Consider the following 72089-nt stretch of genomic DNA (forward strand, 5'->3'; position numbering starts at 1 on the left):
AACATTCTAGTTGAAGCATGAGGACTGAATGTTGAACGAGATTGTGGAAAGAGCCGATGGAGAATAAAGACTTATCTACTTGTAATATTATTGAGGCGGAAGTTTTTTCTGTCTATAAATATTGCATGTATGAAGAATTGGAATCTAATGAGAAGAGGAGAGAAACTGTGCTGTTTTTTGTGATGAGAGAGATCCACTCATCCATAATTCATTCCACATAAAAATTCACCCATTCATTATTTATTCATTTTTTATCCATTTATCTTCTTCTTGTGTGTTAAGTGTAAAAGGGGGATTGTATTGCCTCAACTTCGCCCACATCACATTTTGTAATGTTATAAAGTGAAAATAAAAGACTAAGGATGGAAATTACTGTGATATTGAAATTTTTCAAATGCTAATGAATTAATAATTATTATTAAACGAAAATCCAAATTAAATGCTGTTAATCACCCCGAAGACTTCTGCTACTGAAAATATTGACAACAGAGTAAACAGCTAGATGGAAATTCGATTCTTCTAATATTTGCTGTTGTCATGAAGAAGAAGAAAAAGAAGGAGGAGGAGGAGGAGGAGGAGGAGGAGGAGGAGGAGAAGGAGGAGGAGGAGAAGAAGGATGATTGATTGATTGATTGATTGAGTACTTTATTTATGTAGATTACAATATATACTGTCTTATACACTTATATACAATAGCTTACAATACAGCAAAATTATAGATGAATTTACATGATATAGACTAAGAAAATAATTATTGAACTGTATATGATATGAAAAGCAATTTGTAATATAATAATATATTATATAGATAATAATTATATTGTTATGCATCTACATAAATTGGCGGAGGTTTGGACATATCAATGTCCATTCTTCGGAAAGAATATTAAAAATATCCTCCCCACTAACTCTCTACCAAAACGTTAATTTCATTATTTAAACTAAGGATTTATTTATTAATGGAAATATTGTGAAAGTTTTAATCAATATGAATATTTAAGAGAAAAAAAACAGGAAATTGATAAACTAAAATAATTATATGGTAGATAAGATCAATAATTGATTAATAAAATGAAGTAGGCTGAAAGTAGATAAGGGTAATCAACTTTCAGTAATATACAGCAGTATGCAGTGGATAGTTGAAATAACATGAGTTTATATATATATTATATATATATATATTATATATATATATATAATATATATATAATATATATATAAAATTCGTTCTATAACAGGTTTAAAGGTTTGTATTTGTGGGATGGGTGGGGATGGTTGTCATGTGATCGTTCTAGGGCCGACGGTTTCAGTCATTTGTTCCAAAAGATGTTTTTTTAAAGTCAGGATGAAGCTCGCTCGGCTCTCGATGGACCTGATAGAAACAGGTTGTGCATTCCATGCACGACAGGCACTGACTAAGAAGGATCTTGTGAAAATAGTAGTTCGATGATTGGGTATCCTTAAAGTACTTTCTCCGGTTCTAGTATGTGAAGCATCTATCCTCCTACCTTCAGAGACAAATTTGAAATCATCTTTAAAATAGTTCGGATTACCGTATTTCAAGATATCTCTAACAAGCTGGACTATTCGAAAAAGCCTTTGATTGGGAAGGAGAAGCCTTTGATGATTGATTGATTGATTGATTGAGTACTTTATTTATGTAGATTACAATATATACTGGCTTATACACTTATATACAATAGCTTACAATACAGCAAAATTATAGATGAATTTACATAATATAGACTAAGAAAATAATTATTGAACTGTATATGATATGAAAAAGCAGTTTGTAATATAATAACTATAGATAATAATCATATTGTTATGCATCTACATAATTGGCGGAGCTTTGGACATATCAATGTCCATTCTTCGGAAAGAATATTAAAAATATCCTCCCCACTAACTCTCTACCAAAACGTTAATTTCGTTATTTAAACTAAGGATTTATTTATTAATGGAAATATTGTAAAAGTTTAATCAATATGAATATTAAAGAGAAAAAAACAGAAAATTGATAGAGTAAAATAATTATATAGGTAGATAAGATCAAATAATTGATTAATAAAATGAAGTAGGCTGAAAGTAGATCAGGTTATCAACTTTCAGTAATATACAGCATTATGCAGTGGATAATTGAAATAACATGAGTTTATATAATATATATATAATATATATATATATATATATATATATATATACAATTCGTTCTATAACATGGTTTAAAGGTTTGTATTTGTGGGATGGGTGGGGATGGTTGTCATGTGATCGTTCTAGGGCCGGACAGTTTCAGTCATTTGTTCCAAAAGATGTTTTTTTAAAGTTAGGATGAAGCTCGCTCGGCTCTCGATGGACCTGATAGAAACAGGAAGTGCATTCCATGCACGACAGGCACTGACTAAGAAGGATTTTGTGAAAATAGTAGTTCGATGATTGGGTATCCTTAAAGTACTTTCTCCGGTTCTAGTATGTGAAGCATCTATCCTCCTACCTTCAGAGACAAATTTGAAATCATCTTTAAAATAGTTCGGATTACCGTATTTCAAGATATCTCTAACAAGCTTGACTATTCGAAAAAGCCTTTGATTGGGAAGGAGAAGCCTTTGATGATTGATTGATTGATTGATTGAGTACTTTATTTATGTAGATTACAATATATACTGGCTTATACACTTATATACAATAGCTTACAATACAGCAAAATTATAGATGAATTTACATAATATAGACTAAGAAAATAATTATTGAACTGTATATGATATGAAAAAGCAGTTTGTAATATAATAACTATAGATAATAATCATATTGTTATGCATCTACATAAATTGGCGGAGCTTTGGACATATCAATGTCCATTCTTCGGAAAGAATATTAAAAATATCCTCCCCACTAACTCTCTACCAAAACGTTAATTTCGTTATTTAAACTAAGGATTTATTTATTAATGGAAATATTGTAAAAGTTTTAATCAATATGAATATTAAAGAGAAAAAAACAGAAAATTGATAGAGTAAAATAATTATATAGGTAGATAAGATCAAATAATTGATTAATAAAATGAAGTAGGCTGAAAGTAGATCAGGTTATCAACTTTCAGTAATATACAGCATTATGCAGTGGATAATGAAATAACATGAGTTTATATATATATATATTATATATATATATATATATATATATATATATATACAATTCGTTCTATAACATGGTTTAAAGGTTTGTATTTGTGGGATGGGTGGGGGATGGATGTCATGTGATCGTTCTAGGGCCGGACAGTTTCAGTCATTTGTTCCAAAAGATGTTTTTTTAAAGTTAGGATGAAGCTCGCTCGGCTCTCGATGGACCTGATAGAAACAGGAAGTGCATTCCATGCACGACAGGCACTGACTAAGAAGGATTTTGTGAAAATAGTAGTTCGATGATTGGGTATCCTTAAAGTACTTTCTCCGGTTCTAGTATGTGAAGCATCTATCCTCCTACCTTCAGAGACAAATTTGAAATCATCTTTAAAATAGTTCGGATTACCGTATATCAAGATATCTCTAACAAGCTTGACTATTCGAAAAAGCCTCTGATCGGGAAGCTTTAATGTTGAACTAGCAATGTGGGCTGGGGTGATATGATCATGGCGTTGGAGAGAGTAGACGAAACGTAGACAATAATTTTGGCAACGCTGTAGTTTATCATTCAGAGTGACTTGCATATCGTTAAGAACAGAATTACAATACATTAAATGTGGGAAGATGAGAGATTGAACCAATAATAATTTAATGTTTCTAGGGAGGATATCGTGCATTTTCTTCAATGCATGCATGGCTGAGAATACCTTTTTACAAGTTTTGTTCACTTGTTCTGACCAGTCAAGAGTATTATTCATAATAATGCCTAAATTTTTAACTGAGCTACAGTAAGGAATGTCATTACCGTCTACACTAATTTTGTGAATCGATTCAAGGTCAATATTGTTTATAAGACGAGAATATCCAATTATAATGGGTTGTGTTTTGATGGGATTAAGCTTAAGGCCATTTTTCTTTGTCCATTCCACTATCGAATTGATATCCTGATTCATTATTCCAACTGTTTCATTAATTTTTGTTATGGGACAGCTTAAATAGATTTGAAGGTCGTCTGCATAAGTATGGAAACTGGAGAATTTGATAATGGAAGAAAGGTCATTAGCATACAAAGTGAAGAGGAGAGGGCCTAAAATTGAACCTTGTGGTACTCCATGCATAACGTTTTTCCAAGTTGACTTTTTGTCACCGACAGATACACATTGTTTCCTACCTAATAGATAGGATTTAAACCAAACTAACGAGTTGTGACTGAAACCAAGAATAGCCAACTTATTCAGAAGGACTGTATGATCAACAGTATCGAATGCTTTAGAAAAATCAAATAGGGTGAGGATGGTGCATTTTCTTTGGTCCATAGCTAACCTTATATCATCAGTGACACGAAGCAGAGCTGTCTCAGTTGAATGGAATTTTCTAAAGCCTGATTGAAAGTTATGAAGCTTACTATTGTTGTCTAGAAATTTTACAACTTGAGCATGAATGAGTCTTTCTAGCACTTTGGACAATGCAGGTAAAATACTGATTGGTCTAAAATCCTCAACTTTATTGGGTGATGGAACTTTATTTAGAGGGCGAACCAGAGCAAACTTCCAGTTTTCAGGGAAAATGCCTTCTTCAAGTGACTTGTTGAAAATGTATGTAATGGTTGGTAAAACAGCAAATAAATCTTCTTGATAAATTTAATAGGAATTTTGTCTACACCCATAGCATTACTATGAATACGTTGAATTGCTCTGAAAGTGTCTTCTTCTGAGATTGGATGGAAATGAAATTGATCAGTGATTGGTAAATCTAAGTTTGTAACCTGCTCTTCAAGATCATCAATGTGATTAGCAATGACAACTTCGTCGCGTTGGTTAGAGTGTGAAACGAAATGGTCATTTATATTATTCAATGGTAAGTCAATTTGTGGATTCGATTTCTCTTTGCCAAGCCCGAATTCTTTTATTCCCTGCCAAAGTGATTTAGAGTCTTGTCTATTGTTTGTCATAAACGAATTCAAGTACCTAATCTTTGAGTTCCGTAATTCCTGTTTAACCCTATTTCTAAGGCTCCTATACTCTATCAAACTGTCCAAGTCAAATGTCTTTTTAAATTTTCTATGTGCTTTGTCTCTACGTCCCATCATCTTAAGTATGTCTTCAGTCATCCACGGTACTCGTCGTTTTCTATTAATCCTCCTTGTCACATAAGGTGCATGTTTGTCATACAAAGTCAAAGTCCAATTCTCGAAAGTCTTGACCATGTCATCAACTGAGGGTAATGCTTCAATTTGATGCCATGGAGTCTGAGCCACATCAGTCAGGAAGGCGGCTTCATCAAAGTTTTTGAAGTCTCTATAAGTGATAATTTTCTGTTCTGGCTTGGGTATCTTATGGGAAAGTACACAGTAGATCAAATCATGTCTAGAAATAGCTGGGACTGAGATTTGGCCTGCTTGAACAACCTCATTGGGATCACTAACAATGAGAAGGTCAATGAGTGTGTCTGATTCATTAGTATGATGAGTTGGATCGAGAGGTAAAATAGTCATGTTTAGGCATTGGAAAATTGTAGTCAGTTGAAAGTAGTCAAAGTTACGATTTGTCATGTTCAAGTCGGTGTTCATATCCCCCATAACTAGTATACGGTTATAACAAGGCATAAGAGAAAGCAAGGCACTTTCGAAATCTGTGAAATGACCTATTTTTGGTGGGCGATAACAGATACCAACGAGTAATTTATCAGTACTAGATAAGGATAATTCAAGTAGCATAAACTCTGGTCTGGAACAATACTCTTGTTTAGATGTGATTAAAACTTTTGTTTTGATACCTTCTTTCACATAAATTGCTACACCCCCACAAGCTTTATTTAATCTATCATTCCGGAAAAGATTATATCCAGGCAATGCAACAAAATTTGATGAAATACTAGGCTTCAAAAATGATTCGGAAATTCCGATTATATTGAAGTCCTGAAAACGGAAGATTGCTCTGAGTTCATCAATGTGGCAACTGAGGGATTGTACGTTAAGGTGAGCAGCCTTGAAAAGTTTTTTGAAAGAGTGGAGCTTATTTGCTAGAAACATACCTGCGTCATTATTACTATTATTGAAATAATCATACCTACTTGAGGGCGAGCGAGCTGACGTGTCAGTGAGAGGCATCATGGAAGCAGCAGACCAATCGTGAACCGACCTCAGAACAACACATGACGGGGAAAATGGGATGAAACTGATAAAACTTAACCTAAATGAAAAAGTCTCTTGATTCGAGTGCATTCAGCATGCCTTGACAGTTCGGCTCCCTTCACTATTTAAAGCACTAGTTCAAAACAAAATTCACTAAACACAATAAGATGTAGATGTGTGGAGTTCCGGTGATGAATAATCCTAATGGTGAATAAGACGAAGATTGAGGAAGAACTGGTAGTGGAGATCTGGTCCAGTGGAGATAGAGCGAGTAGGTATCCAGTAGTGGAAGAATCGGGTCCAAGTGGAGGTAAGCGAGAAGGAATCCAGTAGTGGAAGATCGAGTCCAAGTGAGACAGAGAGAGATGGAATCCAGTGGTGGAAAATCGAGTCCAAGTGGAGATAGAGAGAGATGGAATCCAGTAGTGGAAGATCGTGTTCATGGTGGAGATAGAGCGAAATGGGATCCAGTAAAAACTGAAAAAGAGAAGAAAAAGCCAGCAGAAAAACGAAAAATCTTTGAAGAAAGTTATCAATTGAGAAAAGATACATAATACAACTGATAATGAATAATATCCCCATAAAATTGAAGAGGAATAGTATGATTCAATGTGGGAAGAATCGAATATTATATGGATAAATATATGGATATTATAATATAATATATGGATACTAGTAGAAGGTAATCAGATAGAAAGAGAAAAGGTAGGAAGATAATAGATATAGAAAGAGAAATAAACATTTGAACATGCTGGATAGCTAGTGAAAAAATCACAGGGAAAATAATGATAACAATGGGGAAGAAAAGAAGAGAAAGAAGAATGTGCACAAATTGAGAAGAACTTATGAAACTGAACTATAGAATAAGAAATAGAACATCGTATTGTGATCTTGAATTAATCAAGGAGAGAAGAAGAAGAAGAAAAGAAGAAGAAAAGAAAAAGAAAGAGAAGAAGAAGAAGAAGAAGAAGAAGAAGAAGAAGACGAAGAAGAAGAAGAATAGAAAAGAATAATAATCATCATCGCAAACAACAATATTCAAGTAATCATTATAATATAAGATCAAGAAGAGAAATTAGAAAGAAAAATAAGAAGTAGAGGAGACGATGGAGAAAGTGCTAGATTATTTTAGATGAGTTTTAAATAGGATTGAACGGTGAAGTGTGAAAAATATTATATAGTATTAGAAGTATAATTAACTATTGGGAGTTGCAATAACAATAAAAGTAGTAAATTGAGAACTGTAATATTTTAGTGATGAATGTCTAAGATAACATTAAATGAAACACAGCCCCTATATAAGCATATGAACAGACTACCCACCCCTCCGTTCTATCAATAATTCTTCACACATTTGCTTCTATTGCTCGAGCTGTGGCAACACCTAATATAGAAGAGATTACTATCTTTACCTATAGATTACATCCATATCTATAACGTATGTTAATCATCCAATTTATTTGAAATTCAGCATTCCGAAAATTATTATGGAAATAATTTTGGTAAGAGATGTAATAATTATTAGTAAGAATAGAGATAATGATTCTCTAAGTACCCTCTGGAGTATAGTAGTTGATGCATTGAACGTAGTTTTGGGAATTAATATCAAGATAATTATTAATCAGTATTAACAAATGTGGATCTCCTTAGTTTGAAATATTGCCTCATACATAATCATAAATAGCAGTGGAAAGATTCATTTATAGAACAGAAAGCCAGCTCATGAAAAATGCCAAGGTATATCTATTGTGAAATGTTTTAATACGAATTTCCTATTTTTGTAGTGAAGGGCACCTTAGTAATCGAATCCTGAAATGATTTAATTTACCTTTATTTTTTGAAGGTCGGTCATCCTCTCGACTGTGTGGACCCTCTTGGATCCTCCCTCGCCGATAGAGATCTTGATCCTCCCGTCCGATGACCAGACATTCCTATGCCCATGACGGTCGGCCGCAGCGTTGAGGATCTTGAGGCGCTCCGCAGTCAGATCCTCGCGAATGGTGACGCCGGAACCCTTCAGCTTCCTCTTAGCGTCGAAGATCATCTTCCTGGTCCGGTAGCTGCAGAGTCGAACTATGATGGGTCGGTCCTTGGTTTAGCTTGCCCTTGTTGAGGTGGTTGACGCCTTCCAACGCGATGCGAGCGGTTGACATCCGCCAAAGTCACGGGCACGTTCAGCTTCTTGTTAAAGACATCGAGCGCCAGCAGGTCCGTGTCTTCTTTGTCACTCTCCAGGATCCCAAAAATACGTATAGAATGTCGGCGCCCATATTGCTCGAGGTCGTCGACCTTCAGGTGACAAGACACCTCCAGCTCACGAATTCTATCATGCAGCTGTTTGTTCTCCTCCTTCAATGCCTGAAGTTCCTCGAAAATAGATTTCACAGCCATTGATACAGCACTGTGGACAGACTCTTCGATTTGCTGTCGAATAATGAGGAGGGTCTCTTCGGACAATGCTCCAGAAATAGCTGGCTTCGGAGCATTGACCTCATTCTTCGGTGTGCCTCTATTCGGTCGAACCATCGTGTACCGTTAGGTGGATTTACACTTTTATAGGCGAGAGGGTGAACTGAAGATTTAGGAATGTTTTTTCAAGATAAATAAAAAGAGTGTGAGTTAATCAAAAATATAATTTCACTATTGAATTAAGCTCGAGAAACTGATAGTAGATTACTGTTTCGACTAATTAAACCCAAATGAAGGTGATTGATGTAACCTACCGATCAACTGATTAAACACTCAATTTATGCCCGGCTGCAGAGTCGTCATATGAAGTTAAAAACAAGCAGTTAACTCATTTAAGAAGACATTAATTCACATTCCGTTACACAGATGTCAAAGTAAACTCGTTCCCCTTCAGGAGATGTTAGGAGACATTTTTTTCTCATTTAATCGGTATAAATAATATCATTTTTTGAGGAGAAATAATAACATCTCATCTATCACGCCTTCTTATGCTTCTTGATGCGAGGAAACCGAATCTGCAAACGGATTAGCAAAAATCTTCCTTCTTCAGGAGATATGACCCCTTTACTACAAATTTATAACGCAAATTGGTCAGTAAATTATTTTTCTAATTTTTTCGGGGGAAATAATATTATTATCAACTCTGTCATCTTATGCTCCTTAATGCGAGGAATCCGAATCTGCAAACGGATTAGCAAAAATCTTCCCTCTTTGGGAGATATGACCCCTTTACTATAAATTTATAACGCAAATTGGTCAGTAAATTATTTCTCTAATTTTTTCGGGGGAAATAATATTATTATCAACTCTGTCTTCTTATGCTCCTTAATGCCAGGAATCCGAATCTGCAAACGGATTAGCAAAAATCTTCCCTCTTCAGGAGATATGACCCCTTTACTATAAATTTATAACGCAAATTGGTCAGTACATTTTTTTCTCATTTTTTCGGGGAAAATAATATCTTTATCAACTCTGCCTTCTTATGCTTCTCAATGCAAGAAATCCGAATCTGCAATAGGATTAGCAAAAATCTTTCCCGTTCAGGAGATATGATCCCATAGTTATAAATTGAAAACGCAAATTGTTCAGTACATTATTTTTCGCCACACTTGAATGTAATGAGCTGGTTTACCTGCGTCATATGGAGGCCGAAAGTGATTGTTCTCCGACCAGGCCGGTAAAATTTTTACGGCCCTAGGGCTGTAAAATAACCTTGAAGTTAGCTGATTCTGATTTGATGTGAACGTGTTTACAAAATAGTTTATGAAACGGAATCAGTTTATGCTTCTAGAATTGAATAAAGTATTTTGCAATAAGATACTATCATTTTATTTGGATGAATGAAAAACAAATGAGATCTTATAAACTATTCAAATTCAATTTCCAGAGTATAATAGAATCTAACCTCAAACCTCCTAGTACTGCGTTTATCACGGAACATGGTGGATAAACGGAATGATTTCATGCTTCTAGAATTCAATAAAGTATTCTGCAATAATATACTATCATTTTATTTGGATGAATAAAATACAGATAAGATATATATTATAAACTATTCAAATAATTCGATTTTTAGAGTAGGATAGAACTTCTAACCTATACTTCCGTTGACATTCAGATTGGCCAAATTTCAAGTGTGCTAAAACCGCTGATCAAAAACTTTTCATTATTTGTGTTTATCATTCAATAATTAAAACATTTATAATAATATCATCTCATTGTCATTTGGAAGAATAAAAAGTATAAACTCAACCTCTTACATAATTGAACATAATCTTTTAGGTTATTTAGACAAATCAGAATAAAAAATAAAAATTCCTAATGAAGACAATTTCCTGATATTCAGATTACCTCAGATTTGCTAGAGCTATGACCTTCCACTTTTGCTTTCGAAAGTGCTTATAATAGACTATTATTCTCATTATATATATATTGTTTATTTTCTGTGTGGCGAAAAATAACGTTTTCCTCCACCTACTGTCTAAAGTACTTACTTTACTCCCTGAAACATAATACTAAAGTGTCACTTTTTCGCTCTAGGTAGTAAAAAACAGAAAAACTCCCTAGGGAGTAAAAGTGACTCTATTTAAATAACATGGGAAGCATCTCTATTTAAAAAACTTACATGGTAATAGGTTAGAAGGTCTAAGCTCAGATGAGAAAGCGTAATAGAGGTGTCTGTCATTGAGTCAACTGAATTCAATACCACAACCAGAAATTTGATCAACTCATGAAATATATGTTTGTATGATATTATATTCTTAATATTGGTAGACGAAAAAAATTTATACAATTTTTAAAATATTTTATTCTATTCAAAATACCAGCCAACAAATATTTTTGATCTGCATTCTGCAATTCAAATCTGAACCGCGTGATCTGGAGTCAGCCATTATTGGTAGCTCAGCTGATATGATTGTTACAACTTTGGCCGATAGATAGCGCAATCAGCAGTGCCTATCAGATGACCGGTTTTTAGGTTTTAGTTTTTAGGTTATGTTGTTAGGAAACATTGTCACCAATACGTAAGTTATTAGAATGATTTAATTTGCAGTTTCTATAAAAAAATGTAGATGGAGGAAAAATGTTGTGTACATCACGAGCGAAAAATACTTTTTCTCCCTCAGGAAAATTGTTGCCCTCGGCTTCGCCTCGGGCTTCAAACTTTTTCCCTCAGGGAGAAAAAGTCGTACTTTTCACTCTAGATATACAAATAACTATCTCACCATGGGCAAAAATGTTTTTCCGGCTCTCAATCTTTTCTAGTCTTCGGCCTACGGCCTCGGACTTGAAAACCGATTTCGAGCCAGAAAAGTCTCATTTTCGGTCCTAGGTCCGAAATATACTATTTCTCATTTTTTCGGGAGAAATAGTATCATTATCAACTCTGCCTTCTTATGCTCATCGATGCGAGGAATCCGAATCTGCAAACGGATTAGCAAAAATCTTTCCCGTTCAGGAGATATGACTCCTTAACTATGAGTTTATAACGCAAATTGGTGAGTTTATTACTTTTCACATATTTTTGGGGAAAATAGTATCATTAACAACTCTGCCTTCTCATGCTCCTCGATACGAGGAATCCGAATCTGCAAACGGATTAGCAAAAATCTTTCCCGTTCAGGAGATCTGATCTCTTAACTATAAATTCATAACGCAAATTGGTCAGTACATTATTTTTCTCATTTTCTCGGGGAGAATAATATCATTATCAACTATGGTAAAATCCCATGATATCAATTCTTATTCAACAAAATCATCAAATTGTAACACTTTCCATGAATGGACTAAGGAAACATGTAATATTATTCATGTTGTCCTCCCTTAATCCATTCACACTTGAGAATAAATTTCTGTGACAATTACGCAATAAACATATTCGTTACAGTGCACAGTATGTGATCTATATCTGCCAAACAGAGAAGCCCTTGCACAATGAGAGTAAAAATACTGTTTTATTATGTGACTTTTGTGAATGGACTGTATGCGTCACACCGAGGTCTGTGCTTGACTCATGGAGAAACGAGAAAATTTGCAGAATAATAGGGGAGAGATTCCAGGAAATGTTAAGGGATGCCGGTCTTTATTGAATACATGACCGAATACTTAAAGCTGCGTTCACACTACAATTATCAACAAGATGTTCATTTTTCCGTCCCTATGAGATTCTATTAGATTGAACGAAACTTGACTAACACATATGTTCATCATCTGTAAGATAAGTTATCTTCAATGTGATAGAATCTATGAGGACGGAGAAATAAACATTTTCTTGACAACTTTGGTTGGTGTAAACGTAGCTTTAGGCTTCACTTTCAATGATAATACAGTGGTGTTCATATGTTTCATTTTAGGTACAGACGATATATTCAGAAAATGGATTTGATATTTGCTATCCTATTATATTAAGCGAGCTATTTCTGTATATATAACTGGTTACTTTTATATCTGATTATTTATGTTTTATGGATCTCGAGAACGGCTCTAACGATTCTCATGAAATTCAGAACATAGTAGGTTTCCATTGCACTAGGTCTCATCACTCGGAAAACTCGCTGAAGGATATTAGAAGGATAATTATTATTCATCCTTGGAAAAACAGCTGATAATAATTATTTCGTCGTCTGTTGGTGATGGAAGTGAGTGAGCGAGTTCATGTGTGTGGATAATTTAACTGTGTCAAAATTATGACTCAGCTGTTGAACTTTTGTAATCATTTAATCATTTATACTTAGTGCCAGTTGCAAAAAAGCCGGGTCATTTTCAATCCTGATCAATTCCAGTAGATCCATCTTTTTGAAATGGTCTTCGCTGAAGTTGATCAGGATTCAAATTTTAACACGGCTTTTGTGCAACTGGGCCTCTGTGAGGGAAATTTTTGCATTCATCTGGGAATTAATCTCTATTGACTTTGATTAGAAAGAGCATTTCTGTATGAATGTTATTATAATTTTTCTTTCGTAATAATTTTTTCATGCTTTTGTACTCCAGAGCGAAGCTCGGTCCCTGATATTAAGATTCTATTAGATTAAACAGAACTTGACACATACATATGTTCATCATGTGTATTATAAGTTATGTTCAATCTGATTAGAATCTATAAGGACGGAGAAATAAACATTTTGATTACAACTTTGGTGTAAACGTAGCTTTAGGCTTTACTTTCAATGATAATACAGTGAGTTAAACGGTATATTTTATATATATCAGTGTAGCTGTTAAGATCCCTAGCTTGCAAATAAATTTGCAAAAAGTTAAGGCCGTCCGGCTCGCAAATATGCTGGGTTCAGACCACAGCTCTAGCTCAGTAGTAGAATGGAAGAATACCAATAAGGAAGTCAAAAAGATAGTTAGTGACTGATTATCAGTAACCATATACTCAATCGAGAATAATGAAAATCAATCATGGTTTTTCTAGTTGATCCTTAAAACGCTCGTCATGAATACAGGTATGCACTAATTTATCCTTTCGAAATTCCTAAAGACTTACAACGCCAGTTCTTGAAGTTCTCTGGTTCCTTATATGATATATTGTAGACTAATTAATATAAATATCAGTAAGATTTTGCTGGCTGAATAGTATTACTATCATCAAAGGATGATAAGTAATAAATGCTCTGAATACGATCAATATTAATCAATTCACTAATTATATATGCTGCAGAATAATAATGCTTGGTACCAAGACAGCTCAAACTGTATATCATGAGATGAATTAGGAAAATAATAAAAACTTCTAGAATTTTGTATGCTGACATAAAACACAAAATATATTCCCATAAAATAACATAGACAAGAATATTTCTTGATAAATATAATTTCCTTTGAATGAATAAATTCTCTAATATTTTAACATCTATCACAGGAGTTGTTAGCATTCACAATATTGTGAGCCGTAAAAATATCTACTCATTTATTAATACTGAGATGTGAAACTTCAGGTTGATACAGAATTTGACAAATTGGAACCTGTTCAGTCTATGGGTTCAATAGAATATATTTCTAACAATAATTAATAATTAATAGAATAATCATTCAAATTTCAGGGTATGGATTCGTGCCATGCATGGAAATAATCTTCCTACATATATCAAATATATTCATAAAAAGAGTTTTTTTTTGTTAAATATAAATTATAGTGTTTGACATGTTGCGAAATTTTTTAAACTTGAAACAAATTTATATAGTGCTTTTGAATAATTCCCCAATTCACTGATAAAGGCCTGCTAATGAGCTCATTAGGATAACTAGCACACTCACTATAATGATGTCCTGAAGTTCTTGTAGAATAATTAATTATCTCCAATAATTAATTAGTCAGATCCTTTTGACTCTGCAGGGCTCGTGTATGGTCAGATTTTGTATAAGTTTCTATCAGTACTAAAGATATACAGGAATAAATTACAGTTAAGAACTCTTTAACAAACACTGAGTTCACAAACAATCAAACATTAATTACACATACTTGATATTCAAAAAAAGGGACTGGCTTGATGCTTTTTTAATTGATTAAGTGAATTATCGATTAATCGATTAATTGAAAAGAGACCCTACCTCCATGTGCTGCCATATAGGTCGAGATCACAAGCCATAGAGAGGCAGTTCTCAGAAAATTGTCATCTCTTCCTCTAACAATTTATAAGCCTCCCTCTGATTGGCTTTCTAATCTTAGTAAAACGTGATGTAATTGGTTACTTAAGATTCAGGGTTTCTCCAACTTTGTTATACAAAGATAAATAAAAATTTATACATAAATAGCTTATAATAGCCTGTGAACATTCCAGTAAATAAATCTCAATATATGAAGCTATAATGCGATATACATTTAATTTTTTATGTGAGCTTTGTATACTCTAAAGTTTCTCATACTTTTTTAGATTTCAATAAATATTCAAATAACATAATAATCGTTGTTTTCTCATTACATAAACCTTCTTTAACATATAATAAACAATTTTATGAGTAAAAAATATAATTTAATTTATAATAGTCGAGTGAGCAATCAGCTGATTTGTTCGATATTAATTCAATAAATTATCGATTGATCTAAGATCGATTGATGTATTAATCAAAACAAAGGATTCTAACCTCAAATTGTACAAGCAAGCCCTTTTTTTATATAATCTGCCAATAATAAACAAGCTGCTTTACAATTTTATTTCTGCCAAAGAATTATCATTACTGCATGATTATGAATTTGCATGGTTCTCTTATAGCTTCATAGATAATATGACTACTCTTTATCATAAATAATATTCGATTTTATTTGAGTGAGACCTTGACTAGGCTATCTATTTTTCAATTCCACAATTCTACTAAAGATCAGTTGTTTACCTCAAAACTACTTCATGGTGAAAAGACACAATGTCATAAGTGGTGTTCAAGTGTCACATTTTGGGTACAGACGATATATTCAAATAATGGATTTGATATTTGCTATTTTTATAAAAGAATCAAGGGAATATTAATGATGAAAATAAATTGGAAATTGCATTTGTTCAATTGCTAATCAAGGAATAATTATTATTGACCAAAAATCCCAATTAAATGTTGTAAACAATCCCGAAGACTTCTGCTACTGCAAATATTGACAACAGCGTAAACAGCTAGATGGAATTTCGATGAGCGCTACTATTTAAAATCTGGTGTGGCGCACTCACACAACTTTCCTTGCCATTATGAGAATTGATCACCTGACGCTAGTGTTCCCGCGCATCTCAAGTCTACTATTCAAAGATTTGAGGCAGCTAATGACAGGGCAATAACGCTGGAGACACACATGAGGTCTGCTATCTCTTCATAGTGAATCATTTAATATAATCAACAGTTGCCAACAGTTTGCAATTGGATAATCACATTTTTTCGAATTTCGAGCTTATTTTTAATTTTAGGTGAAAATGTTACTGAATATTAATTGTAGAGATTCTCATGCTCAATCTTTTCCACTCAAAAGTTTTTGTTTAAATTATATCTGAAGCCTGATAATTGAGAATCTGAAATCAAACTTTGCATAGATGGGGCGGAGCTCCTGAAATTTTTGCAGATATGGGACTTGTGGCATTTGATAGAGCTTATCGATGACTATTTTAGGTAGGCTTTGATTAAAATCGTTGAAGCCATTTTCGAGAAAATCGTGAAAAACCCTGTTTTTGACAACATTTTCGCCATTTCAGCCGCCATCTAGACCTCACGCAGTATTCTAATCCACAAGTACCTGATTGAAACTATAGACCTTATGGAAATACAGCAATAGACTGGCTTCTCCACATATCTGTGTAATCACTCGTCAGCTGATTTATGATGAATAATTCTATAGTCTGCTTTTACTTTGATATTGGCGTATAAAGGAGGTTCTTTTTCCATTTTATAATATTTTTATCCTTGAAATGCAAAATTTCCAAAAACCTTGTATATACGTCGACGCGCAATTAAAAAAGGAACATACCTGTCAAATTTCATGAAAATCTATTTCCGCGTTTCGCCGTAAATGCGCAACATATAAACCTATGAAGATTCAAACATTAAGAGAAATGCCAAACCGTTGACTTGAATCTTAGACCTCACTTCGCTCGGTCAATAATTATAATATAAATAACACAGGATTTATTCAATCAAGTTTTATTTCAACAGAAAATCAACAACACATACAACATTCTCAAAATTCACAACTTTCAAATGAACAACAATGGTATGATGATAAATGATAACTCAAGAATATCATCCAATAACACAAATTAATTTCGAAAAAACTACAAACATATTTCGACACTATACGTAACTTTTTTCGGAATAAATTCTTGATTTCAGATAATATTCCAGTGTTTCGCTCGTATGATAATAAATGAGAACACTAGAATATCATCTAATAACACAAATTAATTCCAAAAAAACAACGAAAATGTTTCGACACTATGGACAATTTTTTCGAAATAAACCCTTGATTTTAGACAATATTCCAGTGTTTTGCTTGATAACAGAAGGTATGAGAATAAATTATTCTACTTGAAAGCAGCCAAGTAGGCAGCTGAAGGATATGCGGAGTAAGCAGCCGAGGGGTACGCGGCGTAAGGGGCGGCATACGGGTATGCAGCCGAATACGCAGCCGGGTATGCAGCGGGGGCGGCGTACGGGTATGCAGCCGGGGCGGCAATAGCTGCAGGGGCCGCAACCAGAGGGGCGGCAGCTGCTACGGGGGTAGCGATGGCGTGGTTAACAGTGTGTGCCGAGTAGGAGCTGGCAAATGGGGCGACATAGGGGGCGGCAATAGCTGCGGGGGCGGCAAACGGTACTACGCCGCCTCTCGCTGACTGGCAGAGAGCTAGGGTGGCCAGGACGGCGAGCTGTAACGGAAAACAATCATTTTAGAGTTATTTTTCTATCATGAAACTAACTGATATGTATTCAAGACATAAGTAAGACTAAAGGTGCGTACAGATATACGCGCCGCGAACAAGAGCAATTCACTTTAATCAGCTGATTATATCTGTATTTTTACAGAAACGGTAAGATACAGATATAAAAAACTTGGCATCAGCTGATTAAAAGTGAATTGCTCATGTTCGCGGCGCGTAGGCTATATCTGTACGCACCTTAAGATTGGAAAATCATTTGGAAAGTAAGAATTAAATAAGAGAAAATAAAAATAATCAGAATTAATTAGACATTAACAATAATAATAGCGGAATTCTGACACTCACTTCAAATTGATGAGCCCAGTTGCACAAAAATCTGTTAAATTTTAATCATGATTAGATTCTACGAGAACCAATCAGAGAAGGATTCTCTGATTGGCTCTCTTGGCATTTAATTGGAATTAAAACTCAACAGATGCAATCTGGTGATGATCATCAAAATTACTCTGATATAGAATCACAAACAATCTATGACATTCAAAATGACAGACAACTCTTAGCTATTAGACAACTCATGAAAATACACTCTGTAATATTATAATATTTATGATCATAACTAATGTCTAATGTTTTTCTAGTACATACGCGTGGGAGTTTTTTCATCATTTCATTTTTTTCGAGAGATAATTCTCAATTTCAATTGGTCACATGAATGCAACTTGATTAATTGACAGGAGCGTGCTTAATATCATACAAGCTTTATGAATTGAATTAGTGCCGGTGTCTTTCGTCACTACGTATAAAATTACAAAACTAATAACCAGGTTTATAGTTTCGAGGTTGAACTGAGGTTTATGAATTTGCTTCATCAATAATAAATGTAATTTAATATATTACACGCGATGTTTTCTGTAAAGATGATAATTTCAATCCTTAACACAGCTACACGGTAGAAATGAATATTGAATTAAACAATATTGCCTTTATTATGTGCATTCAAATTGAATCGTTTATTGCACAAAACAGCAAAACAAAATACATGGTACAATGAATGATGTTTTTATATAATACCTAATAAAGGTATCCATGACCAAAATCCAGAAATTTTGATCCAGGGACAAAAAACAAACCTCTCACATAATGTCACCAACAGCTCAAGAAATAGCATACACCATACAAATAAATTTGAGACAATTTCCTTCAAATTAACAGAGACCCTTCACATTTCGAGAAAGATTCACACCTTTCTAACCTCAAAGTGAATTCTTTATTCTTTATTGATTCATACAAGTACATAATCAAAAATGATAGGGAGAGGAATAAGGTATCCTTGTGCTGTTCCTCTCCCAAATTTAGATAAGGTTGTACATTGTCCGAAATGGGTTAAAAATAGGATAATAGGCTGTTAATAGGCTGCTATTCCTCTCCCAAATTTAGATAAGGTTACACATAGTCCGGAATAGGTTGAAAATAGGTGAATAGGCTGTGCAAAGGCTGAAAATAAACTTCCTACTCGTGATATACGATTTTCGAGTTTTTCGATTTGTATATCATCAAGCTATGAAAATGAGAAAGTTTTCTCAGGAAAAAATTTTTCTTCGATCATTACTTTTTGAGATATAAGCGCATGAAGTTTGAAATTTTGGGACAGAATAAAATAAAAATTTTCTGGAAATATCAATTTTCAAGATAGTTATTCAATTTACTAAAAATAACTTCTAGTTGAGTTATTTTTTGTGAATTGAATAACTTTTTCAAAAATTTATATTTTCAGAAAATATTTGTTTTACTAGAATAACAATACAATGAAGAATCCATCCTCTAAATCTCATGGATTTATATCTTACCGAATTTGAAATGTTCTGTCCCAAAAATTGAAACTTCAGGCGCTCATACCTCATGAAGTGATTATCAGAAAAAAATGTTTTCCCGAGAAAACTTTTTCATTTTGATAGCTTTAACGATATTCAAATCGAAAAAGTTTCAAAAATATCACGAGTAGGAAGTTTATTTTTAGCCTTTGCCCAGCCTCAAGTCTTGTAGCTGTTCACTTCACAAAATTGTCAGTCCTTAATTCAATTCAAATTTTATTCACCAATTAACAACAGTTTCACAAGAAAATGGATAAATAGTTTGTTGTTGAATAATTGGCGTGGATAAAATTTCTTTACAACGTAGATTTTAAAATTTAGATGCTTCAAAGCCAAACATAGAAGAAATATTTCTCATTATTATCACTAAAATGGGATATATTCACATATTTTGAGTTGTTCACTCCACAACAATAAAATTGAAGAATAATTTCGAATATAATACTCACAACAATATTGCAGGCTGCCATTTCAAGTTGATTGTTTGTGTTGATTGAGCAGTGGTCAACTGAACATAAAATTTGAAGCAGCCACTGTCTTATATACTGATGGACATCTTCCCCTACTAAACACGTGGATCCCTACTAACATTGCAAGTAGATTGGATAATTGAAATAACATATTACAATCACGTAAACAATGGGAGAGGACAACACTGTTGCTGCAACAAATAAATTCCAACGGATTGATGGACAGAGGACACGCGTCTTCAGTTCAATTCACTCAATAAGTGTCAGTATTACTTCAGTGGAAGACTAATAGTGAGGTCCACGTTGTATTGGCAGTGTTTGATTGGCAATGGTATTGCTATCCTTGTCTATCATTCAACAAAGCGGATAGCGCTATCTCTTTCTCGTTTTTTAACCCTTCTACTACCAAGCGGGGTAATTGGACTACCCCAACCCACATTTTGTCCATTTTTTTTTGTAGATAATGTTTAACGTATTTCATTGAAACGTTGAGTACTTGTTAAAAACATATCACTTTAGTTGTTTTTTCTCATAAAATCATTCCATTCCTCTTATTTTTTCAATTATTAGCAGATTTATCCTTGGGGTAACTCCATTACCCCGCTTGGTATTAGATGCCATGCAATTTTTTGGTATATTTCATCCATTATCGGAAAACATAAGATATAAATTTAATGTTCAATTATCATTTTTTCTGGCCAAACCTGATTCATAATGATCACTTGAAATCTAAAAATGAAAAAAATTGCTTCTCTATAGCCATAATTTAATTATTCGACGAAATTCCCCCTACATCTATATGATAGAATGCTCAATTTTTGGTCCTGTCAGTTTTTGATTGAAACCATTCACTTTTCAACAAAACAAATTTATTGTTAATTATATCAATAGCTTTTGTAATGCATTCTTTAGATGAATTAATGGGAAAGAATATAGAATAATCATATAAAACATAAATATTGTTGGGGTAACCCAGTTACCCCACTTGGTATTTCTTGTATGTGAAAAACGTTGGTAGTATAAGGGTTAACAATGTAGAACTAATAATCAATTAACAAAATATTTCATCTTATGAAATTATTGAAAAATATAATTTCTTGCTTAATAAAATTATATCGGGGACTGAGCTTCGCTCTGGAGTACAAAAGCATAAAAAAATTATTACGAAAGAAGAAATTATATTAACATTCATACAGAAATGTTCCATATAATCGCAGTAAATTGAGATTAATTCCCAGAGGAATGCAAAAATTTCCCTCACAAAGGCCAAGTTTCACAAAATCCGGTTAAATTTTAATCCTTATTAACTTCACGTTAACCAAATGAGAGAAATTTCAAAAAGATGTATCTAGTGGGATCAATTAGGATTGAAAATAACCCGGCTTTTTTTGCAACCGGCACTAAGTACCTGATTGAATGATTACAAAAGTTCAACAGCTGAGTCATAATTTTGACTCAGTCCCACACAAATGAACTCGCTCACTCACTTCCATCATCATCAGACGACGAAATAAGAATTATTATCATCTGTTTTTCCAAGGATGGATAATAATTATCCTTTTAATATCCTTCAGAGAGTTTTTCCAGGGATGAGACCTAGTGCAATCGAATCTTTATATTATAAACCTACTATGTTCTAAATTTCAAGAGAATGATTGGAGACGTTTCTGAGATTCGGTGAAATACAAACATATAAGCATCTAAACATCTAAATCTTCAAACATCTAAACATATAAACAGAAGTTGCTTGTTCAAAGGTATAGGATTATTGATTATTTTAAACGAGATTGAACAGTTTATATTACATCAATAAACCTGTATCAGCTACCGTCTGTAGAATGCATTGAGAAGACAAAGGATCGGCAACGTTTTTCTCCTATCTCTCTCTACTGCCATTATAACGTGGACCTCACTATGGTAAAATTCACTCAATCAGTGTCAGCATCACTTCAATGAATGACCACAATGTTTTACATTTGAAGTTTGCTGAAAGTTTTGAGTGAATTAATCCAACCGATGGTCTTTTGTTGGATTCGTTCAATGGATGACTAATGCTTCCCATTCAATAGATTATGACAGTTTCAAGGGAAACTTACTGCTTTAGGATCATTCATTAGTAGCCATAATGGTTGGAGACGGACTTTGCAACACATATTTACCGCCACTAAAGGAGGAAACAGCTGTTACAGAAGGAGGGAAAGAAGAGGCAAGGAAAGGAGGTGATGAAGAAAAAGAAAAAGAAGAAGAAAAAAGAGTAAGACAGTAGAGGAAAGAAAGTTCAAAACAAGAAATAGAAATACAAGGAGAAAATATTGGAATAATAAATACATAAGAAAAAAAAGAGAAAGAAATACATGGAATTATTGAATTATTGAGAAGGGAAAGAGGAATAAGAAGAAGAGAAAGACAGTAGAGGAAGGGATATTGAATAAACAACAAGATATTTATCTTTTTTCTTCAGGGCTACTTTTTAATATAAATAAAACTATAAATCTGACTACCCTGAGAAATAAAAATAACTGTTATTAGTAGCCGAAACATGTCGTGGAGAATTTTCAATTCATGAAGAATTGAAAATTGGAAATGATATTGGAGGAAAAGCAGGAGATGGAGATGGGAAATTAGATCAAATCTAGAGTGGTGTAATTTTATCAAGAAGGAACAGGAATTAAAACAAATCAGCAAATGGAGAGATTTTGAAGGTAGAGGGAAAAATGAGGGAGATGGCGAGAAGATGAAAAGGGAAAGAAGGTGAGAGAATGAATAACATGAATGAGAATAAGCAGCAGTAGAGAATAACGTGAAGTGCAGATAAATTACAGTTAATGTTTGACAAGAATTATGAGAAAATTTGAAAAACAGACGGTAAGAGAGGATGAGACGAGATAAGAAAAAGGAGTAAAGAAGAAGGAGCATATCAAAGAATAGGAGAGATAGAGAATAGGTGAGAAAAGAGTAGGAAAGAAGTAGAAAAGGAAAGAGAGAGAGTGAGCGAGAGAGAGAGAGAGAGTGAGAGAGAGACGAATGAAAAGAAAAAGGACGAGACATGACATGACATGGTCAAGCGATGATCCAATTTATTATGCAACGATGTTCTCAGTAGTCACAATTAGAAATGTCGTTCAGTACAGCATTGGCAGATTGACTGTGTGTGTCAACAACATACAAATTGCAATGCCAAACGCGTAAGCCCCATTTTAGACTAGAACTACGCGCCAAATACAAATTCACCGTTTAGGTATGAAGTGTGTAACGAATGACAATTGATTGTATTTGAAAATTATTTCCCAATTTCCGATAGATAGTTCTATAGTGAAGTCCACGTTATAATGGCAGTGTTTGATTAGCAATGGTATTGCTATCCGTGTCTATCATTCAACAATGCGGATATCGCTATCTCTTTCTCGCTTTGCTCTGTTGCCAGATCGTCTTTTAATTCTTGTCACCTCAAATTCAGCAAGTGAATTATCAATAATTCTGAATGTTTGTAAAAAAAGTTGAAGACTTCAAACTTGTTTATTATGGAAGTGAAAGCATTTCGATTGTTTCAAGAACCAATCAGCTGATGACCACTATTTTTAAATACGTTTTCTACACTCAGTGAATTTGAACAGAGGTAATTTAACTGTTTGACTTTGAAGAAGCATTATATTCTTCATGTAACTCGTGGATTGCTTTCAATCTACAGTTAATTGTCTCCACTATAGAAATTCTTTGAAATGTTTAAGCAGTAATATTCAAAATCAGTAGCAATATCCCATTATATTAGGCGAGCAATCTCTGTATATCTGTTTATATTCTTATATTTTTATATCTGGTTATTTAGTTATCTGGTTATCTGGTTATATGGTTATTTATGTTTAACGGATCTCGAACGATTCTCACGAAATTTGGAATATAGTAGGTTTATGATATAAAAATTCGATTGCACTAGGTCTCATCCCTGTGAAAACTCGCTGAAGGACATGGATAGGATAATTTATCCTTGGTAAAACAGATGATCATTTCGTCGTCTCTCGATAACAGAAGATGCGTGTGCCTGTGTGGGAGAGAGACAGAATTTTTTCCAGCTGTGTAATCATAATCAATCAATCAGCGAGAAATGTTATCGAGCTAGACAATTATCGACTTGATCAACATAATCTGATTTGTTGACATGACATGATAATCCTCCCAAACTAGAGTGTATAATAATTTTCAAAGTTGATCATTATTTGACAATTTTAAGTGATTAGTGAGTGTTATTTTGTTATTCAATTTGGTTTGTGAATAATCTAAATTATAACTTTTTTGTTTTCAAATGTTTGAACAGAAAATTTAACCTGAATTCAAGTGTATGGAGCATAACCTACTTTCTGGACTATTTAGAGTGTATGAATCAAAATTCGAGAAGAAACAGTTTTGGGCTGTGCCTGTTAGTCCTTCCCCAATCATTACAAAGAATTGTATTCGGTTTATCAAAAGTCGGTGAATAAATAACGAGCGAAGCTCGGTGCCCCGATATTAAGCACTAAATCGAGGTGGAAAAGTAATTCAAAATAAGAATAGTAATAGAATTGAGGAAATGAGGATCAATATTTATCCAAGTATCTTGATCCTTCAAAAGATTCTAATAGAAATCTGTGTTACAAAATTATAGATTTATTTCGATTAATTCTTTTCGGTAATAGTTAGATTGCAGTTGGCAAATTTTCACCAGTCTTAGATGATTTTTTTAGAGTAGTAGGCTATTTTCATTCAAGCTGGTTAGTTTCTTCTGGATAACCACAACACCTACGTCCTTTCAAATTCAATTTGATGAGATGTAACTTGACTATAACTGATGAATGGAATATTAATTTCCGTTATTCGCTTCATTGTATTCAACCTGCTAACCTGGGTTTCAGTTTATTCACCTGAAATCCACATTTCACAAGGCTCCCGGGTATTTTCAAAATTTCAGTACAAAAAATATCCATCATTACGACTAATGTCTTACCTGCCATTTTGTATTCGACTGGGAATATCAGCCAATCATAGACAAAAAGCTCAACCAATCAGAGTGTGCGAATGCATTTCAAGCTTCCCAGCCAACAAAACTGGGTGCCGACTTTTCAAAAACGCCTTCTCTGATTGGTTCTCGTGAAATTAATCACGGTTTAAATTTGACCGGCTTTTGTACAATCGGGCCTTTTTTAGGTAGCTTTATTAAGACTTGACTCTAACTTGACTTTTGTTGATCATTATTTGTAGAATTTTTCTCTTGAACTTCAACAATTTTTTTATTTGATAATGATGCAGTAGCCTACCCACCTTACGACCTACAGTGAGAGATCATTATAATGGCAGTATTTGATTGACATTGGTGTTGCTACCCTTGTCTATCATTCGAAAAAACTGATACCACTATCCTTCCCTAGCTCCACAACGTTACTAGATAGTTTTTCAGACAATTTCGTTTATTGACAAGATAGACATGTAATTTATTAACTCAATTATATCCAATCTCAATTATTGTTTAACGATTGGAGAGAATATTTGACGGAAGAAATATAATTCATAGGAAGAAAATTCAAACAAGAATGAACAGTTCATTTATCTCTTTTCTGTATAGGGCTACTTGTAATATTAAATATAAGGTCATATCACTTGAAAATGGCATCAATGTTGGAACATGTTGTGATTAAATAGTTCAAAAAGGGTACTGAGATTTTTATTCCCCTTTCTATTTATGAACAGTTAATGTAACATCAGACATACTGGTAGAAGGCAGTGGCAAGGCAGATAATCGGATCATACTTCTTCATTCATTTTCTAGGACCGCTTAATAGTTTTTTCATAGACTCATATTTGATAATGACATAAGTAGCCGAAACCGGCTGTATCTTTCTAAAAAGAATAGTATAGAAAAGGAGTATATTCTCCAACGAAGAAAAATGATATATGAGGTAAAGGTAATGTTACTATATTGAGGTGCACGCTATAATGGCAGTGGAGAAAGATAGGAGAAAAACGTTGCCGATCCTCTGTCTTGTAAATGCCTTCTATAGACGGAAGCTGAAACAAGTTTATTGGAGTGAATATTAACTATTCATTCTCGTTTAAAAAAATGAATTATATTTAATCATCATCATCATAATCGTCATTCAAGGATTAGGCTCTGTTGGCCTGTTCCGGCATCCATTTCTTCATCGGTCGTCCGACGCCTCTTCTCCCATCGGGTTTGTAGTGCCAAGCTTGAATTGGAAGTCTATTTGCTGGCATACGCAGTAGATGGCTGGATCAGTCTTCTCTACTTTTCTTCAATATTTGCAATAAAGACTCTACATTCAGTTCGGTTCTTATCACTTCGTTTCTTATGTAATCCAACCTAGTGTAACCTTTGACTGCTCGAAGGAACCTCATTTCAGTTGCTTGGATACGTGACTCAGTTTTTTTCATTGACACCCAGGCTTCGCTTCAATAAGCTATTATTGGTACAGCCATTAGTCTGTAGAACTTCATCTGAGTGGCTTGTCTTTTATTCAATATGCACTTTTCATGTTAAATAGGATTGGTATGGACTTTTGCATGATAATTGCACCACAAAAATCCAAGGTCATTGCGTTTAAAGGAAAGTGGCCAGTTAGATCCAAGATAGTGCTTGAGAACCAAATTTTGGAACAAGTTGAATGCTTCAATTACTTGGGATGCCGTATCTCATTTGACAGAGGAGATGATGTTAGTGAGAAATTGACAAAATTCAGTGCTGTGTGTGGTGCAATTCGTAGAACAATTATATTTAATTGAGCAGGAAATTATATTTTTTAATAATTTCATAATGAACTTTCATATTCAAGATTGAATATATCGTCAATTGATTATTAATCCTACATTGTTGAAAGACGATCTGGCAACAGAGCAAAGCGAGAAAGAGATAGCGCTATCCGCTTTGTTGAATGATAGACAAGGATAGCAATACCATTGCTAATCAAACACTGTCATTATAACGTGGACCTCACTATAAAACACATCACATTCAGCCAATCAGGTTGAAGCTTTTGCTTCAACCAGTGAATGACCGACCGTCTGACATTAAGCTGATACAGAACAATCTGGATTATCCCTATTTGGTTTGCAACAGTAGGCTACACTCCTTGCTGCTGACATACCCTACAAAACGTGACTCACATCCAGTGTAAACAGTCCTTAACAGATAGTTGGGTCAACAAGTCTTGGGTCAACTTTACTATATCAATGTGAGAAGATTACTATGATATTTTTCCTTCTATTCTCTATGACAGTATACTGTAAACACTCCTTTCCAAATGTTCACTTTCTTGTATTCACAAGTACCCTTATCAACACTAGTAGTTCTGTGAACAGTAGACCTCACGCAGTATTCTCATCCACAAGTACCTGATTGAAACTAAAGACCTTATGGAAATACAGCAATAGACTGGCTTCTCCACACATCTGTGTGATTACTTGTCAGCTGATTTATGATGAATAATATTCTATAGTCTGATTTTTACTCTAATATTGGCGTATGAAGGAGGCTCCTTTTTCCTTTTATATTAAAATGCAAAATATCCAAAAACCTTGTATATACGTCGACGCGCAATTAAAAAAGGAACATACCTGTCAAATTTCATGAAAATCTATTACCGCGTTTCGCCGTAAATGCGTAACATATAAACATTTAAACATTAAGAGAAATGCCAAACCGTCTACTTGAATCTTAGACCTCACTTCTCTCGGTCAATAAATTTTTATCTCTTACTTTTGTTTTTCATGTGAGAAATATTATTGTATGTTAGGGTGTGATCACCAAAGAATAAAGTACCCTTATCAACATGAATTTGTATTTTTCACTTTCATTCTCCATGTAAGAAATAAATTTTAGGGTGTGATCACCAAAAAATAAAGTATCCTTATCGACATAAATTTTTATTTTTCACTTTTTATTCCCCATGTGAGAAATTTTCTATGATGTTATCATGCTCTATGATCACATTGAATGCGTGTATGTGTAAGTGCAGTTCAGATCATGTATGAACCGAAAAACAAAATTAGGGATGTGCCATTGAAACACGTTGTGACTTGCATGCAGCTGCTTACACTGAACGCAACCAGAAGTGCACGCGTTCAGTGTGAGTGTTCCTATTGTGCTTCCCAGATTTTGTTTCTTATCTGCACGCTTATAAATTTAATGAAATGTATGACATGCATGACATGTATGTTCCTTTTTGAATTTCGGTCTACGTAGATATAGGGTTTTTTGAAATTTTGCATTTCAAGGATAATACAAAAGGAAAAGGAGTCTCCTTCTAACGCCGATATTACCGTAAAAATCAGACTATAGAATTATTATACATCATAAATCTGCTGTTGACTGGATTATTAATTGCATGCAATAGCGCATGCAACTGATATCTCAATGTAGCTTGGTAAAAAATCAGCTGCTGTATGGTCTATCAATTGCAAACCTCAGTGAATGCAATTTTTATGCATTATTAAATGAACTATTGATTGCATGCAATAACGCATGCAATTAATAACTAAAATAACATAGTATTGTCTCTTGACCTTCCTCTGCTTTGAACTCGGCCTGACCTGTTGCCAGTATGTCTTGGAGGAGATTAGCTTTTGATGTTAGCATTTTTGATACACCAACCCCAACAGCCATTGGCCGTTTTCACACCGATACGACATAGACTACATACAGGATTTAATCTGATGGACAGTATAAGAGGACGCTGTGGCTTATTACTGCGTGAGGTCTACTGTTCACAGAACTACTAGCTCTGATGGACAGTATAAGAGGACGCTGTGGTTTATTACTGTGCGAGGTCTACTGTTCACAGAACTACTAGTGTAATGAATGGGTAATGAGTGAGTAATGTATGAAATGTGAGGGGATAGAATTTAGTATATCTCGCCTATACGACATACATACAGGATTTACTCTGATGGACAGTATAAGAGGGCGCTGTGGTTTATTACTGCGCAAGGTCTACTGTTTACAGAACTACTAGTGTAATGAATGGGTAATGAGTAAGTAATGTATGTAATGTGAGAGGGTAGAATGCTATTCTGCTATTGATCTACTATAGCAGTCAGGGTCTTCATCGATTCAGTTCGAGATCAGTATACTACAAAATTATAGTTCACCTATTTAAAGGTACATATATACGCGCCGCGAACATGAGCAATTCACTTTTAATCAGCTGACTGTATCTGTATTTTTACAGAAACGGTAAGATACAGATATAAAAAGCTTGCGATCAGCTGATTAAAAGAGAATTGCTCATGTTCGCGGCGCGTAAATCTGTACGCACCTTTAGAAAAACATGAGAGAGAGGTCAGGAAACTTTCAAATAACAAGAGAGATGTATTGCTCCATAGATCATAATATTTTATTTATTTCAGACATATATTATAATAATATTTAATCACAGATGTTAGGTTTAACCAAGGTACCTAGAATACAGGACAGGTATATTCTAAGTGCATTGGGTTTAACGGTGAGAGGACAGTTTTCTTTTTGGTTCTGTTCAAAATCATTCTATGGTTCACCAAGTTCTGATCAATTGAATAAAAACAGTTCAATATTCCATCAATTTGCCAAAAAATTTAGTTTTTTGAATCCATGATACAATTCTCAACAAGGTGCTATGATACTGCTAACAGTCAGACATGTTTATTATAGATGGAATTAAATAGAGAATGCATTTATTTAAATGCTAATTAATATATAACTATTATTTTGTTCTTGCAATAAATTTCAATTTTGTTTTGGCAATAAAATTTAATGAGAATCCTAAATAAATGCTGTAAATCACCCCGAAGACTTCTGCTACTGCAGACATTGACAACAGAGTTAACAGCTAGATGGAAATTCGATGAGACCTACTATCCAAAAATTATTTGCCAGCCCGGGAATCGAACCCGGTACCTCCCAATTGCTAGTCAGGAATGCTTAACCTTACATCAAACTGACAATCTCCAGATACTAGCTGTTCATCCTGTTGTCAATATTTGCAGTAGCAGAAGTCTTCGGGGTGAATTACAGCATTCAGTTTGGATTTTCGTTGAATAATAATTATGTTTATTGTAGCTGAATATCCTCAAAACACTTTACTTGAATGGGCTACTATTGTAAAAATTGATAAAAACAATATGAAAACTTGTTGTGCCCTTTATTATTAAAAACTTTGAAATATTTTAATTACTAGTTCCGATTTTCAAGTTGAAATGTCCTATATTCCCGAATCAATATGAGTGATTTGCAGCCTTATTGAATTGAAATTCCTAGTAATCAGTCCGTGATTATTCCATTTTCATTTTTGTCAATCAGAAATTGCTTTCCATGATATTGGTATTCCTGAGTTCCAGTCCAAGGATAATATTATGCTCTACTTCAAAAGAGGTGCGGCAACATAGGGGGCAGCATAAGGGTACGAAGCGTAGGGGTATGACGCAGCGGCAACATAGGGTGCTGCCACATGAGGTGCTGCAACATAAGGAGCTGCTGCAACATGAGGCGCTGCAACATAGGGTGCTGCAACATAAGGCGCAGCCACATAAGGCGAAGCCAGTCCTCGGTTGACGATGTTGACACTGCTTGCATAGGGTGGCACGTTGTAGGGAACAGTGTTTACATAGGCAGCTGCTGGAGCAACCACTGGAGCGACTGGAGCGACTCCAGCTGAGCAGCTGACCGCCAGGAGAGCGAGGGTCACCTGGAGAAAATTAAAATAAGTTATAAAAAAAATCAAATTTATAATTATAATAAATAGTTTGCAAGAATCTACATCGATTTTCAAGTGAAGGCAGAGGAGTGGTCATAGTCGAGTGGATTATAGCCTAGAGAAAAAATATCATAAGTGTCTCATGCTATCTTCTCTCTATGGTTTATCAATTATAGTCCATGCAAATTTACTTCAGACTTGGAGGAATATACAGCGCAGAGAAATGGAGGGAGATCAGCCAATTACAGTGATTAATAGAGTGTTAGGTGGAAGCGCAGTTGCCAATTTATCAGTCGTCTGACCGCTTTCAGACAGGAAACTTCGCATGTGTAGCATGAGCACATGAACAGTCACTAGAAGTTGGAGATCGCTGGCCGCTTCAAAACGGCAACATCGCGCCTCTGTTTCAGTCCCGCTGTTTGCTATCTCTGCTGCGCATGTCCATCCCAAGTTTGAGGTAAATTTGCTCGGACTATACAAAAACTTATACTTCATTGATTGATACAATTAGTACATCATCAAAATAATAGGGAGAAAAAATAGTGTATGCTTGTGCTATTCCTCTCCCAAATTCTCGGTAGAGAAATACTGGGGAAGATATTTTTAATATTCTTCTCAAAGAATGGACATTGATATTATGTCCAAAGCTCCGTCAATTTATGTAGATGCATTACAATATTATCTTGTATAGTTATTCCAAATTGATTTTTTTTTCATATCATTGTACAGTTCAATAATTATTTTCTTAGTTCATGTTATGTAAATTTACTGTATTGTAATGTAAATTTGCTGATATAAATGTTATCGAAAACTTTGCTGTATTGTAAGCTATTGTATAAGTGTATGAGCCAGTATATATTGTGATCTACATAAATAAAGTACTCGATCAATCAATCAATCAAATTCAGATATGGTAATATAGCTTAATAAGTGTTCTAGAAACTGGGACCATGACTATAGAGCTGAAGGACAAGATAAATCACAATTTAAATAACACTGGAGATCAGTACCTACATTTATATTAGCACATACTCTGGTGTGCTATAGTAAAGTCCATGTTGTAATGGCAATGGAGAAAGATAGGAGAACAACGTTGCCGATCCTCTGTCTTGTCAATGCCTTGTTTAGACGGTAGCTGATACACGTTTATTGATGTTATATTAACTGTTCATTCCGCTTTAAAAAATCAATTATATTTTACTAAGCAAGAAATTATATTTTTCAATGATTTCATAATGAATTTCTATAATAAAGATTGAATATTTTGTTAATTGATTATCAATTTTACATTGTTAAATACAATTTTACAAGACGATCTGGCAACTGAGCAAAGCGAGAAAGAGATAACGCCATTGTTGAATGATAGACAAGGATAGAAATACCATTGCTAATCAAACACTGCCATTATAACGTGGACCTGACTATAGAAACCAAAATATGTGCTCTAATTTAAATCGAGTTTATCGAGTTTTCCAGTAATTTCCTCATCCTTTGTGGCTTCATGCTGCTTGTTCTCACATAACACAGTACCCCGACATAGTGACGATATTTCAAACAAAGGTGAGCGATGACGTCACAACGGTGCATTGCATGTAATACAATGATGATGCTGTGCCATTTATATCACACGTCACTAAATACCTATATAAGAATTATATACAACACAGGTAGTGTTTATATGCTGTCAACAACAGGCTGCCTTTTCAAAAGGGTGTGAAATAGGGGTTGATGATCAAGTGGGGGAGAGTTTTGAGAGGTGAGGGGAGGTTGGTGAGTGAGAGAGTTGGAGGGAGAAGACAGAGAGGGTGATCAATAAGGAAAAGACGAGAAAAAGCCTTGATTCCCTTCACAACAACACAGAGAGTTAATTATTTTCAGCATACATTTTCAGAAATATGTTATTATAATTGATTATACTATTATTGTGATTAATTTTTCAATTTTCTGCTTGGAAATAAAGATAGGTTCATCTGATGATAGGTTGATACATTCCAATTTCACAATACATGCACAGTACAAGCTACTTGAGGCATCAAAGTTTGAGAAGATTGTGTATTTAAGTCAATAAAAATCCATGTTTCATGTAAATTAATTATTAATCCACATAACCACTCGTTGTTTATAAGAACTACTCCAATTCTCCATTACAATAGAACTGAATTTTTCATATCAAATTTCAATTTTTAATTTTTTTTTCATTTCAGTACACATCTCAATAAAATACAATTCAAGTATATTTTAATCCCACTAGCTTTTAGCTATTTGAGGGATATTAGAAAAATACAATTCCCAGAAGGAAAAAGGTTGCAATAACCTACATAAACAAATATAAATATAATTATTATGAAATGAAATGGAATGAAATTTATTGATTCCTTTCACAAAAAACATAACAAATTACAATTTAAAAAAGTAGGAACTAAGTTGACCACTCTAACCAGTATTCGTATTCGACATTAGCCAAGCTCTTAAAAGTTTTAAAAAAGACAATATTTTTAGATGATTTGATTTCGTATGGTAATTGATTGAAATATTTTGGAGCTACATATTGGAATGATTGCTTGAAAATTGATTTATTGACTTTTGGTAAACGAAACATTCTTTGTGTGATTCTTCTTGTATTGTAATATAAATTCTCTGTACCAGTATTGCCAGCTCTGACATAGAATAGCTTTAAGATTTTATATACAAAAAGATGTTGTAGAGGTAATGCTCTTATGAAGGAAAATAATGGAAAATAACTTTCTCTTCTAGTACTGTTGCACATTATACGAATTATATTATTCTGAGATACTCTCAGCTTTTCAAGGTAAAACGTTTCAATGAAGAATGTTTTATACTGAATGTAATATACTGAATGAATACTTTCAACAAAGTAAATTAGAGAATTCATAAATAATAATAATTTATAATAATATAAAACCTTATTCTATATACCTATCAAATCTGACTCAATCTATTAGTCTGACTAAACTATTGTGAGCCTGCACTTTTACTGTAAAATCCAACAGTATGTCTCAATCATCAATTATTGTAATGAAAAATGATTTCAATTTTGTTTCAACTTTACCTTTTCTTTGTGAATTTCGCAATTCCAGAGGCGATGAGTTCAAAAGATATGGAATTCTGCATTCTGAATGATAATGATTTTGTAATATTGCTTTGAATTGAGAATTATCAACTTACTGAACTGAGTGTTAGTTTTCTACTTCAGATCTATATTTTCCTCAGTGTAAAATATTTTTCCTATTCTCATTTCGAATTACTTCTGTATTGTTTGCGTTTTTGTGCCAAATAAAGCTTTATATTTTTCATTTTATTTATTTATTTCACACACAATACAAGTTTGATACATATCAACAAAAGAATACATCGTGCAAACATCATCTATGTTTAAGGAGTAGCCTACAAAGTAAAACCTGTGGTGATATATTCTAATCTACTTACAAAGATCTTGGCGAACATTTTGGTAGTGGTTTTTTGTTGCAACGGTTGTCAACTGAGGAGCACAAAACTAACTGATAATTTGCAATTGTCAAGCAGTGAATTTATACTCTCAATTTCCACAACTATTCAGTGGGAGCATAGAGGGTTAGAATAATAGCAAATCGAAATATTTTTGGTGGGAGTGAACCACATTGAAATTGAAAGGAGAGGTGATGGACAATATTGGTGTGAGTGTTTGTGTCACAGCATGAATTTGGCTGATAAGGCAACAAAAATACGTGATTGGAATTATGATAGTGAATGGACATCGGACAATGAATGGAGTGCAAATCAAATGATACACAGAGGATGTAGGGAAAATTAGAATGCTACATGTGTACTGAGACTACTGGCTTCTGTGGATTTGAGAATTAAATCATTAATCCGATCAGACTCCTGGCTTCTATGAATTTTCTTAATTATTATTCATTCATCAATTGATTAACTTGAGAGATAACAATGAAGTAATCAGACAACTAAAATTTATAAATGATTTCAGGGTATTGTTTTTAGAAGATACAGAGAGTATAGAATTAGATGTAGATTCTATACATTCAATGTACATTCTATCACAGAGAAAAGATAGCATGAGAATAATTATATCCCATGGTTGTTTTTGTTCCAAATTTCAAGACGATTACTGTGACTGACTACTCTCTATCATTACTGGTTTGGCCGGGTGAGAGGATAAGAATGGCACAGTATTCAGATTCAGATTCCTTTATTCATGTGTTTAACAAAACATAATTCAACTTACGTTCTAGCGTTAAAAATAAATACCAGTAGCGGTAAAATGACATGGTAAATCATATTAAACTGATGAGTTCTACAATAATATTGAGCAAGAAAAATGATGGAAAATGCAAAAGTTGAGGTACTACTGTAATGAAAGACAACTAGCGTCACATAGCTTCACGAAAAACAATATTAATATTGTATTAACAATATTAGTATTTAAGATATTAAGTGTGAAATTATTTTTTTCAACCTTGGCCTATGAATGAATATGCATATATATATACGAAAAACAATACTGGGACTATCGGCTTAAGTTCACAGTGAATTTTTGGAACATGAACGCCCTATTGAAATTCTATTGGCACATTCTGTTGGACCTCTGGAAGCGTCCTATGTAATCATAAGATGTATTTCCAGTTATACGTCAAAAATGTATGTGTATTTCATTATTTCTCTCAAATTCCCCAAATTGATTCAGATTTGTTTTTTCTCAATTCATAAATAATCCTAAAATAAAATTTTCATTTATACATAATTGTGCATTATCGATTCGTTCTGTGAGTGACATTCAACACATTTCAAGGCCCGGTTTCCGAGCTCGGGATTTGGCTAAGTCCTAGACTTTAGACAGCTGGAGTCAGAAAATTGGCTTTCTGAAACGAGGCGTAGTCGCAGTCATTGTCATAGTCACGTTTGAATTAAATTTCAAAAAAATAGAAAATTAAACACAAAATAAAATAAAGAGAAAATAGTGTAAAGTCTCAGCTATTTTGAGTTACTTAGAAATGTTAATTTTGTCAAGGATAAACGTTTCAAATTATAGAAATGAGAAAATAAAAACTGCGACTACTGTTATAAAACTGCGACTACGTCTCGTTTTGGAAAGCTAATTTTCTGACTCCAGCTCTTTTAAGTCTAGGACTTAGCCTAATCCCGAGCTCGGAAACCGGCCCTGAGAGAGGTCTGTATGTTCAGCTAGGAACTGGGAAAAATATGTTCGAAGGATAACTAGAATTACTATTGAAACTTACACCTGGAATCTATGAATTTCAGCGTTTTCCCAATGTCGTTTTAAAATCATCAGGATAGGAATTTTCAAACTTCATTCACAATTTCAGCTAAGGCAAGTTCAGAGATGATTAGGAATATATCCCAAAATATATTCTCAAGTTCTAGAATCCATTCTGGAACAATATGGCCAGAGTCGACTATTTCCAGTAGTAATTTTGATGACGTGTACATGAGTTCTGACGTCCTGAGGCGCAAATACAAACTAATAATATTGATGGTAAGCTGGTTATTAGAATAGGAATAACTCAAACATTGGCTTGTATTTCCTCATGCAACAGAGCCCTTATGAAACAAGGTAGTTTGTTTAAGACGCTGTCAGAAAGGTTAATTTTAAATAAAAATACTAAGAAATTGTCAAAAATTACAGATTTATTGATACTTAGAAAGACCGGTTTCGGTTGTTACACCATTGTCAATCTCTGATAACCAGTTCGGTGTAACAACCGAAACCGGTTTTTCTAAATCTGTGATTTTTGACAATTTCTTATTCTTTTTATTCAATAAGAATAATTACCACAATATCAACTTCTCAACTACACAAAAAGAGAAAGGTTAATCTTCACTCAGTCTCCACTGTCATTACCAGAATTTGGAATTATATATCAATAATTAATTGTTGGCCAATCGTCAGAGACCTGGCTTGAATTCGTGCAGCTTGAGAGATTATTCTCGTCACCCAGTAGTTACTATACTGATATCTACTGGCAGACTTCAGAGCTAGGCTTTGTCAATAATTTTTGACCAATCAGGAGAAAGTAGGCGGGGCTTGATGCCTTGCAGTTTTAGCAGTTGTACATGACCCAGTAACTGACACCATCTAGTGGCGAAAATTGTAACTACGTCTCAATTGTTTGACAATTATTATTCATGTATGATCTATTTCAAATGTAATAATGTCATAAAATCTGAAAAGAGCAAGTGAAAAGTCAGGAAAGGTTCATAATATTATTTTGCTTAACGTACACTAGGCAAGAATAGTGCATCAATCTATTCTCTTTAGAAGTTCAGGATAGCTCTACTTTCAACATACACAGTGCTTGCAGACTGTAGACCTGGAATAATATAAATTAATCTATATCTAAATATTAAGATGAAATCTGTTCATTCAAGACAAAATAAAATCAAATGTAATCTTCCACCTGCGATGCTCTGGCATGACATAATAATTGGTGACTCCCAAAAACCCCTGACAGCTGTTCGGAAATCCTAGTCCGAAAATGACGTTGAAGATACAAAATCTTTCGACGAAACAACCATAATTGACGTTCAAGGTTGTTGAACTCATTTCCAGGCCTATGTTATTGAGCAATATATACTTGTTTTAGACATGGAATGTTGCATGTAATCACTTTTGAGTGCATTCCATTCTGGGATTAGAGGAGGAGTTCTAGACGTTAATGGTAGGCCTATCTGACGATAGTGCTTGTCAAAACACGCCTGATTTTGAAGATAGTCGAGATAAAGGTGTTGCATCAGTGGACATGCATTTTTAAAGAACTCATGGAAAAATATAGCAGCAGTTCTATTATTTGATCTGATTCATTTCTGATCTGATTTCATTCATTTTAGAGAAACAGTTTTATGTTTATCATGTTGATTCTCTCCCAATCAGTCACACTGGCGCACAAGGAATCTTCCTTTTGCCGGTGTTTTTGCCTCACCTACTGTACTTATACATGTGAACATAGATCAAATCTTCATTTTATAACTATTACTTATAATATAAACCATATCATTTCGTTATTATATCTAATTAAATAAATGTATGTATCTTGGTTTAAGTGCAGTAGCATATATACTTATATTTATTTTTTTAAAGCTTTTTTGTATTTTGTTTTTGGCAAATAAATTCATTCATTCATTCATTCATTTTAGAGGAACAGTTTTGGGTTTATCATGTTGATTCTCTCCCAATCATGATGTTGTGATTTTGGAAGATAGCAGAACAGCGTTGCCGATCCTCTGTCTTGTCAATGCCTTTTATAGACGGGTAGCTGATACAGGTTTATTGATGTAATATTAACTGTTCATTCTCGTTTGAAATAATCAATTATATTTTATTTCGCAAGAGATTATATTTTCCAATAATTGAGATGAAATATTTTGTTAATTAATTATGAATTCTACATTGTTAAAAGACGACCTGGCAAGAGAGCAAAGCGAGAAAGAGATAGCGCTATCCGCTTTGTTGATTGATAGACAAGGAAAGCAATACTTTTGCTAATCAAACACTGCCATTATAACGTGGACCTCACTTTGATTACTGGCTATCAATATAACTCCCCAAAGGACCAATCAGATCTTCCATCACTATTCTAGAGTAGGTAATTCACTATTTTCACATAATTCACTATAATCACTATTCTAGATAACGCTGAAGTACATGTTATGGTACTGATAAGTGTGATTTGCGTGACACAAATTCAACCATTGGATATAAATAAAGAAATATATAATAAAAATATAAATAAATTTGAATACTCTATTATCATGGAGGATGGCATCATATAGCCGAAACATCTTGTGAGTAAACAATTTTAAAAGGCTTAGATTTCTATTTTTATATATATTCAAGAGTAGCCCTAAAGAGATAAAAGTGAACCATTATGGAAAATTAGTAGGATTGTTGGTGATGTGAAATCTCTCTCCATAATAAGAAAACAAAGATGTCTTTTGATTTTTAGTGAAATTTGACAATATCTTTGTTTTCTTATCATTATGGAAAACATAAATAAATAACTATTTGCTGACACCTCACTGATTCTATAACTTAGCATTCTTGTGAATTCCAAGATGCTACTTTCTTGCAGCTTTCGGTCATCAGAAGTGAGATATTAAGTGAGGAATGCATCTAGTGAATGCCATACTATTGCTACCTTCGCTGCACTTCCATGCATTTTCTAGTGCGATTTCATCGAATCTGAGCCACTTGCAAGAGGCGATACCACAAGTTGATCATTGCTGGATGCAAGTGAGGCATGCCTCAAGTGAATGCCACATTGATGCATCATTCAATGTACTTTCATGCGTTTTTATTGGATCCAATTACAAGTTGATCATCGGATTGAAAGTGAGGCATGCCTCAAATGAATGCAACATTAATGCATCATAATATTTTGTACTTTCATGAACTTTTAATAAGATCCTACCACGAATTGATCATCACTGAATGCAAGTGAGGCATGGCTCAAGTGAATATCACATTAATGCATCATAATATTTTGCACTTTCATGAGTTTTTCATCAGATCCTACCACGAGTTGATCATCCCTGAGTGCAAGTGAGGCATGCCTAAAGTGAATGCCACATTGATGCGTCACTCATTGTACTTTCATGCGTTTTTATTGGATCCAATAACAAGTTGATCATCTCTGATTGAAAGTGAGGCATGCCGCAAGTGAATTACCACATTAATGCATCAAAATATTTGACACTTTCATGAGTTTTTCATCAGATCCTACCACGAGTTGATCTTCACTGGATGTAAGTGAGGCACGCCTCAAGTGAATGCGACATTGATGCATCATTCATTTCACTTTCATGCGTTTTTATTGGATCCAATTACAAGTTGATCATCTCTGATTTAAAGTGAGGCATGCCTCAAGTGAATACCACATTAATGCATCATAATATTTTGCACTTTCATGAGTTTTTTATTAGATCCTACCACGAGTTAATCATCACTGATGCAAGTGAGGCATGCCTCAAGTGAATATCACATCAATGCATCATAATATTTTGCACTTTCATGAGTTTTTATTTTATCCTACCACGAGTTGATCACCACTGAATGTAAGTGAGGCATGCGTCAAGTGGATACCACATTAATGCATCATTATATTTTGTACTTTCATGAGCTTTTAATCAGATCCAATTACTAGTTGATCATCTCTGATTCAAAGTGAGGTATGCCTCAAGTGAATGCCATATTAATGCATCACTCAATGCACTTTAAAATTGTGTTCCTGATTGCAATTTCAACGAATCCAAGCCACTTGCAATAGCTGATACCACAAGTTGACAATTGCTGAATTTTGTTGGGCGCCAGCCATTGTTGCAGTGAATCCTGGCGTACCTACATGGAAATATCGAGGTCGTCTCCAACGTATCCACAGTGATTCTCGAGGACATTTATCCACAATTTGTCAATCGAAAACACTTATTAGAATTCTGAAGATTCCTCCAAACTCTAGTATAAATGGATGGTGTGAGGACTCAGTAGTCACATCAGTTCGTTCTCTCGAGAATCCAACAGTTAGTAACAGTGCTGCCGAAACACCCCTTACAAACCACCGAAATGGATTGCAAACTTGTAAGTTTTGAAACATTATTTTAACTTTCAACTAAACAAATTAATTCAATTTCAACTTTCAATTTATAAATTTGAATACTATCTGTATCACACTCTTGTTTTGAAACACATTAATTACATTCAATGTTATATTTATAGTTATTGACCGAGCGAAGTGAGGTCTAGAGGTGCGTACAGATATACGCACCGCGAACATGCGCGAATATGTCCTTCTAATCAGCTGACTAAATCTGTATTTTTACAGAAACGGTAAGATACAGATATAAAAAGCTTGGCATCAGCTGATTAAAAGTGAATTGCTCATGTTCGCAGCGCGTAAATCTGTACCTACCTTAACATTCAAGTCGACGGTTTTGCATTTCTCTTTATGTTAAATTTATGTTTTTATGTTCCGCATTTACAGCGAAACGCAGCAATAGATTTTTATTAAAATTTGACAGATATTTTGAATTTTGCGTCGACGTATGCATAAGGTTTTTTTGAAATTATGATTTTAAGGATAATACAATAGGAAAAGGAGTCTCCTTTCCTATTATTACCAATATTACCATATATTACCGTGAAAATCTGACTTCAGAATTATTCATAATAAATCAAGTGGACTATTATACTACTCGTTAAAAAACATCGAACATCTTGAAAATGTATCTTTCCATCAACGTTAGTAGACAGTTGACTATAATACTACCCGTTCAAAAACATCGAACATCTTGGAAATGTATCTTTCCATCAACGTTGTAGACAGTTGCAGCCAGACCTGATAACAGCGCTCACACTCACATTCCGGGACGACATGATTGTCACGGTACGATAGGACAGAAAGCTCTATGTTTATTTGGGATTTTTTCTAGACATTTCAATTTGATAAATTATTGATTAATTTTTGAGAAAACATAACAACAGGTCAATGTAACTTACTGAGCGCGAGGTGAACTGTTCACAGAATTACTAGCTTATTAGATTCAATGTTATATACTTATAAACTTGTATAGATTTTGTGGCTCTAGTTGGACTTTTTTAGATTTCATGAAGATATTTGATGGAATTTTCTTTACACTTATGAATAACGTGAATTTCAATTTCAATATCAGTGTAATACTAGTATTTTCAACGCCCTAAACCACATTTTAAAAACAAATTCTTTAGTCTGGATTTTATAGACTGGAATCTAAAGATTCGAATGGATTAATTATTTGTTGTCAAATAATGATTGTTGATTACAGCCTAGACAAATATATTAGGAATATATGGGATTGTCTTTGAATACAATCGATCTCCGTTTCTAGTAGTGTTGGACTAGGAGTCAGATTCAAATAGAGCCAAAGGTATCTGAGGCGTTCTGTGGGCTCTGAGAATGCCTGATAGCATGTCTCATTTTTCATCTTTAATGTTGATTTCAATGATTTGTATGATGAATATGAATGAATTGATAGAATAATAGAGTTCCACACAATAAATAATATTTCCAATCAAGCTAATTATCGCAGTAGTTTATCTCATGTTCAAACACTTCCATCTTCAGTCGATCTAGTTTCAGTATTACCATAGATGAAGGATAAGTAAGTCACTATATTATTCTTGTCTCTGGTATTACTCAATTGCTTTCAATTCATATGTGTATTAACTTGAATCACACATTTTGTGACAACCGTGATCTCTTCAAACAACAATGAGAGAATTATATACATCCATAGTAGCAATGATATTCACAAAACGAATCAATATTTCTCTGTTTTACATCTTTCTGAATGGATTTCCTCTTTATAATAACGAAATTAGTTTCATCTCTAGTTTATCGCAGATTGCAGCCTATTCATTTATTACATCACCATTGATTCGGTTAATAACTCTCATTGTATCTGTAATTTAAAATTCGCTGAAATTGATTTATAACATCATCTTCATTCATTTAATCATTTACAGAGCCAAAAGTCATAATAATTCATACAATATGATTGGGAAAATCAACTGGCTGAGCCCTAACCTGTCTTTCCATTTTCGATATTAGTTTATTTCTTGTTTCCAACACAGATTTTTTCGAGTTTTATGAGCTATATTTACCATCTTTTTTCTCCATATCCCTTATATCCTTCCTTTTTCCAATGGAAATTGCTACATTTAGTGCCGGATGGACAAAAGCCGGTTAAATTTTAATCGTGATTAATTCCACGAGAGCCAATCAGAGAAACCATATTTTCAAAAACCTTTTCTCTGATTGGTTCTCGTGAAATTAATCACGATTCAAATTTAACCGGCTAATGTGCAACCAGGCCTTACGTTTACTTGTAAATTGAATAATCAAATCTAAAATTATAAATTTATCTTCAAACTTTTGTCTCTTTTCTTTCAGGTCATCTTCGTCATGAGCTCCATCCTCATCTCGTCAGCTATGGCTGCTCCCAAACCAGGCGCAGTTATTGCTCCGGCTGCATATGCTGCAGTCCCAGCTGCATACACTGCTGCAGTACCGGCTGCATACACTGCTGCAGTTCCGGCTGCATACACTGCTACAGTTCCGGCTGCAGTCCCAGCTGCATACACCGCTGCAGTTCCAGCTGCATACGCTGCATACGTGCCGCAAGTTCCCACTTCGTACAGTTCTCAGGTGGTCTCCAGGAACTATAATGGATACGCTGCAGCTCCCGTCGCCCCCGTGGTTCCCGTTCCTGGTGTTGCGTACGAAGCTGCTTTCCTCTAGGATTTCACAGGACTTATCACAAACGACTTGAAAAAGCACAGTTTTCTTTTGTCACATCCACATTTATTGGACATTAATACAGAACTGCAGTTTCGTGTTGAAACAACCAACACATCTTCAGCTTTAGAATAATTCCTCAATATCAATTCTCATTCAACAAACAACTTGGGAAAATAGGAGAAACTTATCTCATGAAATCAGGGAAATACCATGGAATTTTGATTCTACAGGGACTTGGAAGATTTGCTTAGAAAAACGTGAATGAATACAGGGAAATTATTGCAAAAATCAGGGAAATACCATGGAATTTAGATTCTACAGGGACTTGAAAGATTTGTTAAGAGGAACGTGAATAAATACTGGGAATTTATTGCAAAAATTACGGCGAATATGAACAACTACTGGACTGAATCAATCTGTAGTCGAATTTATTATTCTGTGATATATATTTTGGGTTAAAGCCACCAGCTATTTATTTGGTTCAAGCTCATATTGTGTATTGTAAGCGACTCGGAAGAGTGTAGAACGTGCAACTGACCTATGATTCGTATGTTTCATGAGGATCAATCTATTGAATATTGGTATTAAACACTCCACTTGTAACTCTCCACATGTAGCACTCCACATGCTCACTGTTCATTTCTGTTGCAACTATAGTTATTCATGCGGATCAATAAAAGGAGTATTGGAAAGTTCACTATTGTTTGTATTCATTCCATCATCAGCTCTCAATTATATTTCTGATCATCAAGATTTAGTTCTGTAATGATTACTTACATAATTATAATAATCTTTGAAGAATATAATAATCACAAAATCAGGTTAAATTTTAACCATGGTTAATTCCACGAGTATCAATCAGAGAAGCCATCTTTTCAAAAAAGCCTACTCTGATTGGTAAAATTGGAAAACTCTGGTTTTCGTGAAATTAATCATGGTTAAAATTTAACCGGCTCTTGTGCAACCAGGCAATCTATTTGTTATCGTCTTTGTAATAACGTTGTGAAGATGAATTGGTTATCCACTTTCTTCCAGATAATTCTTCAGAAAAACTCTTTCAGAAATTGTATTTTTTTGGGCTACTTTTGAATATAAATAAAAATAGGAATCTGAATACCCTTTTTAAAATTTAAAATTATTGACCGAGCGTAGTGAGGTCTATATTTCAACTCGATTTGCTTTTGTCTGTCTGTATGTAACGCGATTACGGCCAAAGGCGTTGATAGAAATCGATGAGATTTGGCAGGAATTTTCAATCCTTTTTCAACTGCGCGTCGATGTATACACAAAGTTTTTTGAAATTTTGCATTTTAAAGATAATATGAAAAGAAAGAAAATTCTCCATACTCTGATATCACTATAATATTATATACCATTTACTTTGAAGATGTGATCAATAAGACTATAGAATTATTCATAATAAATCAGCTGACAATTCATTGCATGCATTACACATTTGTCTGGCCGTGTCTATTTCTATAAGGTAGAGTTTCAATATTTTCTATGATGCGTGCCTATCAGTATCACATCACATTTGAATAACAAATTTAATAGGTGATTGAAAATAGAATGAAAAAAGATTGAATTATTGAATAATGCAGAGGAAATTATAATATTCTTGATTGAAAAAAATTAATTTTAAAATAGTTGAGAAATATTTTTATCAAATGGAAAGATCATTATGGAACTAGATGAATCATCAAATGGGATACAAATTCAAACGTGAACTGAGTTTATCAACATAAGTGAGTTTTTTATCTTGGAGGAAACAAAATATAACAGTTCTTAAGAGTAAATTATGATTCAACTGTGAATTGTGATTGAACTGAATCAACTAGAACAGTTGACATCAGATCTTGTGGATGAGAAAACTGCGTGAGGTCTACTGTTCACAGAACTACTAGTTTAGTCACAAAATGTTTCGGCTATACAATGCCATTATCATTGATGAATAATTTTAAAAAGTGAACTCAGATTTCTCTTTCAGAAAGTATTTTCCTTTCAGCTTCATTCCTCATAACAAAATAACCAACGATATTGGTAACTCTGTATACTTTTCAGAAAAAAAGATCAAATTTCTATTAGAAAGTATCTTTCTCTTCAGCTTCATCATCACACCATAATGACCAACTCTTCCTATATAGCTCTTCTGAGAAACTGTTAAAGATTTCATGAGAAAGTATCTTTTTCCTCAGTTTAATTTTCCAAACCAAAATAACCAACGATATTGGTAACTTTTTCAACTCCTCAGAAAAACTCTTCAAATCTGCATTAGAAAGTATCTTTATCTCCAGCTTCATCACCATACCAAAATAACCGAAGAAGCCTATGCCATTTTTAAGAGGAAGATTCAAACTAGTAGAGAGAGCAATATAAAATGGAATTTGATAATTTTCTCAAATCTTTGAAAAGTGCTCCCCTCATTGTCATATAAGTCACTCCTACACATAAGTCAAACTTTGTCGCAACAATGTCAGAATACTATCACCACGACCACACACGTAATCATAATCAAAGTGATTACATGATCAAGTAGAACAGAGAGTGAAAATATGTGTCATAGACATATGACACATAGTAATGGCCCACTAAGTTGACCATCTGGGTCAGTCTGTTCCAAAGGTGTTGAATGCTTAATAATTTGGCAAGCGCTGTCCAATTGTTAATATTCCGGCTACAAACGTCAATCACTATAAAACAGTTGCCTCCTCATTTCAAGTCATCACTCAAGGACTCGACACTAATCAGCCAATATCGTTCTAGCTGAGAGACCACGATGTATTTCACGTTGGTAAGTTGAGTATTCAAATTGAAAATAGCCTAAATTTATAACATTCATATGAAATTTATTCAGTTTAATATGTTCCTGTTTATATGAAGAGTATGAATGATAGGAACATATTTCCAAAGTAAAATAATTTTAAAATCTGGTGTGGCGCACTCACACAACTTTCCTTGCTGTTATGAAAATTGATCACCTGACGCTAGTGTGCACGCGCATCTCAAGTCTACTCATAAACAAAGATTTGAGCCAGCTGGTGACAGGACAATAACGCTGGAGACATACGAGGTCTGCTATCTCTTCATAGTGAATCATTTAATAGAATCAACAGTTGCCAACAGTTTGCAATTGAATAATCACATTTTCTCGAATTTAAAGCTTATTTTCCATTTTAGGTGAAAATGTTACTGAACATCAATTGTAGAGATTTTTATGCTTAGTCTTTCCCACTTAAAATTTTCCGATCAAAATATATCTGAGACTTGATAATTGGAAATCTAGAATCAAACTTTGCATAGATGAGGCGGATCTCCTGAAATTTTTACAGATATGGCACTTGTGGCAGTCGATGTAGATTAAATCTATTTTTAATCAATTCAATAATATGATTTTGATCATATCAAAATCGTTGGAGCCATTTTCGATAAAATCCTCTTTTTACAACATTTTCGCCATTTTAGCCGCCATATTGAATTGCATTTGATCGAAATTGTTCGTGTCGGATCCTTGTAGTGTAAGGACCTTAAGTTTCAAATTTCAAGTCATTCGTTAATTGGGAGATGAGATATCGTGTACATAGACACACATACACATACAGACCAATACCCAAGAACCACTTTTTTGGACTCAGGGGACCTTGAAACGTATAGAAATTTAGAAATTGGGATACCTTAATTTTTTTCGGAAAACAATACTTTCCTTACCTATGGTAATAGGGCAAGGAAAGTAATAACTTAGATTATTTAATGATAGAAAGTGTGATGGAATTCAACTGTTCATGTAAGTGCATGGTATCTGATGTGAAGGTGATATTGTGATAGATAGTTCTATTCAATTGCTAGCAGGTAACCCGTGCTTCGCAAGAATGCAATTGAAAACTTGACAAACTGGAAACTTGACCAACTGAAATCTTGAAGAATTTGAAATAGACCTATAACCATCCTCGGTAAATTAAGAATCTATATGCGAAATTTCATGTTAATCGGTTGAGTAGTTCAGAAGTGAATTTCCTTCCACGTGCGTATGTAAACAGACTTTTTCCTTCAATAAATTATAGATTATTATGTATTCTTATTCTTATCATTCTATTAATATTATTACAATTACTAGTTTATTGTAATTGAAACAACTGAAACCACTTTCTTGTTTCTGTAAGCAAGTGGTTCTGGAAAAACTAGTTTATTCATTCAATTATCAATTTATTTCAAGTCAATTGAACTTATACTCCGTACAAAATAACTTCTGACTTAGGAGGGACATGCGCAACAGAGACGGCATACAGTGGTAGGGATACAACGGAGGTGATGTTGCCGTTCTGAACCGGCCAGTATTCTCTAATAATTAAAGAAAGTATTTCTAGTAGGTATTCAAGCGCTCATGTTGAACTCACGAAGTGTCCTCTCTGAAAGCCTTCAGTCGACTGACTCTAATCAACAATTTGGCAACTTCGCTTCTACCTATGACCTCAATCAATCACAGTAATTGACTGATCTTCCTCCATTTCTCTGCGCCGCATATTCCTCCAAGTCAAAAGTTATTTTGCACGGAGTATAGTGATCCAATTTTTCATGGATTGTGCTATTTACTGTCAAATGAATAAATAGATAAATTAAATTGATGAAATTTGTGTATTGGAACTGCAAGTTTCCCATGCTGTTACAATTTGTAGGTTTATCAATTATGTTATTGTAAAATTGTTTCAATGAATGAAATCTACAGTATTTAATTTCCATTCTATCATGTTTTAATTATCAAAATACGATAAAATTCCATTTTTTCTTTCAGAACTGCCTAGCCTTCCTCGCAACCCTCATCGGCCAGGCCATCTCAGCTCCATCGGGCTTTTTCGGACCTCCGCCACCTGTTTTCGGCACCCCCTTTCCGGGTCCGCCCCTGGCACCCAGCTTTGTTACAGCGCGCAGCTCGCAGGTCATCGCCAGGAACTACAATGCACTTTTCCTAGCGCCGCCCCAACCCGTATATGCACCGGCCTATCCTTACCCGGCCTACCCTCCAGCCTTTGAACCCAGTTATTTCTTTTGATTTTCCTAATTCATCCTAAATAGGACGCTTATGTTTTCTTTTTTGTTTTTTATATATTGTTGTATAATAAAATTGTAAGTTTTGTATGAATGTTGGATTGTTTTTTCATACACCATAATCGGTAGCCGTACATCAAATAGAGGCTTTCAATGAGTAGCCTCCACAGTACCATAGAGAAACAATAGCGTGAGTAGATATCTCATGGAATAGGGCGTTTATGTCGCAACTTTTACTGTTATCTCAAGCCGATTACTCTCGATTATTGTCGATTTTTACTGTTTTATTGGGGTGAGAGAGTATGAACGGCACAGTTTGAGAGACTACGAGCGTCACAAAGCTTCACGGGAAAGAACTACGTGGACTATGGGCTTGATATAACAGTAAAAGTTGCGACATAAACGCCCTATACCATGGGATATCTACTCAAGCTATTGTTTCTCTATGACAGTACTAACTCTTTAGTAGTAATTTGTTTGTATGGGAAGAGCGAAGAGATATTGAGGTATTTCTCCACAATTGAAAGAAGAAGACGTTGATGTTGTCATAATTGAACGAGCGGAGTGAGTTCTAAGATTCAAGTCGATGGTTTGGCATTTCTCTCTATATTTGTATGTTTATATGTTCCGCATTTACAGCGAAACGCGGCAATAGATTCTCATGAAATTTGACCGGGTATGTTCTTTTTTGAAATTCGCTCGATGTTTTTTGAAATGTTGTATTTCAAGGATGATATGAAAGGGAAAGGAGTCTCCTTCAAACGCCAATATTACCGTGAAAATCATACTATAGAATCATTTGTCCAGTGGATTATTAATTGCATGCAATGACGCATTCATTTATCCACTTATTGAACTTATTTGCACTCTCAGAGTGCGAAAACTACCAATGAAGACATATGTTTTTAGATTGTCATTCATACTCCGTGCCAGAACTACAATGTCGACTTCTGCACTTACAGCACTCGCATTTCCGTATCGAAATGTTGTAGTTCGAAAATACAAGGTGAACTTTCAAGCTGATTTGTGAGAAAGTTGATATTTTGACATAGGTAGTTCTTGCACAAAGCCGCAGATTTTAGTTACAGTAAGGTTCACTTCAGAAACTGACAGTATTCCTTATTGAATAACAGTGCAGTTTCTCATTCCACTGATGCTGACAGAATGAAGTGAAAAGGTGTGACCAGAAGCCGTGCCGGAGCAACAATACCAAAACACACCGAGAAGCACTCGTTCGACCTTGACTTGCGGTCAAGGACAGCCGATTCAAGGTCACGGCTGAACAGCTGATTTCATTAGTCCGTCAGCTGATAAGCTGAGGAAACCTTAAGCTGCGTACACATATTCGTGCTTCCAACCCGCACCGAGCACGCTCTTCCCTCGTTCCGCCCTCGTAACGCCCTCGTACCACCATCAAACCACAGTCACACCGCCCACGCACCCATCATGAACGTTACGGAAGATGTTAGATCTTCTCGCGTTCCCCGGTCGAACCACTCTTGGACCCCGGTCGATCATCAATCGCTCTGCTGGAGTGACATTCGGTTGCGGAGCAGAGCGACAGTCTGTACGCACCTTAAGACCAGTTATAGAATAGACCCGCTGGGAAGTCTAGCCTCTGAAGCCAACATCTACTGCCATATCTCCAAATCGTGACGTCAGCATCAGATAGAAAACTTTTCTGTAGAGTTTGTTTAAATTGTTTTCCATAGCAGATTGTGTCTATTTCAGCGGGAGCGCAGCTGGAGTTTACCATTTTAATGAATAATAATTTACATCCTTCTGAAATAGACACAATCTGAAAGTTTTCTATCCGATGATGACGTCACGATTTGGAGATATGGCAGTAGATGTTGGCTTCAGAGGCTAACTTCCCAGCGTGTCTATTCTATAACTGGTCCAAGGAGGAAACTACGGTCTCCGCCAACTCTCGACTTGCTATCAACACTGTTTCAAATAAATAAGCAGTGTTTACGAGTTTGTGTTTCTTGAATAGTTCCAAATTTCTTAAATAACTCAATATTATTCGTTAAAAGTGGTAATTGAGTGGAATATTTCTAATTAATTTATCAATTTAAGCCATCTAAATTCAAAATTTATAGTTTTAATGTTTATTTTGGACCAAAATGTTATAAAAATTGTACACGTGAAATTCTAACCTTATCTTGGACTTTGTCATCTATAAATTTGGAAGAAAAATAGCACAAGGACTACCTTATTATTTTATCTTTCAATGTTATTACATTAGTGTTATTTGCATTGTAAATAAATAAATAAAGATAAAATAAAATAACATAACAGCTTGAAGAGCACACCTTCAAACTTAAAAAAAATGTTTCTTTGCCTTCAATTTTGGAGAGTGAATCATTCCAAAATCAGAGTATGTACTTGATTTATGATTCAAGTACTAAATGATTCATTACTATAGTGAGGTCCACGTTATAATGGCAGAGTTTGATTAGCAATGGTATTGCTATCCTTGTCTATCACTCAACAAAGCGGAAAGCGCTATATCTTTCTCGCCTTGCTCTGTTTCCAGATCGTCTTTTAACAATGTAGAATCAATAATTAACAGATTATTTCATCTTAATTATGGAATAGTTGATAGTTTCTTGCTACAATATCTTCAAATAATTTATTTGAAAACAATACATTATATACAGCGTCTATGAAAAGTTGCTGCTTGGATCATTCTGAAACCATGATTGTGTTAAACTGTTGTATTATTTATAAGGAGAATAAAGTGCAGTTTCATTTTCATATACAATCCACGAATCTACAGAAACTATCTAGCTATAACACTTATAACACTCATTCTCCTAGAAGCCTCCCAACTACATTAGCATACAATACACGCCTTGTTTACGTGCGTTGACACAATTGTTTGTCATTCATAGCTTGTAGCCGTCGAAACTGAGGCACTATAAAATATTACGATCTCTTACATCAACCAGACTATGTCACCAATACAGTTATAACTTTTCTGCATTTTGTAGGTAGATACATACATATAAACATATATAGTTGATGTTATAGAGTTATACTTCGCATGCATGTTGAAGGTAGATACATACATATAAACATATATCGTTTACTCAATATTGTAAGTCTGTAATATATACTTTCCTAGGATATTGTTGGTCGGTAAATAGGCTATATATAAACAGAAGACTTACTATACAGTTATAGTTTTTGTGCATTTTGTTAGTAGATACATACATAAAAACAGATACAGTTTACACAATAAATCATTGTGGGCTTGTGTACTTTGCAAGGATATTTTAAGAGGCTAAATAGGCCTTTATACTAGTAGTTCTGTGAACAGTGGACCTCACGCAGTATTCTCATCCACAAGTACCTGATTGAAACTATGGACCTTATGGAAATACAACAATAGACTGGCTTCTCCACACATCTGTGTAATCACTTGTCAGCTGATTTATGATGAATAATTCTATAGTCTGATTTTTACTCTAATATTGGCGTGAGAAGGAGGCTCCTCTTTCCTTTTATATTATCCTTGAAATGCAAAATTTCCAAAAACCTTGTATATACGTCGACGCACAATTAAAAAATCTGGTGTGGTACACTCACACAACTTTCCTTGCTCATATTCGAAACTACGATCAGACTTTTGTATATGTGTATATATAATTGTTTTCAGAGTACTTTTTCCTTTGTGTAAATTGTGAAATTCAATGATTTTTTTAGTCGTCATTTTTTTAAAGTCGTCAAAACAGCTGTTCTACAGATGAAATATCTCGACTATGTGTTCTTTTTATGAACTGCTCTACCTACCTACCTCATGCACGAGAAGGAGGTTACAAAGTCCATTTCTCAAGGATGGGGTGGACCCCCCATTAGTTTCCCAGAAAGGAGACTCATGCCAGTTAATAGAGCTGATAAATAACTATACAGAGTATGAATTTGAAAAAAATCAGTCAAGTTATTTTGAAAAAATCGTGAAAAACATGGTTTTTTAGTAATTATCCGCCATTTTTCTCAAGAATATCACGGAGCTCCTGCAATTTTCCAAGGGAAAAACTCATGTCATTTGATAGGACTTATGAATAGCTACCCATGGCTTGAATTTGAAGTAAATCGTTAGAGCAGTTTTCGAGAAAACGGTGAAAAACATGGATTTTTAGTCATTATCCGCCATTTTTCTCAAGAATATTACGGAGCTCCTGAAATTTTCCTAGAAATGAAACTTATGCCAGTTGATAGGGCTTAAAAATAGCTATCCATGGTATAAATTTGAAGAAAATCGTTAGAGCCATTTTCGAGAAAAACGTGAAAAACATGGTTTTTTAGTAATTATCCGCCATTTTTTCCGCCATCTTGAATTGAATTTTATTGAATTTCTTATTGTCGGGTCCTCATGATATAGGGACCTTAAGTTTAAAATTTCAAGTCGATCGGTTAATTAGGAATGGAGTTATCGTGTTCACAGACATACACACACACACACATACACACACACACATACACACACACACACATACACACACACACACATACACACACACAGACCAATACCCAAAAATCATGTTTTTGGACTCAGGGGACCTTGAAACGTATAGAAAACTTGAAATTGGGGTACCTTAATTTTTTTTGGAAAGCAATACTTTCCTTACCTATGGTAGTAGGGCAAGGAAAGTAAAAAGGAACATACCTGTCAAATTTCATGAAAATCTATTACCGCGTTTCGCCGTAAATGCGCAACATATAAACATTAAGAGAAATGCCAAACCATCGACTCGAATCTTAGACCTCACTTCGCTCGGTCAATAAACAGAATTCGCTCGGTCAATGAACAGAATACATATAGTGAGGTCCACGTTATGATGGCAGAGGAGAAAGATGGCAGAATAACTTTGCGACCCTCACTGTCTTGTCAATGCCTTCTTGACGTTAACTGGTACAGGTTTATTAATGTAAAATAAATTGTTCATTCTCGTTTAGAAGAATGAATTATATTTTATAAAGTTAGAAATTATATTTTTCAATAATTTCATAATGAATTTTCATAATTAAGATGAAATATTTTGTTAATTAATTGTTAATTCTACATTGTTAAAAGCCGATCTGGCAGCAGAGCATAGCAATAAAGAGATAGAGCCATCAGCTTTGTTGAATGATAGACAAGATAGCAATTTATTTATTTATCATTTTACAAAGACGACTTTCTAGAAGTATTTTAAGCCTAGGTGATGATGATGGAATGAATGATAATACAATGAAGGTAGAGTTATGAATGAATAAAAATTATAGGTTTTGCTATCCACTTGAATTATTGATTTGAGTCCACTTTTTAGTCCAGGAATGAATAAACTAGTAATTTTGAATTTGATTTGATTAGAAGCCAAATATAATAGAATGATTACATTCAATAAACTCAGACCTTAAAATATAATACCATTGATAATTAAACACAGCCATTATAATGTGGACCTCACTATCTATATAATAAGAGAGAGTAGGGTTGTGTTTGTTCGTTTGTTCGCATCAAAACATGTCAACTTGTGGATTGCATACCGGAAAAACGGGAATGATCTAGATCTCCAAATTTTGCACATAGATTCTAAAAATATCAATCTCGTGCACCTCGAAGCCCACATTTCAATTTTCCTTATAGATATTTCAGAATTAATGTTCAAATTCCATTAATGGTACATACACGATTTCATAAAAAATCACCAAATCATATGGTCGAAATTAAGAATCGAAATTAGAATGACTGACTCACTGTACAGTCAGTCGAAAATTTTAATGTTGGAATGAGGGGTATTTTGGCTAGCTGAGCGAAAAAATAAGGTCATTTGCACATTTTCATTATATCTTCAAATGAAAAATGAGTTTTGTGGGTTGTCAAAACTCCCTCTGAAAGGAAAACTGTTCAACTTATTCTATCTTTTAGTAAAATAGCAATGATCATCCAACCATCTATTATCTTCTGTACTATAATAAAGGAAAGAACTGGATTATACACGTATACAGGTGTAAAGTATAGGAAAATTATGTTTGACGCATCACTACGTCTGAACTACTGGACTGATTAACTTGAAATTTTGCATATAGATTCTTGCTTAACCGAGGATGGTTATAAACCTATTTTAAATTCTTTAATATTTGATTACATCAAGTTTTCAGTTTGTCAAGTTTTCAATTATTTGTCATGCTTTCAGTTGTTGTAAGGAAGCAGCAGAACGTTTCTCTTAAAAGGGAAATAGGTATGATTGGGGATTCTTTTCGATTGGTAAAAACAGGTTTTCTGTCGCACTCAAATTTTATCCGCCATTTTGAATCAACTTCTTTTTTAATTGAAAAGTAGTCATATGATACATGATTCCGATACAGGATTTCCAGAGAAAATGTATGGTGAAAACCGCACATCGATATCTCAAACCTTTCAAAATTTATTCTCATTCATTTCCTTTATTAAAGTATAGAAAATGATCCATCTATCTATCATCTTCTATACTATAATAAAGGAAATAACTGGCTTAAAAACGTGTAGAGGATAGGAGAATTATGTTTGACGCATCATCACGTCTGAATTACTGGACTGATTTACTTGAAATGCTGCTCATAGATTCTTAATCAACCGATGATTATTACAGGTCTATTTTCAATTCTTCTAGATTTCATTACGTCAAGTTTTAAAATAGACCTTGCACGGGTTACCTGCTAGTAGTATATAGTATATGAACAGTGCTATATATATAAACAGAAGACGTAGTAAATAAAAAATGGTCGCACTGTGTCACCCAATGTATACAGTTATACTTTACGTGCTTATTGTAGGTAAATATATGTGGACAGTTAGAATATAGGCCATCGATTGTCAGAGTGAGCCACTTGAGCCAATGAATGATCTGTCTGACCTGGTTAGATCATGTTGCTCCTGTCTTGAATGGGTGTTTGTCTGGCCTAGACTCATAACTCATTTGAGTCCACTTTTCAGTCCAGAAATAAATAAACTAGAAATTTTGAATTTGATTTGATTAAAAACCAAATATAATAGAATTATTAAATTCTCAGACCTTAAAATATAATACCATTGCTAATCAAACACTGCCATTATAATGTGGACCTCACTAAAGTATATAATTGACCGAGCGAAGTGAGGTCTAAGATTCAAGTCGACAGTTTGGCATTTCTCTTAATGTTTAAATGTTTGAATGTTTGAATGTTTGAATGTTTGAATGTTTGAATGTTTGAATGTTTGAATGTTTGAATGTTTGAATGTTTGAATGTTTGAATGTTTGATGTTTGAATGTTTGAATGTTTGAATGTTTGAATGTTTGAATGTTTGAATGTTTGAATGTTTGAATGTTTGAATGTTTGAATGTTTGAATGTTTGAATGTTTGAATGTTTGAATGTTTGAATGTTTGAATGTTGAATGTTTGAATGTTTGAATGTTTGAATGTTTGAATGTTTGAATGTTTAAATGTTTGAATGTTTGAATGTTTATATGTTTATATGTTGCGCATTTACGGCGAAACGCGGTAATAGATTTTCATGAAATCTGACAGGTATGTTCCTTTTTTAATTGCGCGTCGACGTATATACGAGGTTTTTGAAAATTTTGCATTTCAAGGATAATATAAAAGGAAAATAGACCCTCCTTCATACGCCAATATTAGAGTAAAAATCAGACTATAGAATTATTCATCATAAATCAGCTGACAAGTGATTACACAGATGTGTGGAGAAGCAAGTCTATTGCTGTATTTCTATAAGGTCTATAGTTATCAGGTACTTGTGGAGGAGAATACTGCGTGAGGTCTACTGTTCACAGAACTACTAGTATATGAACAGTCCCATATCATATAAACAGAAGACGATAACTGTGGACTACTGTCTATTATTATTACTGTTTTGCGGGGTGAGAGTGTAAGAACGGCACAGTGTAAGAACGGCTTTATATTTAACTACAAGGACTATCGGTTTGAGTTAACATTGAAAATTGGAACATAAACGCCCTATGCCATGAAATATCTTCTGAGCTTTCTCTATGGTTAAACTTAGAGGTGACAAGATGAAACAATTTGGGGCCAGACCATAATAGGCGTTTTCAGATTAGTCAGGGCAGGAAACTTTCTAGGGAGCTACAGGACTATCGGTTAACAGTGAAATTTTTGGAACATAAACGCACTATATCATGGGATATCTTCTCTTTTCTTTATGATAACTTTTGATCGAATCGAATAACTTTTTATTGTTGGAATAACCAAGAGAATAATTATAATACACATGGAAATAGTGATTGGTTACATCAACTACTATTTCTATTGGAAACAAGACGCAGTCGTTCATGAGAAACCAATTGATTATCTTCATTCTTCATTGATTCATACAATAAGTACATCATCAAAATGATAGGGAGAGAAAAAATAAGGTAACCTTGTGCTATTCCGCTCCCAAATTTAAATAAGGTTACACATAGTCTGGAATAGGTTGAATCTCCAATTGTTCACTTAAGAAAATTCTCAATCCTATCTCATTTGAAATTGTAGACGTAGGTACTATACATAAGACGATGAAACTCTGGTATAAACTACTCATTTCAATTCATTCTAACTATTTATTACCTGCAATATTTATCGATTTATATACTGAATAATACACTAATTTCCATATCATCACATCTTCTCATAAACACAAAACCATACCATTCTGTAGTGAGGTCCACGTTATAATGGCAGTGATTGATTAGCAATGGTATTGCTATCCTCGTCCATCATTCAACAAATCGGATATCGCTATCTCTTTCCCGCTTTGCTTTGTTGTCAGATCGTCCTTTAACAATTTAGAATTGATAATTGATCAACAAAATATTGAATCTTCAATTTCAATTCAAACTAATCTTGATTATGGAAATTTATTATAAATAACTGAGAAATATAATTTCTTGCTTCATAAAATATAATTGATTATTTCGAATGAAAATGAGCAATTAATATTACATCAATAAACCTGTATCAGCTACCGTCTATAGAAGGCATCGACGAGACAGAGGATCGGTAACGTTTTTCTCCTATCTTTCTCCACTGCCATTATAACGTGGACCTCACTACAGCTCTCTAGAATTCATTTCGTATCAACAAAACTATCTCAGTACAATAATAATAATAATTATCTCAGTACAGAAAAAACGAAACATAAAACAAAGATCAAAACAAAACAATAGTCGGTGGAACTAGTTGATTTTCTCCGCACATTTTCTCCTCCCTTGTGATTCAACTGGCACTCTCCTTTTATTTCCGCTAGACCGTTCGTTTTACAAGCCGGATTTCCCGAAGAAAAATGTCAAGGTCGCGAATTTTCCGAGGAAGAGTGTCAAGGTCGTTTGACCGAAGAGTTGGAACAAACTCATTTGAAATTCCATGAAGAGATACTCAATCTTTCTGTTTTCTCTTTCATTGACATTGAATTTGAATGATAATTTGTGTTTATTTAATTATGTTTTACGTTCTCTAAGCAATATTGTTTACTGTTTAATTATTATCACTTGATAACCATGCAATATTGTTTATTGTATAATTATCACTCCATATAGTATCATTTATTTCAAATCCCGTTGAGATTTGTGATTCTTTTATCTTTTTGCTCATAATAATTGTAAATATTGTAAAGTGAAATAGATAGAATATTTGAAAAATTTTAATTTGTTTATCTCTTTATAATCTCGGATTGGAATTGGAAAATTGTTGACAACAGGTCGTCACCCTTTTGAAAAAGAAATAGAAAGGAAGTATAAAACTATTGACTAACACATAAGAAGGAGAAATTATGAAAAATAGCAAGCTCAGCCTTCAAACCAGAGTTATTAACAAAATGTTTATTTCTCCGTCCTTATAGATACCATCAGATTGAACGGAACTTGACAAACACATATGTTCATCATGTGTATGATAAGCTATGTTCGATTTAATAGAATAAGGACGGAGAAATAGACATTTTGTTAATAACTTTGGTGTAAACGCAAATTGAGACAGGTTCCCATGAACAGTCTATGTTTAATCTAGGATACGGCCTACAAGAACCCTGATCTAGGATTAGGATTACTTGAAAATATAGTCGCATATATTATAATGTATTTAATTGCCAGTTGAAACCACCAGCTTATCCATCTCCGTTTGAAATGAAATTTGGCTTACAACCCATATAATCACAGATTCACAGAAAACTCTATCAATCTTAGGAACCACGGATACTAGTATAGTATTCCAGTAAATGTATCTTAGTAAATTTATGCTAGTATCAATGTTAGGAACGACTTCCGAGCAAGGGATTCAGCTAAGTATTTTACACACAGTACCACGCTAATTAAAGGTATATTAGCCTACTCCTAACTCAGCCCTTCAACCGCCGTCGAGCTGACACATTTATTTTATTTATTTATTGTTTTTCCTATCATTTGAAATTTATTATTATAATAAACTCTCTTATTATTCTTTCAAATTTATTTATTATTCATAATTTGTAATTTATTTTATTATTGCTAGTGTTTGCCGTCTGTCTGATAATTTGCGACTCCTCCCTGCACACGGACAAATCATCCAGGCAGGGAGAATTTATTCATGTAATTTATAACACTTTTATATTTTGTGAATATGTAATATACTATGAATAAATCAATTTGAATTTGAATTTAGAATTGAATTTGAATTTGAAGTTCTAGACTTTAAACAGCTGGAGTCAGAAAATTGGCTCTCCGAAACGGGCGTAGTCGTAGTCCACGTTTAATTTAAATTTCGAAAAACTAGAAAATTAAACACAAAATGAATTGGAGTGAAGTTTCAGCTATTTTGAATTATTCAGGAATGTTTAATTTCGTCAAGGAAAATGTTTCCGATCATAGAAATGAAGAAATAAAGATTATCATAAGAACTACGACTACGCCCCGTTTGGGAGAGCCAATTTTCTGACTCCAGCTGTTTAAAGTCTAGAACTTAGCAAAAATAACTTTAACAAAAACTAGTTCTAGAGAGATCTGATCTATGAGAAACTAGAAAATTTAGGTCCGGTTTCTGAACTCGTGATTTAGCTAAGTTCTAGGTCAATGGTCGCCAAACTGATGAGCCTGTGAGCTAGAATAGCATTTATAAATCTCCTAGTGAGCTACCAACGAATATTTGACTGAAGAAAGTATGTTACTAGGAATGAAATTTTCGCCTATTAAGATACATTTCTAGTGTTGAAATCCACTTATCTCATAGCAAAAAGTATAACAAAAGTTGAAATATACATTTCAATGAGAGCAGTGGAACTCTTTTTGGTCATCAAGTATGTTCTTGATTTTTGGAGTTTACGTTGTAGCTGCCATTCTGATGCAGTTGTCCAAATGTTCATTAGTCAGTCTGTTCCTATATCGATTTTTTATGAATTTCATACTTGAAAAGATGCTTCTCACAAGTAAGTGAAGCTGAACATAGCTTTCAACCTCAATGGAACTTGAATAATATTTGGATATTTTTCTTTGGGGGCTGAGGCCAAATATTTCCAGTTGTAGAAAGTAATCTAGGAGACAGATCATTTTGAAAATCCACAAATTCCATTTCACCTGAAGCCTGATCTCCACCAAAATGTTTTACTACACAAACTGAAAAATCTTCTGCATAGATATCTACAAAATAAAGTTGATGAATTGTACCATATTTGATATGCTTTAAAAATCTTGAAATCGTTGATCAAACTGTTGTCTCAAGTGGAGGATTTTTCACGTCATTGATTTTCTCGAAATTCTTTTGCACGAACATTTTATGTAGGCTACAAAAAACTACCCCACGAGATACCGGTAGCTCGCGATCGACTGTTTGGCGACCACTGTTCTAGACTTTAAAAAGCTGGAGTCAGAAAATTGGTTTTGTGAAACAGGGCGTAGTCGCAGTTTTCAAGATAATCTTCATTTTCTCATTGATATAATTGGAAACGTTTTTCCTTGACGAAATGAAAGATTCCTGAATAATTCAAAATAGCTGAAACCTTACACTATTTCTCTTCATTGTATTTTGTGTTCAATTTTCTAGTTCTTTATTTAAACGTGAACTACAACTACGCCCCGTTCCGATAAGCCAATTTTCTGACTCCAGCTGTTTAAAGTCTAGAACTTAGCTGAATCCCGAGCTCGGAACCGTTCCTAAATCTTCAATTTTCTAGTTTCTCGTAGATCAGATCTTTCTAGAACTAGTTACTGTTTTTTCACGAAGTGAAATCATAAGAAAATCATAAATCACGAAGTAAATCATAATAAGTCTAGAACTTAGCTGAATCCCGAGCTCGAAAACAGTTCCTAAATCTTCAATTCTCTAGTTTCTCATAGATCAGATCTTTCTAAAACTAGTTACCGTGTTTTTACGACTAGCTCATGACCAACGAAGACAGATCTGTCTACTAACTTGGGCTCATGAAAACATGTACTTTCATAGTAAACAGTGAACAGTAAAGGCGTAGAATAGATGTCTTTCCTATTAAAGCTGACAGATTTGAGTGAATCCGTCTGAAAATAGGCCTACGAAGGCTTCAGGAGCACGAGGGTAATGAACGGTTTACTGTGTGGATACTGTAAACAGTAAACAAGGAGAGTCATTCTGTGTCAAGGATGGTTCAGGAGAGAGAGGAAGAACGAGTGTGAGAGAGACTGTGTGAGTGAGAGAGAGTGAGACAAATTGAGAGAGTGGGAGAGGGAGAAAAAAGAGTGTGAGAGAGACTGTGAGAGAGGGAGTCAGATTGAGAGAGTGGGAGAGGGAGAAAGAGGATAAGAGAGAGAGAAGTGAGAGTGAGATTGATTGATTGATTGATTGAGAGAGAGACTGATTGAGACAGTGGGAGAGGGAGAAATAAAGAGTGTGGAAGAGACTGTGAGAGTGAGAGAGAGAGACTGATTGAGAGAGTGGGAGAGGGAGAAAAAAGAGTGTGAGAGAGACTGTGAGAGTGAGAGAGAGGGAGACAGATTGAGAGAGTGGGAGAGGGAGAAAAAGGATAAGAGAGAGAGAAGTGAGAGTGAGAGTGAGAGTGAATTGGATTGAGAGAGAGAGTTTGATGGCGGAAGGAGGGACTGAGAAAGAGTGATAAAAGTAAGAGTGTACAGCATGAAGAAGAAGCAACAGTACTTGCTACAGCAGACTGTGGGAAACATAGATAGTAAAAGATAGTAGATACTAGGTAAGTTTTCACTAATCAGTATAGCTCACACGCAATTACGTAAGTATACGAGTAACGGAATAAATCAGCCAATAAATATAGTTATCCCAGAAGCAACACCCTTGCCTATTCTACAAGCTGAAATTAAGGCTGTGCAAAGGCTAAAAAAAAACTTTTTACTGGTGATATTTTTCAAAGTTTTTCGATTTGTATACTATCAAGCTATCAAAATAAAAAAGTTTTTTCAGGAAAACATTTTTTTTTCGATCATTACTTTTTGAGATATGAGCGCCTAAAGTTTAAATTTTTGGGACAGAACATTTCAAATTCGTTAAGAGATAAATCCATGAGACATAGAGGATACATTCTTCATAGTATTGTTGATATAGTAAGATGAAAATTTTCTGAAACTAGCAATTTTTGAGAAAGTTATTCAATTTACCAAAAATATCTCAACTAAAAGTTATTTTTGGTCTTTTTTAGTAAATTGAATAACTTTCTCAAAAATTGATATTTTCAGGAAATTTCTATTTTACTGGTTCAACAGTACCATGAAGAATCTATCCTTCAAATCTCATGGATTTATCTCTTACCAAATTTGAAATGTTCTGTCTCAAAATGTTAACTTTAGGCGCTTATATCTCAAAAAGTAATGATCGGAAAAAAAATCTTTTCCTGAGAAAACTTTTTCATTTTGATAGCTTGATAGTATAAAAATAGAAAAACTTTGAAAAATATCACCAGTAAAAAGTTTATTTTTAGCCTTTGCACAGCCTTAAAGATGTGTACTTAGTCTTTTGAAGTCAAGATTCCTCCTCATCTATACAGATGTATAAAAGAAAGAATTGGTTTATACACTTACGGGATAGGAAAATCTTGTTTGACGCATCATCACGTCTGAACTACTGTACTGATTAACTTAAAAGTTTGCATATAGATTCTTAATTAACCGAGGATGGTTATAGGCCATCGTGATACAATTGACGGAGTGCGAAAAAGAAAAGAAAAGGAGAGAGGAAGAAAAGAAGAAGAGGAAAAAAGGTGAAAGTTAAGAAAATAGTAGCTTCTGATACATTAGGTAATATAGGTATATAAAATATTGTTAAAGTGAGTTGAGTGTGAGATAAATTGGAGTATCACGACTTACTACTTTTAGATATTCTTTATATAATATATTTAATATTTGTCAATACAACCAACATAGCACTTTACAACATGACATTGTGCTATTTAGGCAATAGACCTATATATTTTATAATATTATGGTGTAAGTGTTTTTCATATTATCTATATATATAAAAGCGAAATGGCACTCACTCACTGACTGACTGACTGACTGACTGATTCACTCACTCACTCACTCACTCGCAGAACTAAAAATTTACCGGACCAAAAACGTTCAAATTTGGTAGGTATGTTCAGTTGGCCCTTTAGAGGCGCACTAAGAAATCTTTCGGCAGTATTTTAACTCTAAGGGTGGTTTTTAAGGGTTTAAAGTTCGTCTTTTAGCATGTATATTCTTCTCATTCTATTAATTATAATTGAGAAATGTCCATATCATATGTTAATATAGAACTATAATCTAGAGAGAGTACCTCTTCGAAACAGTTGTTAACTGGAAACTAAATTAATAACTTTGTCAGGTTGGCATAAAGTTGAGTTGACTTTGTTAGGTTGGCACCAAGTTCAAGATTGAAATGCATTTATCGCGGAAAAATTGATTGAGCACTGCTACTTCAATCAGAGTTATTCCTGGGAATATTATATTACTAGCCGTCAGGCTCGCTTCGCTCGCCATATCCGTTTAGTCTTGACCCCCGACTGGATCGTCCTACAAATGAAAAATGCAGGCGAGCGAAGCGAGCCTGCTGATCTTATTCCAGGACGATCCAGTCGGGGGTCCAGGGGGCGGAGCCCCCTTGCTAGACGGATATGGTCAGCGAAGCGAGCCTGACGGCTAGTAACAGCATAAATTGCAACAGCTATGTTGAAATTTCGAAAATACAGTATCATCATAATCTTTATAGAATCTTACACGCTCCGTTAGGCTAGACACAGACCAGTTTGTTAAGACAAGACTAGTCACGTTTAGTCACAATACTTCACATTGTTGCTTATGACGCAACTCACACTGATCAGTCATTGCAATTAGACATCTCTTCATAAGCAACTATGTGAAGTTTTGTGACTAAACGTGACTATTTGACCAAGTGGTGTGTGCCTAGCCTAGCCACGATATAATGGCAGAATTTGATTAACGTTCGAGTTGCTATCCTAGTCTATCATTTGAAAAAGTAGATAGCGCTATCGTTCTCTATCTCCGTTACATTGCCAGATCGTTTTTCTGCAATCTAGAAATATGAATAATCAACAAAATATTCAATTTCAATTAAGAACATTTATTATTTGAGCTTTTTGTATACTTGAGAAGTTGATATTGTGGTAATTAGTCATATTAAATAAAAAGAATAAGAAATTGTTAAAAACTACAGATTTATTGATAGTTAGAAAGACCGGTTTCGGTTGTTACACCATTGTCAATCTCTGATAAACTGTAATTTGTGCATTGAAAAATTGCAAAAAAAAAATATAAAATTTATTTTCTAGACAAATAAAATATAATTTTCTATTCAAAACAAGCATGTTCGGTTGATATTACATCAAATATACCGGTTATAAGCTATCCTCTATTATAGGAGGCAGTGGAGAGGCAGAGAATCAGTAACGCTGTTTTTAATTTCCTTGCCCCATTACCATAGGTAAGGAAAGTATTGCTTTCCGGAAAAGATTAAGGTACCCCAAATTCTAAATTTCTATAAGTTACGTTTCAAGGCCCCCTGTGCAAGTCCAAAAAGTGTTTTTACTTCCCTTGCCCTATTACCATAGGTAAGGAAAGTATTGCTTTCCGAAAAAAAATTAAGGTACCGTACCCCAATTTCTAAATTTCTATAAGTTACGTTTCAAGGCCCCCTGTGCAAGTCCAAAAAGTGTTTTTACTTTCCTTGCCCTATTACCATAGGTAAGGAAAGTATTGCTTTCCGAAAAAAAATTAAGGTACTCCAATTTCTAAATTTCTATAAGTTTCAAGGTCCCCTGAGTCCAAAAAAGTGGTTTTTGGGTATTGGTCTGTATGTGTGTGTGTGTGTGTGTGTGTGTGTGTGTGTGTGTGTGTGGTGTGTGTGTGTGTGTGTGTGTGTGTGTGTGTGTGTGTGTGTGTGTGTGGTGGTGTGTGTGTGTGTGTGTGTGTGTTGTGTGTGTGTGTGGTGTGTGTGTGTGTGGTGTGTGTGTGTGTCTGTGTGTCTGTGTGTGTGTGTGTGTGGTGTGTGTGTGTGTGTGTGTGTGTGTTGTGTGTGTGTGTGTGGTGTGTGTGGTGTGTGTGTGTGTGTGTGTGTGTGTGTGTGTGTGTTGTGTGTGTGTGTGTGTGTGTGTTGTGTGTGTGTGTGTGTGTGTGTGTGTGTGTATGACTGTATGTGCGTCTGTGTAAACGATATCTCATCTCCCAATTAACGGAATGACTTGAAATTTGGAACTTAAGGATCCGACACGAACAATTTCGATCAAATGCTATTCAAGATGACGCCTGAAATGGCGAAAATGTTGTAAAAAAGGGGTTTTCGCGATTTTATCGAAAACGGCTCCAACGATTTCGATTAAAGTTATACCTGAAATAGTCATCGATAAGCTCTATCAACTGCCACAACTCCCATATCTGTAAAAATTTCAGGAAATCCGCCGCATCTATGCAAAGTTTGATTTTAGATTCTCAATTATCAGGCTTCATATACAATTAAAACGGAAAATTTTGAGTGGAAATGATTGAGCATGGGAATCTCTACAATTAATGTTCAGTAACAGTTTCACCTAAAATTAGTAATAAGCTCGAAATTCGAGAAAATGTGATTATCCAATTGCAAACTGTTGGCAACTGTTGGTTCTATTAAATGATTCACTATGAAGAGATAGCAGACCTCGTGTGTCTTCAGCGTTATTGCCCTGTCACCAGCTGGCTCATATCTTTGAATAGTAGACTTGTGATGCGCGGGAACACTAGCGTCAGGTGATCAATTTTTATAACGGCAAGGAAAGTTGTGTGAGTGCGCCACACCAGATTTTTGGGTATTGATCTGTATGTGTGTATGTGTGTGTATGAGTGTATGTGCGTCTGTGTACACGATATTTCATCTCCTAATTAACGGAATGGATTGAAATTCAGAACTTAAGGTCCTTACAATATAAGGATCCCACACGAACAATTTCGATCCAATGCAATTCAATATGGCGGATAAAATGGCGAAAATGTTGTTAAAAACAGGGTTTTTCGCGATTTTCTCGAAAACGGCTCCAATGATTTCGATCAAATTCATACCTAGAATAGTCATTGATAAGCTCTATCAACTGCCACAAGTCATATATCTGTAAAAATTTCAGGAGCTCCGCCCCATCTATGCAAAAATTTATTTTAGATTACCAATTATCAGGCTTCAGATAAAATTTAAACAAAAAAAAATTGAGTGGAGAAGATTGAGCATGAAAATCTCTACAATTGATGATCAGTAACATTTTCACCTAAAATTAAAAAAAAAAGAGAAAATGTTATTATCTAATTGCACACTGTTGGATGGCAACTGTTGATTCTATTAAATGATTCACTATGAAGAGATAGCAGACCTCGTATGTCTCCAGCATTATTGTCCTGTCACCAGCTGGCTCAGATCTTTGTTTATAAGTAGACTTGAGATGCGCGTGAACACTAGCGTCAGGTGATCAATTCTCATAAAGGCAAGGAAAGTTGTGTGAGTGCGCCACACCAGATTTTGCTATCTTCTCCACTCCCATTATAACGCGGACATTACTATAGTTCTGTTATCATCTGGGCTATCAGCTGATAGGATGGAGAATCGCAAAGGAATTGGATAGTGATCTTGTTTGAATCGCCTCAAAATACTTTAAATGCAAATGGGAGTTAATCTTCTATACAGGAAGGATTGTTAAGCTCGGTTACTAGAGCTGTGGGATTAGTGGATCTGTTCCCATTTCCGGTTTAATTAGGGTAGAGGTGAATGACCGATCTAACCAAAGATTTTAACTAGACTAGGAAAGAGAATCTGGAACAAACTTATTGAATAAAAAGACTAAAAAATGGTCAAAAACCACAGATTTTATCAAAAGTAGAAAGACCGGTTTTGGTTGTTACAGCATTGTCAATATTTGATGAAGTTTAAAATGGAATTCGTGGTTTTTGACAAATTCTTAGTCTTTTTATTTAATACTCACGCAGTTTTCTCATCCACAAGTATCTGGTGTCACCTGTTCATCGGCTTCTCCAGACATCTGTTTAATGCATGCAATGAATAATCCACTTGTCAGCTGATTTATTATGAATAATTCTATAGTCTGATTAATCCTATCTTCATAGTAGATGATATAGTGATATCGGAGTAAAGAGGAAATTCCTTTTCCTTTCATATTATCCTTAGAATGCAAAATTTCAAAAGTTATATTTTTTGCCAAATCTCATAGAATTCTATCAACCCGTTTGGCCGTAAATTAGTTACATACATACAGACAAAAGAAAATCCGAGTTATACATAGACCTCACCAAGTTCGGTCAACTAGCAGGTAACCCGTGCTCCGCAAGGGTCGAATTAAAATCGATAACCATCCTCAGTAAATTAAGAAACAATATGCAAATTTTCAAGTTGATCAGTCAAGATGTTCAGACGTGATGATGTGTCATTCATGAATTTCCTATTCCGTACGTGTCCGAGACAATTCTTTCCTGTATTATATTATAGATAGATTTGAATATTAACACAGAGCCAATCTCGCAAAGATAACATCTTTGAATTACACAAATGTGTGTAATCTCAATTGGGTCGAGGAAATCAACGTTAACGGATAGGCTACTCACTAAAAAAAACATCTCCATAATATGATTGAACAGTGTATAGAAATCGTAATATATGATGTCGATATTTGAGATATTATCGATTCTTGTAAGTTTGACATGGAAGGTCGAAGCCAGTTGATTATCCACTTATTTCCGACAACATATATATATTTATAACTTATATGGTTTTTAAGCATCTTTTCCTCCTAGTCTCTCAACAGGAGTTCATTTTATGCTGATTCGAAAATTTTCCAATGACCTGGAAAACTTGGATTTTTCCGACTGACAGGGAATAAAATACCGACTTTCAAATCAATAGGAATATCTCTCTCTCTTGGGTTAACAGCCGTAGGGCTGGTTGGCAGCAGCTCTCCATGCTTTTCTGTCGTCCGCTTTCCGCTTCAGCTCGTAGTATGATCCACATCTCATATCCCGTAGCAATTGTTTCATATACTCCAGCCTAGGTCTTCCTCTCATATTCCTTCCCTCAACCATTCCCTCCATTATCCTTGTCAGTAGAGTGTCATGTCTGATGATGTGGCCAATCAGCTGTGCTCTTCTTTGCTTGATCCACTTCAAGAAGTTCCGGTTCTCTCCCACTCTTTCAAAAACTTGCTCATTTGTAATCATATCTCTCCAACTGATCTTCATCATTCTTCTGTAGCACCATGCCTCGAATGCAGCCAATCTTCTTTCCTCTCTCACCCCCATTGTCCACGCCTCACTTCCATATGTTGCAGTACTCCATACATACGTTTTCAACATGTTTTTTTCTTACGTCGAGACTTATGTTTTTTGAGGTGAATAGATTTTTCTTCTTATTGAAGGCAATCTTAGCCTGGGCAATTCTGCTGGCAATGTCCTTGCAGCTTCTTCCATCACTTGTGATATAGGAATATAACGTCTCAAAAGTCGTTTCCAGATCAATAGAAAATAGAACATCAGATAATTTTTGCAACTTATTTTGAAAATTGGTGAGATATGAAGGTCTTAAGATTTGAAGAATCCTAAGGAATTGTTGAAGTGCAGGAAGTGTCACCTGGTCATATGGGACATATATATAAATATATATTTATCTCATATTGATCAGGATTTTAGAGTTATAAATTCAAATTCATTGAGCAGTCATCTGTCATTGATAGAAAGATTGTTTATTTGTTATTGCGTGATATTTACTGTAGCTTCTCTCTGTTTTTAATAACAAACGTGTGCTTGTGCGATAGCTGATAGAAAAATATGATCATGTATTTGAGGTGACTTTCATGTTCGACATTTACTGATAGTTTATTAATACCCCAAAATTATATTTTTGGGGCAGAGCTCGTTTTGATAGGACTGACAGTAAAAGTCCAGCTGTTCTGGTGAAAAGGATAGATATTGATCTTGTTTTATAATACAGTTTTCCTGTCGCAGTTCGGGCAGTTTAAGAGAATTGTATTATTAAATAAGACAGGATCTGAGCCCGATCCACAAGTTAAGTTATAACGTGGACCTCACCATAGGACATTAATAACTATGGTTTGGATACCTACGGATTCTCCCCTTTTTAAGCACCAGTTTTTTTCATATATTTGATTGTTGTTATCTCATTTGCATTTGTATGAATTTTGTATACTTGTATTGTTATATTGTAAGGATGGATAAATTTTGTTTGTGTGATTAAAAATGTTATATCCATGTACAGTGCTTAACACTATAGTGAGGTCCACGTTATAATGGCAATGGAGAAAGATAGGAGAACAACGTTGCCGATCCTCTGTCTTGTCAATGCCTTCTATAGATGGTAGCTGTTACAGGTTTATTGATGTAATATTAACTGTTCATTCTCGTTTAAAATGAATGATTATATTTTATTAAGCAAGAAATTATATTTTTCAATAGTTTTATAATTGAGATGAGAAATTTTCTCTGTCTTGTCAATGCCTTCTATAGACGGTAGCTGATGCAGGTTTATTAATGTAATATTAACGGTTCATTCTCGTTTAAAATGATTAATTATATTTTATTAAGCAAGGAATTATATTCTCCAATAGTTTCATAATCGAGATGAATATTTTGTTGATTTATTATCAATAAATGTAATACGTGAATTTATATACAGTATATTAAACTAGTATTAGCTGTTCATTCTCGTTCAAAATGATCAATTATATTTTACCAAGCAAGAAATTATATTTTTCAATAATTCCACAACAAAGATAGAATATTTTGTTAATTAATTATCAATTCAATATTGTCAAAAGAGGATCTGCAAAGAGCAAAGCGGGAATGAGATAGCGCTATCTGCTTTGTTGAATGATAGACAAAGATAGCAATACCATTGCTAATCAAACACTGCCATTATAACGTGAACCTCACTATACATAGAATGTATATGAAGGACCCTTCTCAACAACAATACTACTCGAATTAAATTTATTCAAACTCTGAAATTTATGCAAGTTTATCATCATAGTGCTCAACACGCAATATACTCTTGTACCTGATCACGATTTGTCCTAGACTATTATGATAAAAAACAACTTGTTTATAGGAGATTTTCGATAACCTAATTACCTCTCCATGTAATCTCATCTACACGTTCACTATAATAGTTGAACAGAAAGCATGAACAAACTAATTTCATGCCGTAGTAGAATTCACCTTCATCTGTCATCACAAGTTATAATGGAAACCATTGATCTAGCTCAGCAGGAATCCTGTCAGTTTGAACTTAATCTCACCAAACTGGATTCACTTACAAGTTCACTGATATCAATGGCGAATCTGTGAACCTGTTATCCATAACAAACTGATTCGAATACCAATAAATATCGAGTTAAATACATGCTATCAAACACAAATCTGTTTAGAATATTGTGATTATTCCAAACGTTTATCGTGACTATGCCCTCAGGGTGATTGAATAAATTTACAATTATTAGCCTTTTGAGGAGTCTGCATTTAATTCAATAAACCTGGAGTTCCTTAGTAAATGCATATGATATCATTCCTCTATGGTAAATATATGTTATCAGAATACTTTGTAACATTCTAAGTAGAAAGAACTTTGTTATCAATTCGGATCTTAATCTTTCTAAATTTAAAATTAATTGTTTCAAGTGTTTGTGTTTTTTTTTCAATGTGGAAATTAATGAAGATTTGGAAAGTCGCACATAACCTTTATTTGGAAAGTTTATTTTATGAAATTTGGATGAAAAGAAGTTTTGGACTGTAGTCTGTCTCTTTGTCCTTAAGTTGATTGTAAATGATGAATAAATAAATAATATTCTTCTAGGCTATGAAGAGCGTCAAATGTCAGGTGTATAGTAGTGTTGCAATGTTTCTCTTCAAGTCGCAGATAGTGAATTATTGAATTTCAATAAAATTAATGAAACGTGTATTACAATGGCATAAGAAACTACACGTTCTTTAGCTAACAGTTTTATTAACTCAAGTAGACTTTAATCTTTTTTAAAAGCCTTTCACTGGCTTTATTAGCAACTAAAATAAATAATTAATGATTAGTGCACTCATTTCTCAATTATTATACTGTAGACTATCGATTAAGGTGATTACAGTACTTCTTAATCGAATGTTCCACCTGTTAGAGGTTATTATAATATGCTTGTTAATTAATTGTTAATAGAAGTCTACCTTAAATAACATAACAAGTTTAGGCCTATCAAAGTTTAGAAGTAAACTTCCAATACAATAAATATCATATATTATTCAACTATTCCATCATCACAGGATTATAAAAGATTCTGAAGTTATGATATCATTTTCCGAGTGAATGATACCCTCCTTCACTCTAGAAGAGAGATGCTACAATTTCAAAGTTTGTTGATTGATATTGGGCCTTTATATTACAAAAGAGAGACTAACAACTAAACACATTGAATCACTTCATAAGGTATTTGATTATTATTCTTCATAATCCTATACTATTAAACGAGCAACTTCTGTTTATATGTCTATATTCTTGTATTTCACGGATCTCGAAAACGGCTCAAACGATTCTCACGAAATTCGGAACATAGTACGAGTAGGTTTATAAAGATTCGATTGCACTAGGTCTCATCCATGGGAAAACTCGCTGAAGGACATTAAAAAGATAATAATTATTATTCATCTCTGGGAAAACAGCTGATAATATGATAATAATTCGTCGTCTGTTGGTGATAGAAGTGAGTGGGCGAGTTCATGTGTGTGGGACAGTGTCAAAATTATGACTCAGCTGTTGAATCATTCAATCAGGTACTTAGTGCCGGTTGCCAAAAAGCCGGGTTATTTTCAATCCTGATTAATTCCAGTAGATCCATCTTTTTGAAATGGCCTTCTCTGATTTGGTTACCGTGAAGTTGATCAGGATTAAAATTCGACGGCTTTTGTGAAACTGGGACTTTGTGAGATAAATTTTTGCATTCCTCTGGGAATTAATCTCAATTTACTGTGATTAGATGACTCAATTTACAGTGAATAACATTTCTGTATGAATGTTATTATAATTTCTTCTTTCGTGATAATTTTTTTATGCTTTTGTACTCCAGAGCGAAGCTCGGTCCCCGATATTATTACAAAAGAGAAACATGGATTTCAACAGAACCTTCTTTATACTACCGAACCCGAGCCTAGAAAAAAATGGCCGCCGTAGACTATGTGGTGGTCTTATAGAAATTTCTACTGAGAGAAAATCAGCTCTTAGAGAGAGTCTCAGTTTGTCGAAATCTCAGTTCGTCTAGTTCCCGTTTAATATCAATGCCGGCCACCACATACGGCGGCCATTTTTTTGTAGGTGCAGGTCCGGTATATGGGAAGTCCTGATTTCAACTAAGCACATTGAATCACTTCATAAGGTATTTGATTATTCTTCTTCATACTGTATTAATATGCTATGTAAGAGATTATCTCTTACTCGGAATATGAAGGAGGTCGTTGGAATAATGAAACGACCAAGAATGAGAAAGGAGTTTATTGATTATTCATCGCAGTACAAGAAATATTGGAGAGAAGAATTATTCTTGAGTAGAAGAAAATCTCTGTGGATATTATATTGTATGGTATCCTGAGAAAACATCTAGCATTATCAT

General features: G+C 34.3%; 4 protein-coding genes across 4 annotated transcripts; 2 read left to right on the forward strand and 2 right to left on the reverse strand.

Annotated features, from left to right (window-relative positions):
- Positions 1-16826: 16826 nt before the first annotated feature.
- Positions 16827-20004, reverse strand: LOC111051433 (cuticle protein 16.5). Its single transcript, XM_022337953.2, has 2 exons — positions 19897-20004; positions 16827-17564 (listed from the first exon to the last, which is right to left on the reverse strand). Exons 1-2 carry the CDS (start codon positions 19915-19917, stop codon positions 17223-17225), a joined length of 363 nt encoding a protein of 120 aa, XP_022193645.2. The 5' UTR covers positions 19918-20004; the 3' UTR covers positions 16827-17222.
- A 9266-nt stretch (positions 20005-29270) lies between these two features.
- On the reverse strand, positions 29271-34231 carry LOC111051434 (calphotin). The gene is made up of 2 exons (XM_039429825.1): positions 34077-34231; positions 29271-30620 (listed from the first exon to the last, which is right to left on the reverse strand). The coding sequence occupies exons 1-2, from the start codon at positions 34092-34094 to the stop codon at positions 30294-30296; spliced, it is 345 nt and encodes a 114-aa protein (XP_039285759.1). The 5' UTR covers positions 34095-34231; the 3' UTR covers positions 29271-30293.
- A 5861-nt stretch (positions 34232-40092) lies between these two features.
- LOC111051435 (NADH-quinone oxidoreductase subunit I 2) lies at positions 40093-44066 on the forward strand. The gene is made up of 2 exons (XM_039429826.1): positions 40093-40236; positions 42587-44066. The coding sequence occupies exons 1-2, from the start codon at positions 40222-40224 to the stop codon at positions 42932-42934; spliced, it is 363 nt and encodes a 120-aa protein (XP_039285760.1). The 5' UTR covers positions 40093-40221; the 3' UTR covers positions 42935-44066.
- Positions 44067-45477: 1411 nt separating this feature from the next.
- Positions 45478-48068, forward strand: LOC111051436 (formin-like protein 20). The gene is made up of 2 exons (XM_022337956.2): positions 45478-45725; positions 47721-48068. Exons 1-2 carry the CDS (start codon positions 45711-45713, stop codon positions 47976-47978), a joined length of 273 nt encoding a protein of 90 aa, XP_022193648.2. The 5' UTR covers positions 45478-45710; the 3' UTR covers positions 47979-48068.
- The last annotated feature ends 24021 nt before the right edge of the window (positions 48069-72089 follow it).

This window comes from Nilaparvata lugens, chromosome 5 (genome assembly GCF_014356525.2).
Source record: "Nilaparvata lugens isolate BPH chromosome 5, ASM1435652v1, whole genome shotgun sequence".
Taxonomy (NCBI): domain Eukaryota; kingdom Metazoa; phylum Arthropoda; class Insecta; order Hemiptera; family Delphacidae; genus Nilaparvata; species Nilaparvata lugens.

Bases quoted from the DNA above. Each gene is read 5' to 3' on its own strand.
- LOC111051433 (XM_022337953.2), bottom strand. From the start codon at position 19,917: ATGGCAGCCTGCAATATTGTT. The intron at 17,565-19,896 runs GTGAGTATTATA...TTTCCGTTACAG, and splicing joins TGGCAGCCTGCAATATTGTT to CTCGCCGTCCTGGCCACCCT.